The following is a 60,948-nucleotide window of genomic DNA, read 5'->3' as shown; positions in this document are numbered from 1 at the left end:
GCCACGGTTGCCTGATGGTAGTATCCCTAGCATGCCACATTTGAACTCCTAACCCTGGTGTAGTTTCTTTCAAGAGTGAGAACTCTATTTGTTGGGCAGAGGCTGTTCCATTGAGAGGAATGTTTACAGCAATTTTGAAAATGACAAAGCTAGTTTGGAGACAGAAAAAGAAAAAAGGTCCACTCTCATCCATCTCTGTATGACACTTTTGCCCTTACCGGGAAGGTCACCACCAGTGAACACAATGTGATCTCAATTAGTGTATTGACTCGTTCTGCCAGGGCTCAAAGTACTCCCTCTTGGTTCCAGGTTCCAGGAGGCAGCAAGTTGAACCATATGAAATGATCATTTTTGTAGGTTAAAGTGGTGGGTTAAATGGATATAGGCACTTTCACATGGTTCAATTTAATGAGTTGGTAAATGATTGCTTATATTGATAATATGTTGTAGCCTGAATAAATTACTCTGGTTTCCAAAGGGTCTTAACCTAAAATCAGGGAGTAATGTATGTTTTGGAGATTCTGACTCAAAAACATACTTGACCAAGCATTATGATCCCTAGGGGCATGAGATAAGCACAGGATGGATGTGGATTTGATAGGTCATATTTTCCTGTTACCAAGCTGGCGGCAAAGCTTCAGAAAATATGTATGCAAGCACAACTTGAAGCTGAATTCAATTCTGTATTATATTCTCAATTCATTACCTAACGCATCAGAAAATGTGTTTTCAGAGATGAGTCCTTTACTATGAGGTTACTATTTATTTTCCTTTTGTATATTATATATAAAAAGTAAATTAATCTTTAACCTTGCCAGAAAGCTGGTTTTAAATTGTAAATATCCCTTAGAAAAGCAAACACATCGTTTAATATCATATTCTTGGTACTCTAGCTTATGTTAAGGTCATTACAGTTTTTCTAATGAAAAAGCTACTTACCTGGTTATTACACATTGTAAAATTGTTTTTCTAATATTTCGTAGGGCTCAACTTCAGAAAATACTTTACTTTCTTCTTCCTTTTACTCTTTCCTTTGTTTACCAGCAAACAACTTCCCCTGGGAAGCCAAACATGTTTATTCATATGAAAATCAAGTAGTTGAGAAAACTAGAAAGACTGAAAAAAACAGCCTAAATTCTAAAGAACTAGCAAAATCCTTTGAAATACTTTTCCCTCCTGGAATGGGTAAAGGACAAATTGTGTGTACAAGCTATGTACTATTGAAGGGAATGGTGACCATTTTTTAAGTGAAAATAAAATGCTACCTATCACATATATTTTTAGTTATTATAGAATTACAAAATGTAATGTAAGACACCAACCGGAATGATAAGTTTAACAGTTATCTATCTGTGACCGTACCTCATTGACAGGCAGAAAGCTTTCTGGGCCTCAGGAAATGGTACAGGGTTGGGTCTCATTCAATGCCCAAAGGTTCAGTGACCCTGGTGTGCCTCAGCCAGGGCAAGCACAGCAGGGACAACTGCATTTGCGTAAAAGCTACTCTGGGCACGATTGTTCATTTTACAATAAAATTCCATTAATTACCAAGCCCTCATCCAGCTCATGTATGATAGGATTTATGAAGGAAGAAAATTGATTTTTAAACAATTTTTTAGACACATTTCTTGCTTTAGAGGACTATACACATCTAATAAAGTGACACTGTGTCATCTTCTGGAGTTACCAAAAATTGAATACAATCAAGGCAACATAAGATAAGAATTTTTTTGTTAAAAAGTGCAAATACAGGTACTGTCGGAGTTAATGGGCACCATGTTTTCTCATGAAGTAGCTTTTCCCTACCATCAAGCCATTGTTTTGTGCCATTTAGGAGAGGGAAAAAGGGAATTTAGGCTCTCCATTTCAACTCAGTGTGTGACCAAAAGCAATATGTTTATAAGAAAATGTTTGACATACTAATTATGTCATTTTAAGCATACAGTAGCAATGTGTTTGTTAAATGTCTGTGGTTTCTTTTTAGAATTAATTTTTATAGTTTCCAACCAAATGTACTGTACTTTCATATAATTTATTGTGAGGACCTTCTCATGGAAACCATTAAGAAGACAAACTGGAGGCAAATATCACATTAATCTGTATTATCAGGTTCTTACAGACACTGTGCTAATGTGAATTTAAAATGACCTGAACAAAGTCTTCTGATCTCAGATATCTCAACACAGATAGCAGTTTAGTCACCTGATTGGATTACAATGGAGTAACTGATGATATATTTATTTATAAAGCAAATATTCATAATGATAAGATAGGAGGACAGAAAACTACTTAAGCAAGACCCTTCTGAAATAAAATGTTGCTTTTTGAATAGTTTGTCCTAAGGTGTTTAAAAATGTTAACTTTATGTAAAGAAAATTCTGCTCCGAATAAAGTTGCAGTTTAAGAAAAGTTGATTGGAGTGTTCTGTTTTTGTTTTCATGTTCTTCCATTAATATTTCCTAATTTTCATACATTATTTCATATGGAACTTTGCTGTTTTACAATTTCTTAATGCTTGTATGGGTGAACCCCTAAATGTGCCTCTCACCGTCAGAACACAGCAACCTTACTGTGTAATCGTGGGCATTTGTCTAACTTACTGGCATCATGCTGGGCACTCTCTGCCCCTTCAGAAGACCCGAAGAAGTTTCAAGCTCTCCGTCATTCTTCCTGGTAAGAAAACCTGCCGTTAGAATAGAGTCTGACACTGGTCACTTACAGCTAAGGCTGAATTTAATGTAAGCCAATTGTTTCCCTCTTCTCTTAAACTGAGATTCGAAGCTCTTGATTTTTGTTCAAGCAATTTTAGCGATGTCTGAGTGGACAGGTGAAGAGTTAAGGCTGAAAGGACTTCCCAGGGCCTCTGAAAGTATATCAGGTAGGTAGGCAGGTGGGTACATAGATAAATAGGATGAGTGAGACTGTCCCAGACCCAGGGCAACTCCAAGGGTCCCCAAGAACAGGATGATTTCGGGGCCTTCCAAGGAATAAAATCGTGTTGGGGTCCCTGTCATAGGGTGGCAGAATTATTATAACAGGATCTTTCATTTCTCCACAAGGCTGTGTAATAATAGAGTCTTATGACACTACCTCAGTTATTCTCTCAGGTGAACAAGGCTGCTAGGATGATGTTGCCCCTATTTATAAGGTTAACATCTGAAATTGCCATTTTTGAAGGTTAAAATAGTAAGATATCAGCAATTTGATGATTCAATCAATTAGAATTAAGGAAATAGAGATAAGTGCTTGTTTTAAATGTTTGATAAAAAAAACTGTCACAAAAGACTATAAAAACCACAACCTTGCACAAAGGCTTTACACAAAAATTGCTGGCATCAGCAGCACAATTCACAATAGCAAAGATGTGGAAACAACCCAAATGCCCATCAATACATGATTGGATTAGTAAGCTGTGGTATATGTATACCATGGAATATTACTCAGCTATAAGGAATGATGAAGATACGACATCTCTATGGTTCTCCTGGAGAGAGTTGGAGCCCATTATATTAAGTGAAGTATCCCAAGAATGGAAAAACAAGCATCACATGTACTCACCAGAAAATTGGTTTCCCTGATCATCACCTAAATACAATCTGGGAACGACACCAATTGGATATCAGACTGAGGTGGGGGGTGGGGGAGGGGATGGGGATATGCCTACACAATGAGTGCATTGCGCACCGTTTGGGGAGTGGTAACGCTTGAAGGTGCTGACTCGGGAAGGGGGGGTGGGGAAGGGAGGGATATATACCTACATGATGGGTGCAATGTGCACGACCTGGGGAACAGACATGCCTGGAGCTCTGACTTGGGGGGAAAGGCGGTACAGGAGCAACGTATGTAACCTGCAATTCTGTATCCCCCATAACAAGATGAAATAAAAAAAAAAATTGCTGGCATCATACTTGTTATTTATCTTGATAGCAAAGGATAATTATTTCAAAACAATTAGGTAATGCTCCCCATTTTCCCCTTTAAAACCCTTTGTCTTTTTTTACCTCCCTGAATACACATATATTGCGTGTACTATGGCACATATATTGCCATTGCAAGGCTGTATTCTCAGGTAAATTTCATTTAGAGAGACTCTCTGTTATTTAGGTTGACACAGGTAATCCAGAGATGATTTAAAGTATACAGGAGGATGTGCAGTAGGTTATATGCAAATACCACACCATTTTATGTAAGGGACTTGAGCATCCTTGGAGTTTGGTATCCACAGGGAGTCTTGGAACCAATCCCCGACAGATACCGAGGACGATTGTACTTCAAAACATGTTGTACATGATAGATACATGCAATTTTATATGTCAATTTAAAATAATAAGCTCCTTGAAGGCAAGAACTGGATTTTATGATTTATTTTTATATCAAATCCAGTAGAGCTGGGCATAAATGTTCAATAAAACTTTTTTAATTAGAGACTAAGAACAACAAAAAAAAATCACTTTCAGCAGGATTGGAAAATAAAGCTTCTTACTCATGTTAAACTGAGTAATTTATGTGTTAAGTCAGAATTAGAAAGATGAAATTGGACATATACTGTTAGTCTTATTTGAAAATGATTTTCTAGGTCTTGGGGTGCCCAGTGGTCCTTGACTTGCCTCTCTTCTTACCTTGCCTACCTTCTCTGGATGAACTCACCCTTTTGCTGACAATTTCATCCATCTCAGTCCTGTCTTCTGTCTTCACTGCCTTATTCAACTGTCTAGTGGACATTGCCAGTTGGATGGCTCATAGGTAGGAAAGACAAATCAACTCATTTCCCCAAACTTTGTCTTCCTCCTCCACCCTTAGACAGCAAAGTATTTCTCATTCATTCACTCACTCATTCATTAATTCATTCAAGTATTCTCTGACTGCTTACTCTACACTAAGCAGGATTAAAAAAAGACAAAATCCTTAATCTCATGGAATTTACATTCTAGTAAATCTACGGATAGATAAATAAATGTTACGATTGTATATTAGATGACAGTAAATGTTATGAAAAGCAGACAAGAAGGATGGAAAAGGAGAGAAAGAGAGAGAGAGAGAGAGAGAGAGAGTATTGGGGAGGGGTATCATTCTAAACTTTTGCTCTTCCTCCCTTCCCTTTGACCTGATTAATAAATCCTGTACCTTCTACGTCCTTAATATTTCACCTTTTCTTACCCATATTTTTCAAACTCGTGATGCTATTTTAATTTACACAGACTGTTAACAGATCTCTTTCTCTACCCTCAATGTCCCAATTCATTTTTCCACACTCCTGTCAGAGAAATCTCCTGAAAATAAAATCTGGTCATGTTAGTTCCTGCAGTTGTTCAGCACTACAGGCTTCTTAAACAAGGTAATCTTAAGAGCCCCTCATGGCTGAAGAAAATAATCAACAACATCTGTAGCCTGAGAAATAACAGAAACTGCCTTTAAAAACTAAAACTATTTTGGAAGGCATATAGTTTTAACTTCAAAATCCATCTGAATTTTGCATTCTGCTTCATAATGTAGCATTGATAATTGTAATAAATTTAAAAAGTTTTAACTTATTTGCCAGCCAAGTTACTTTTTGAGCCCCACCCCCACCTCCAAAGTCCCCTTTTTAGGCAGGTGCTGTGTTGAGTCATGACTTAGGGCTTTTTGTCTCTAAAATGTACAAAATGAAAGGAAAGCTCAAGCTGATCCACTGGGGTCAAATTAGAAAAATGACTGCCTACTGTTTAATCATCTACGGGTTGACATGAATTTCCTGGCAGAATGTTCAAGTCATTACACTTCTAGTGGACTGTGTAATTGCTGTTTTGTTCTTTTAAAAGACTCATCAAAGTTTGATGGTCAAAAGAAAGGCAGACTGCCACATGCAGCGCCTCATTTGGATGTGTCTGGAGTCTTGGAAGCTTGACTACCCTACGTTCTCCTACAAATGGACCTTGAGAGCTTGTTTGGAGGTTCTAGCAGGGGAGCGCAGCTACTCGTATACCCTTGACCGAAGAACGGTCCTCCTCTATCGGGGAAGGTCGTCCTCTTCGACCGAGCGCGCAGCTTCGGGAGGGACGCACATGGAGCGGTGAGGGAGGAAGGGGACACCCGCCTAGCCAGCCAGATCAGCCGAATCAACCCTGGCGATCAATGGGGTGACAGATGTCGCAGCCAGATCGCCCTCACATCCGAGTATTAGGCTGTGCGCACAAGATATATAAACCCAAAGCACCTTGCGACTTTACACATAGGTCACGTTATTTACTGGGCCGAATCTCTAACAGGAAATTTTAACTAACGCTAAACCTAACCAGCAAAAAAAAGATAATTTCATTCTCAAAATGCTAAAATTTAATTTGAAATTAACTTGATTTGCGGCCTTTTTTTACATTATCCAGAATGCCTTGCAGATGGGTGGGGCATGCTAAATATCGCCGTCTCTATTGGTGAAATTTCCGGGAGCCTCACCCATCTCGAGCGCCTCCTGGCCGCCTGCTGGTGGCGGCGCGCTGCAGACCGCTGGTATTGCGCTTTGTGTGGCTCCGGGCGCTCCGAGCGGACTCCAGGTCTGTCTCCCTCCCGCCGTGCCCACCCGGCCTCTCCCCTCTTCTCGTGTTTCTTCCCTCTCGTCTCCGAGTCTTTCACTCTCCTATTCATCCCTCAGCCTCCCTCCATTCAGTCCTTCTCTGGTCTCTTGTCTTGTCCTTTGCGCCCCCGCCCCCGTCTGGGCAGATGTGGGCCCCTCGGCAGGGGTCGGGGTCATTCTTGGCTCCGTGTGCGTATTTTTATTAACCCCCTCTGCGGGGCCTGAATCCACTGGTGGAAGGCAGGCTCAGATCGTCCCCCGGCCTGGCCCCGCGTCGGCTGAGCGGGGAAGCGGAGCACCCCGCGAGTCTAGTCCTAGGTGGCCAAGCTGTGGCCTGAGCGCGCCTCTCCAGGCCAGAGCTCATCTCCCGGCGGGGGCGGGGGACAGGCGGCACAGGGGACAGTCACCGCGGGCGTGATGAGGGACGCACATTTTTCAGACAATGGTTAACACTCGGCTCGTCCCCCCTTCCAGTTGCTGATAGAAAAACATGACGATGTATGTAAAAGCATGAATATTTGGAGAGGTTCCATTCCAGTGGTGTGCAGTTTTCCTTCGCAGCCCTTGCGTCTTGCCTCTCCAAGCAGAATTTGGAACATCTTAACCTTCTCAAGGTCAGACTATATGATGTTCTGAATCTGTGAAATCCCGTGCTGAGGGTACAAATGTCTTGACAGCATTTGTAAAGATCCCAAGATCCCAGCTTCCCGAGATCCAGAGTAAGAAATCACAAACAGAAAGCCAACGTGGTGTTTTTTTTTTCCTTCATCTTTTAAAACGGTGCTACATTTTTATTGAGTGAGGGAAAACGCAGCAATAAAAAAAAAAAAAAAAGTTTCCTGTGCCAAAATCCTGAATATTCATGTAGCCCCCCCGAGCACTGGGCTGACGGCACGAAATTAAGACTGTTGTGAGCCAGAAGCTGCTGCATTTGTTTTCCAGAAAGCCTGAAAAGCCATCATGGCAGCGAGGCCCAAGCTCCACTATCCCAACGGGAGAGGCCGGATGGAATCCGTAAGATGGCTTTTAGCTGCCGCTGGAGTCGAGGTACCCTATACGCTGTTTCTTCACAGATTTGTCATAAAACTTTGAGACCTTTGAGGGAAAAATAAATCTTGGAGCACCGTTCAGCCCCAGGCCTCTTCCACTCAAATCATTGAGTCAGAAAATTCCTTTTTTCAAGAGATTCTTATTTTCCTTTAGATTTTTCCTTGGTTATTGGCTTCTAATCTACCACCAATGAATATTTGTTGATAAGGAGAAAGGGAATTAACCTGAAATTTGCCAGTTACTCCCAGAACTTTTATTAATTATACTATTCCTGGATAAATTTCCTGTTTATGTCGATGGCTTCAAACTGGTCTTGGTGTCTTGCCTGCGCGTGTGTATGTGTCTGTGTTTGCTTTTGTTCTGTTCTTTTAGCTCCTTATTATGGAAATTTTCAAATACAAACAAACGAAAAGAGAACATTGCCATGAATTCTATGCACTCCTCACGCAGCTTCAACAATCGCCAGCTTTTTGCTAATCTTGTTTCATTTATCACCTCCCTCCACTTGTTTTGTGGGTGTATTTTAAAGCAAAATCGAAAGCATCGTATCATTTCATCTGGGAGCGCTTCAATATTTATCTCTAACAGATGAGGATTTTAAAACATAACAATACTGTATCACACCCAACACAATTAACAATTCCTTATTGTCATCTAAAGCTCAGTCTAATTATCTCACAGATTTTTTTTTTAAATAATGTGTTCCAGTCCGAATCTAAACAAGGTATACACGTTGCATTTGGTTATGTTTTTTTCAGTATTTTAAAAAACTCTATGTTTCCTCTTCATTTTTTAAAAACTAACTTTATATATGGGAATAATTTTAGATTTATAGGAAAGTTGTAAAACGGTGCAGAGGGCTCCTCACTCAGTTCCCCCGAATAAGAATGTCCTACATAACCACATCCCATTGAGGAATTAGCCTTAGTGCATGACTAACTAACCTACAGGCTTTATATGGATTTCACTAGTTTTTCCACTAACGTCCTTTTACTATTCCACAATCCAACATTATATTATATCATGTTTCCTTAGTCGCCCTCAATCTGTGACAGTTTCTCAGTCTTTCCTTTATTTCACCACCTTGACAGTTTGGGAAAGTACTGGTCAGGTGTTTTTGTAGAATCCTCCACAGTTTGGATTTGTCTCGGTGTTTTCTTGATTGGCCTGGGGTTATGGGTTTGGAGGAAGAGGTGAAGTGCCCTTCTCATCACCTCGTGTCAGGGGTTGCCTGATATCAACATGAGCTATCACTGTTGATGGTGACCATGATCATTTGGCTAAGGTCGTGTCTGCCGGGTACCTCCACTGTAAAGTGACTGTTTTTACCTGTGTTCTTTGGAAGTAAATCATGAGGTCCAGCCCACACTCAAAATGATGGGAATTAGGCTTCACCTCCTGGAGGAGGGAGTATCTACATTTGGGATTTTTGTGTAAAGATTTGTTTCTCCCTCCCATGTGTGTATTTATTTAGCTCTCTATTTATATCACTATAGACCTAAGTACGTTGATTTTGTACTTTAAGTTATGATCTAATAACGTAAATTGCCTGAATTGTTCCAGCTTTGGCCCCTGGGCTCTCTCAGCTTGGCCTCCTTTTTATTGTCAGCACTTCTTTACTTTTTGACGCTACAAAATGCTCTAGGCTCATCTTGTATTTCCCTGCCATAGCCCTGGAATCAGGAATTTCTTCAAGGAGCACTAGTCCCTTTTAACAGAAAATGGTATTAGCAGCCAAGATCTGGGTGCTAGGTGTCTGTATTTCTGGCACCATTTATTTATGGAAGAAACTGCTCTTGTTCTGGATTTGGCTTATCTGCCCTCAAAGTGTTGCCTTGAGGTAACATGGTAAAATGAGGCTGTGCTCATTTGAACATGCTCCTCTATCCTATTTCCTGTAAACTGCTCCTTGGACCCAGAGGTGTGATCCAGGCTCCCTTTTTCTTTTTATAGTTTCCCCCATTACCCTTTCAACCAGTGGCTTTAGCAGCTGTTGGTCATCATCATTGTTAGGGATGACAAAATGGCCATTTTCCTATCATTCCACCTAAATTTATTAACTGTGATTCTCTTATAAAGAGTACTTTTCACTTAAGTATTTTATAACTTCAAAAGACTGTTCATATAGGAAAGGCAAGATAAATGCTTGATTCTTTTATCGGTTTCCAGAATAATGAGTTGTTACTCTAGCGACCTCCAAAGATGGCAAATGTGAGCTGTTGGGTTTTGAGTTTGCTTTTTTGTGTGCTTTATTTTTTGTATATCATTGTAACTTGCCACACAGTGTTTTATAACTTTCTTAATTAGTTGACATCATTTTTATATGCAGATCCTGATTTCTGACTTTGCTTTAGAAATCGAAAGATCTGATTATACTGGGTCTTTGTTTTCTCAAGGCAGCAGTGTCTGGGTCTGAATAAGGACGGCCCTACCATTCTCTGCTGTCTCGGGGTGTATTTTCCAATTGTATTAAGAGGGGAGTGAAAGAAATTTGTGGTCCCAGGACCTGAACCTGGTCGACTGCACTTATTTACGTCATTTGTCTAAGCCCAGGAGGTTTCTGAGTTTGTAATTCCTGATTTATCTAATAGTTTTGGAATGGATCTTATATATGTATGTCATATAATCCTTTGTTAGATCTTCTCTCTTCCCTGTCTTCATTCTACCCTGCTCCTCCTACTCTCTCCTGTGAATCAAGATTCTTGGTTACAGTAATAGAAACTCAATCCTGAATAAGTTTAAAAAAACAAACAAACAAAAAAAACATGAGTCATATGAGCCAGCTACCCCAGACCTCAAAGTGGACAGACAAGTGGGGTAGAATAATGAACCCACCCCTCAGACCAGGGTGGAGGAAGCTAGATTGGTCTCCCTCACTATGGCCAACCATATGGTTTACAGTAACAATTCTCAAAAGGTGGTGTTGGGGGGGTTCCTCCCCATTTCTTTGCCAAAAGACATTTTTAGTTAAGTTTGTACCTGCATAGATCTGAAACCGTGGGGAGGAACGAATGAGCTGGCAGCCACCAGACAAGTTCATGATTCCCAATGTCCCAGGATTGGATTGAACCTGACATGTAAAGCACACACATCTGAGTAACTAGGTAACTAAAACCTGCTGAAAAACAGCCTGGCCTAATTCAGGGAGTCTGTCTCATCCTCAGTCTCCCTCGGTCATTTAATAGAGTCATCACTGACATCTCTCTGTGCTGGTTGTTGTTTCTTTGATGCTTAGGACTTCGTTTGCCTAAAGACCACCCCCCCCAACCCAGGCAAATCCCCCTTTTAAAAGGGAGATCAACACATGTAAAGGAGACTTAAAGGCCACCAACTCCTAATTCAGGACTTCTGAGTAATTCACTTAGAAGAACTTGAAAGAGTGTTGAGAACGGGAGTGCTTTGGTGTGGCAGCGGGCAGTTCTCTGTAGAATCCTAGGTGGGCAACAGTTTAGGGAACAAAGACAGCCCATTGTGTGGATGGAAACCAGGACACTGTCTCTGCTCTTGCAACCTTGGGCTAGCTGGAGCTGCCAGACTCCCTCCAAGCTCCCATGAGACTTTTTTCCTTCCTTCTCTCTCCCATCCTCCCCTCCCCCGCTCCCATGCCAGTTTCTTCTTACTTACTAATGGTTTTATAAAGCTTCACACAGTTATTCTAGTGACAGAAGGCACAGGTTTTGCATGTGTGTTCCCAGGAGTAAAAAGCCAGAATCATTTGGAAGGACTTATTTTTAAAAATGCACTTTTCTGGGCCCTCCCAGTGACTGAATGTGAGTCTCCACCCCTCCCCCCTCTTTCCCATGTGTTTTAAATGATCATGGTCATAAAAGCTTGAGAAACAGTAGCATGGAGGGAGTGCAGGTCAATTAAACAATTTGTCCCTATGGGTCAGATTCCTCAATTGTGATCAACCCCTGTGGGTTAGATTGAAATTTAATTTTTTTTTAGTGGTTTTATTTTTGAGAAAGTTTTCATTTCATTTCACTTCTCCCAGTGGGTAGATACACTGCAACCTGTTGTCAGTGCTTCAAACCTTCCAGGCATTGCCTTCTCGAAGCAGCGTAATTTGTTATCCGTGGCCCCTGAATGTTCCTGATGTCACCAGTCCTTACAGTGAAGGGTACCTTGCCAGTGCATTCTTGGAAATTCAGGATCAAGACAATTTGTCCCTGTGGGTCGTATTCTTCAGTTGATTGTTCAATTGCACGTTCTGCTCAAACTTTATTGCCTGTCTTGCGTTGACTAGTTCAGCCTGGTTCTACCATTCACTCTGAGCATCAGCTGAACAGTTTATCCCTGCATGTATCAGAACAGCTTCCAGTTAACTAATATGATGTTTTTGACTTTTGATTTCAGTATGTTTTAGTACAAATATCCAGGGAGAAACACTTCAGTTGAATACATCTAAGAGATAAATTGTTCAGTTGATCCAGGAGGATTGCCTGCACCACATCTGACCCCCTGGACATCTGGACAGATGTCCTGAATGAACATTGTTGCCCTGCGGCTACTGCACCGTGGGCATCGGATGGAGATCCTCTGAGAGCACTGAGTGCCTCTCTTCATACTACGAGGACTCAACCTAGCGAGTAGCAAAAGCGAAGACTACGCCTCACAATCCTGATTCAACCCCCGGGTCAGCTAGTTCCCCTGGAGGAGGGGAGGGCGGTTCATGCTGCCCTGGTCAGCTCAGCCTCTCCCTTGGGTGATGGGAGCGCAACACAGTGCTAGCCACAGTGGGGACTAATCCCTGGATTCAGGTGGGACAAAGCCTCCTCTTCTTGACACAAAGTGCATTAGTGCTGGGGGACATCTTAGAACCTCATAATGCCACCTAGAGAGGAACTTGTTTTCCTTCTGTTTTTCTTCCCTTCCCTCAACTTTTCAATTTGAAAACTTTCAAACCTGCAGAAAAGTTATCATGGTACAATGAACGCCTTTCAACTAAGTTCACCAGTTGTTAACATTTGGCTACATTTGCTTTCTCCCTTCCTCTCTGCTTTTTATTTCTGAATCATTTGGAAGTAGTTGCAGACATCAACATATATCTTCCTCTCAAGAAAGAATAAATAATTGTCCTAATAACAACAATACCATTGTCACCACTAAGAAAATCAACACTACACTGACAACATCCAATGTCCAATCCAGATTCAGACTTTCCCTGTTGTCCCCCAAATGTCTGTATAACTGGTACACATCTGGTTAGCAGTGATAACAGTTTCCGCTCATCCAGGACATAATCACGATTCAGACATTTGCTGGTTATATCTCTTTGGCCACTTCTTGTCAACAGGACCGGGCCTTTTTTTTTTCCATGCCCTGGACTCTTAAGAAGTCCCGGCCATTATGTTGCAGAATGTCCCACATGCTGAATATGCCTGACTTTTACCTTGTATTTATTATTAGATTCTGGTTAAATATTTTTGGCAGTGTGTTTACAGGTGTGACTGTGCCCTTCTCACTGTGTCACAACAGGAGGCACAGGATGTCAGGGTGTTCCCCCTTGGGAGCCAAGTTTGATTGCTTGGTTAGGCAGAGGGTAAGAGATCTCCAGATCTCTCCATGGTAAAGAGACATTTCCCCTTTATCATGATTAAGTAACTTGTGAGATGACACTTGGAGATTGTGTGAACATTCTGTACTCCAGTGATTTCAGCATCCCTTCTGATCCTTATCAGGATTAGTTATGATGCTGGAGGCTGGAAAGTGGTGATTTTCTAATTTTATCCTTAATTAGGGCTAATTCTACATTAATTAGCACTAATTCTTCTGTAAAAAAGAGCTTTTCCTTCCCTTTTTTGTTCAGTGTCTTCATTTATAGAGAGAGAGATTTTTGTTGTTGTATGTTATCATTCATAATTGACATCATTCTTTTTGACACTTGAATTGGCCCAAATTTGGCTAGGGAATTTCCCGCACATAGAATCCCCCATGCCTTTGCCTCTGACATATCTCTTTCATCCTTGAGCACTTCCTTGTTTTCTGGCATGACAAAATCAACCTTTACTTATAGGAGCCTTAGTTCCTTTTAGGGGGCAATGATGTTTAGAAACCAAGATGTGGATGCCAAGTGTGCTCTTTCTCTCTGCTTTTTGAGACAATTAGTATTTTAGTATTTTCAATTCTGAATCTGTAACGACATTTACCTTCTTGAGGCGGGGGGTGGGGGTGGGGAGAGGACAGGGATGTCTCTTAAAAAATTGATTCGTAAGAGTACATATTTTGGGGGTACATGTGATTTTTTGATACATGCCTACAATGTATGATGATCAAATCAGGGTAACTGGAATATCCATTGCCTCAAACATGTATCTTCTCTTTATGTTGGGAACATTCCAGTTCTTCTCTTCTAGCTATTTGGAACTATCCAATACATTATTGTTAACTGTAGTCATCTTACTGTACTATTGTACACTACATCTTACTCTTTCCATTTAACTGCATTTTTGTACCCGTTAACCAACCTCTCTTCATAGCCCCACCCTTCTACCCTTCTCGGCTTCTGGTAACCACCAGTCTACTCTCTTTATCTTCATGAGGTCCTTGTTAGCTCCTACTTATGTGTGCGAACATGTAGTATTTGTCTTTCTGTGCCTGGCTTATTACACTTAACATAATGACCTCTAGTTCCGTCCATGTTATTGCAAATGACAGGATTTTATTCTTTTTTATGGCTGAATAATAATCCATCATGTATATGTACCACATTTCTTTTTTTTAAATTTAGTTTGATGAAGAATTTCTGGAAACAAAAGAACAGTTGCAAAAGCTCCAGGATGGTAAGTATGAAAATGAAACAACTGCCCATAACACTGATTTTTTTTTGAAACTATAATTTACGTGGAAGGGCAAAGATAGCTGATGACACTAAACATTGAGAACAGCATCCTAAAATCAGAAAAGCAAGAAGGTATAAGTAGTTGAAATTGCCAGGAAATTGCTTCCATAAAAGCTTGTGTTCCATCAAAGCTGGCTGAATCGAGGGAGCGGTTCCTTCCCCTCCCATGAGCAGCTCTTCCCCAACCCTTTCTGCTCCCCTTCACCCCCTGCAATCTCTTTCCCCCCTTTCTTTTTCTCCCTTGCCCTCCCCTCCTTCTCATCTTCCCCACCCCCCACCCCCCACCCCTGTCTGAAGCATCATGGCCTGCTTGAAGTATACAGATAAGTGTCCCCATTTATAGGTGGCTACTTTCTGAAGTCAATACCAAACAGAAGTGAAATCAACACTCCTGTTGCTGGTCAGCTCTGTTCCCTCCAGGCCCATCCTTAGTGGGGGACCCACCAGCAGGCCCCTAAGGAATGCCTAGCAACCTGTGAGCAGCTCCCCTCAGCCGTCAGCAGGGTCTCCAGGCCCAACTCAAGGTTCCCTTGAGGGGTACCAGCTCTCCAGGGCTGTAAGGCCACCTTTCATGGGTGACACTGGCCGGAAACCACCAGGCATGTGCTGAGTACTCCCCTCCCCCCTTCCCTCACCTGGCCTCAGTGCCTGAGCCCCTCGAGGGCTGGGCTGTGCCCTGTACCTGCATCTCTCCCCGGTATGTGGAAAGTGTGTGATACAGGTTTGTTGAGGGAAGTCATGGATTGTTTTTTGACCAGTAATAGCAAACTTGGTGGTAGGTGGTCTATGGCTGTAGATCAGACAGAAACCGAAGAGTATACGAGTATCAGCTGGTGACTTAGGTTTCATTATCAGATTCTCTGCAAACAGTGCTCTCCAAAGGACATTCTACAGTGAAGGAAAGGTTCTATTCCGCACGCTCCAGTAGGGTAGCCACTAGCCACATTGACTACTGAGCACTTGAAATATGTCTGGTCCCTCTGAGGAACTGAATGTTAAATTTTTAAAGATTTTGATTATTAATTTAAATTTAGGTTTCAAAGCTACATGTAGCTAGTGGCTACTGTATTGGCCAGTTTAGTTCTGCAGAAGTATCTTCGCTATGTCTCTTTCCCCCATCCCTTATCACCGTGGGGAGGCATTTTTCCTGGGGTGAAAATGAAAAGGGAAGGTGTGTAACAGTGCTAGTTTTCAGGGTACTTTTATGGCTAAATCCGCTCCCCTGAATGAGCTGCAAGTTATCTGTCAACAGGGAGCTTTATACTGTTTCCTAAGGCTATGGCCCCGCCATCCTGTTTTATTTAATAGAGCATTTTTTTAGGGGTTGGGGGGACAGGGAAGGAGAGATCACTTCTAACTCTGGGCTTCCGCTCTCAGGTAACCACCTGCTCTTCCAACAAGTGCCCATGGTTGAAATCGACGGGATGAAGTTGGTGCAGACCCGAAGCATTCTCCACTACATAGCAGAAAAGCACAATCTCTTTGGCAGGGACCTCAAGGAGAGAACCCTGTACTGTGGTCCCTCTCGCGCGTTCTCACTTGTCAGCTCACTGATGCCTTAGCTGATTAGCAATCTTCTAATCGAAGCGCAGCTCATCTCCTTTATGTCTCGCTTCGTTAGTGTGAACAAGAAAGAAAAACCCAGAAAGGGCACGAAGACCAGTTGGAAATTCAGTATAGAGAGTTTGAGTAAAATGGTAGAAAAGAATTGAATTCAGATATTGAATACTATGTCTGGGACGTCTTTTTTCAGGTTTCAGTATCTTTAAGTGCTTTGATGCTGCTTTTTCCCTTTCTTGCAAATTCACAATCCTTGAGTGTTAGGAGTGAGAAGCTGCTGTGACATTCAAGGCCTGGGAGAGTGTGCACTGGGTTATAATTTGAACTCAAAGCCTGGTCCTGGCATCTCCTAGATGCATGACCCTGGGCAAAGCGTTAAGCTCTAGTTTCCTGATGAGTTTTCTGTACAGTGGGTATAACAATAGTGCACTCCTCATGGTGTTGTGGGATTCAATGAGATAATGGACATAAAGTGTTTAGCACCATGCCTGATAGACTCCAAGCACTCAATAAGTGGTATTCGCTATTTTTATAAATGTGAAGTTTGACCCACACTCAGAGCACGGGTTCTATCGTGATGGTGGAGGAATAGGAGCTAGGGAGAGAGGGCAGACGTGACTATCATGCTGATTTGGGACAGATTTTTCTGAAACATTTTTTGAGTTACATCTAGAATTGACTTTGCATCTTTGCTCTCATGAGACAGGTGTAGGTAAATGGGTCTTGGTACTTAAGCTGTCAGAGCCTTAGGAAAAAGCCCTCTGACTTGTTGGTTGTGGAAGCTGATAGGGAAAACTGAGCAAACTGCTTTTCTGTTTTTAGGATCGACATGTATGTGGAGGGGACACTGGATCTGCTGGAGCTGATTATCATGCATCCTTTCTTAAAGCCAGATGATCAGCAAAGGGAAGTGGTTAACATGGCACAGAAGGCTATAATTAGATACTTTCCTGTGTTTGAAAAGGTAGGTGGCTGAGATGCCCACAAATGCGGCATAACCAAACTGTTAAGACAGCCGCCACAAACACCCTCTTCTGCTCAGGGTCGTGTAGAACTGAGCCCAGTTGGACTAATCTAAGAGCTGATGGGCTCCTAAAAGCGAATAGTAGCCATCAGCGCAAAGCTGATGTCTCGGAACCCCTCTGGCTCCACTAGGACCACGTGTTTGCAAAGTCTAGAAAAAGCACGGGCTCGCCACATTTGTGCATTATGGTTGCTTGCATTCACCAAGTGCCTGGCTTGTGTGAGATACAGAAAAGCAGAAACTGCCCCATTGATTCATTCAGCAAACAGCTGTTGAATAGCTATTATGTATCAGGCACCCTCCCTGGTAGTTTGGTATGAGGAGAAGAACCATTTACCATTTCCATTTTATTTCTTCTCTTTGCTCTTTTTGTTTTCTGTTTTGTTATTTTCCTCTTCTTATTACAATATCTGCTTTTCTGAGCGTCAAATTCCTGTTTTCCTGAACTGGGAGGAATTGTTTTTAATGTTTCCATTTGAACAGAAAAGAAGATGATGTAAAAATTTGAGAAGGCCTATTTTGTAAACTTCTTCTAACTATCTTTATGGAATTAGATTTAAGAAAAATGAGAGAGATTTTCTGGGGTTTTTTGTACCTTGGTGTCATGGTGTCTTTCCCACAGGCAATTTGTGAGTGTAAAATAGGATAATGCAAAAATGTGGCAAGCCCACATGGGGGGACTTGGTGCCTTAGTGAAGGGTCAGTGCTGATTCTTAGGTCCCAGTGGCCCAGACTGTGTCAGGGCTCCTCTCAATACACCTATGAGGTATAAATTGTTACCCTTTTACATAGAGTGAAATGGAATCATGGAGAGATCCAGTGACCCATTCAAGGCAATGCAGCTAGGAAATGGAGAGCCAGGGTTGGAACTCTGGCCTTGGACTATAGATTCTGGATTCACTGCACTATGTCACTCTTGCTCCAGTAGCTATAATTGATTTGGAGTTGTATTCAGAGTTCCCAACAGACATATGCACACATGCGCACAGACACACACACACACACACACCCTTGGGCATCTAAGAGCTCACAGTGGAGGGGATCTCCCCTTTGCCACCACTGTTCCTTGCCCCTCCCTGATCATAATCTATTCCTATAAAGCCCACACCTATATGTTATCCTCAAAAGGAGAGTTAAAATGAACTGAAGCTTTTAATTTTCTCTATTTTGGGAGCTATAAGAGGAAGTCTACATTTATAGTCAAGTCTAGTTTATGACTACAAGTCCTGGTGTTCATGGAAACGCAGAGCGGGGAAACAAGAGTGGGCCCCTTGGAGACACCCTGTTCCTTAGACTTCTTACATCACCTCCGCCCCTCCTCGAGGCTCCCAGATTCATTTCTGTAGATACATTTATGGAATAGCTGTATTCTTTCAAAACACCGATGCTAAATCCAGAAATAATGCATTTTTCCTTCTCCCTTTCAGTATCTCATTCTGATCTACAGGAGATATTTAAGGATGTTTCCATTTCCTCTCTCTCTCTCTCTCTGATGTAGGGAGCATCGTCTCAATTGATGTTATTTATAAAAGAATGACAGGACAGGCCATGGCCCTTTTTAGATTCAGTGGCATCATCAGTTTCTCCATGTAGAACGTTGTAACTAATGCAAACCATTTATGCCCTGCAGATTTTAAGGGGTCACGGACAAGGCTTTCTTGTTGGCAATCAGCTGAGCCTTGCAGACATAATTCTTCTCCAAACTATTTTGGCTCTAGAAGAGAAAATTCCTAATATCCTGTCTGCATTTCCTTTCCTCCAGGTAAATAAAACCACATATTAGAAGGTTGGCCCAGAACTCTTAGGCCATCCTTCAGTGTCTGTTGTCTGGTTGGCTTGGGGGGGGGAGGTGTGTGTGTGTGTAAGTGTAATTTTAAATTCTAGTTAGGAAAATGAAGTAAAGTTATGGACTTGAAATTGTTTTTCTGGTCCTCAAATCCTTAGAGTTGAAAGATCATTGAATGTAAAAGAAATTTTCGTCTTAGTTTTGTTCCATAACTACTGTCTCGGAACAAACTCTACGCACAGTGAGTTTGCTGACGGCGACTTTCCACAGAGTTAGCAGTGGGGCTGAGGGGCTCCTCGTCTGTGTCTGCTGATACAGGGCAGGTGAGATTAGCATCAAAAACAGCCTTGTTGTCAGGGTATGGCTCCCTTTCTCAGAAATAATGTGGTCTCAAATTGGAAACTTCCAACCCAGAGTTCTGAGAGCAAATGAGAGGCCACCCTAAGTATCTCCCCAGAGGGTTCCCACTATTCTCCTTCCCAGAAATTCCAAGGGAAGATTACTCCTTGGTGTTATTCGGCAGGATTGATCGTAGAATTTTAAGTTGATAAGGGCTTTAAAAAAACAATCTCATCTAATGCCTTTTATTTATATATATGAGGAAGTAGAGACCCAGGATGAAGAAGTCAGTAGCCAAGACAGCCTGGCCAGTGGGTGTCTAGAACCTTAGCCCTTTATCTCAAAGTCTACCGGGCAGGGGGTTCTGCAAACTACAGCCCCTTGCCCACACCTGGCCCACCAGCTGTTTTTATATAACTCATGAGCTAAGAATTGTTTTTACATTCTTAAATGGTTGAAAAATGTCAAAATAATAATACTTTGTGAGACATAAATTCAAATTTCAGTGTTCATAAATTTTATTGGAACAAAGCCATGCCCAGTCACTTAAACATTGTCTGTGGTTGCTTTTGTGTTCCTACAGCAGAGTTGAGTAGATCTGATAGAGACCACGTGGCCTGCAAAGCTTAAAAGTATTTGCTTGCTGGTCCTTTATAGAAAAAGGTTGCCAATCTCCAACATAGACCAAAATGATATCTCTTTGACCAAGTTATCAAAAGCCAAGAGAGACACACTAAATCCCCAAAGAGTAACACACGTGCTTTTTAGAAAAAAAATTTTTTTCTAAGTCTAGCAAACATCATTTTGATATACTAATAAGGACAACCACCACCGATTCAATAGCTGTACCTGTAAAATAAAAATAGAAATCTTTACTTCACCAAGGCAAATAAGCCACTGTATCATTTATGATGTCACGGTTTTATATATATACACACACATACACACTCATGTATATTCATTTCTTGCAGACACAGAGGTGAACTTTAATTTTACTTTATTCATTCAGAATTTGGGATACTTTTGACCCGAAGTATTCTTTTGCCCTGTTAAAAAAGTTATTTGCTTAGCAGAGACAGAAAGTAGGAGGAAGGGATCTGTCATTTATTGAGTCCCTGCTTCATTCCAGTGGGCCTGCTGGGCACTGACATGCATTTGCTCACCTCCCCCCGACCCGACCCCAGTAACCTACGAGGTGGGCTTTACTATCCCCATTCCACAGATGAAAACTACAGGCTTCTGGCCGGGCACGGTGGCTCACGCCTGTAATCCTAGCACTTGTGGGAGGCCGAGGCGGGAGGATTGTTCGAGATCAGGAGTTCGAGACCAGCCTGAGCAAGAGCGAGACCCCCGTCTCTACTAAAAATAGAAAGAAATTAGCTGGACAACTAAAAATATATAGAAAGTATTAGCCGGGCATGGTGGCGCATGCTTGTAGTCCCAGCTACTTGGGAAGCTGAGGCAGGAGGATTGCTTAAGCCCAGGAGTTTGAGGTTGCTGTGAGCTAGGCTGATGCCACGGCACTCACTCTAGCCTGGGCAACAAAGCAAGGCTCTGTATCAAAAAAAAAAAAAAAAGAAAGAAAAAGAAAAAAGAAAACTACAGGCTTGGAAACAGGACATGATCTGCATAAAGCTACATGACTATAGGTGACTGAGCTGGGAGACACAGAAGGGTCTGGGATATAAGTCTGTGCCCTTTCCACTAGTCTGTTTGGTTTCCTAAACATGCATTACTTAGAAATGCATAGACATATCTTTGGCCCTAAGTATGGGATGCTGAACCTAGAAGAAGGTAGAAGCTTCACCAAGCTTAACAAAGGTGAAATCTCTCCAGGTACACATATACACTTGTGTACACATACACACATACCTCAGAGGCAGTAAGGTACTTTTCTTTTAATATACCCAAAAGATCTAAAAAGTTTAGGGTTAGTGATAGAGATCTGGCTCTTTTGGTAAACTGTAGCACTAGGACCAATTGGTACTTTCCATTCGTGATGCTGACAACTTGTTTTTAAACCATAAGGCACATCCGTGTAAATGCACTTTTAATCTCTGATCAGATTGAGATCAACATTAAAGGACTTCAGAATCTGACACCAGATCTGTACTGAATTAAAGGGTTATTCCTATGTTGATTAATGGTTAAAAAAGGTCACAAAAGTTTTATTATACATGATGACTCTGAACCCCAGATAAATCTTGAAGGGATAAATCCTTTGGAACAAGCTTCTAAATATTGGTATAATATTCAAAATTATATAATACAAGTAGAGCTTAAATAAGTAGCGAAAAGAGAAGATTGTCATATTTATATATAATCAATTGACATAATTATTAGGGTTTTTAAAATATTAGTGACACATGTATATTTATGTGTGTGTGCTTAATTAAGTCTGTCTCTTGCACATAATGGGCATTTAGTAAATAGTAGCTTTTCTTAAAATAAATGACCTCTTCACTTTAAAAGATTTTATTAGAATAATTATATATGATGATTATATGCTTCTTCATATAGTTCAAAATTTTCACTAGATCAAATGGATTTTTCTCAGTTACTGAGAATTGGTAAGATTTGACTCCATGAATGACAAATACATTTTTTTCTTCCATTCCAGTTTACATAAATATCTACTATCTGAGCCATAGGCAATGAAAAATGCAACTGGGCCAGGCATGGTGGCTCAGGCCTGTAATCCCAGTACTTTGGGAGGCTGAGGTGGGAGGATCACTTGAGGCTAGGAGTTCAAGACTAGCCTGGCAACATAGCAAGACCCCTTTTCTACAAAATATTAAAAAAAAAATTAGCCAGATGTGGTGGTACACACCTGTAGGCCCAGCTACTGGGGAGGGTGAAGCAGTAGGATCTCTTGAGCTCAGGAGTTTGAGGTTGCAGTGAGCTATGATCATGCCACTGTACTCTAGCTTGGGCAGCAGAGTAAGACCCTGTCTCTATTTGGAAAAAAAAAGGAAAGGAAAATGCAACTGACCATCTCCCACACATAGCCAGAAAGAAGATTCATTTGCTTGTAGGAGTAAAAGTCTAAGGAAGCTGAATCTTAAAATGTAAGTTGTACCATCTGATGACTTTTTAAAGCACTTTTATTTAAATGGCTCATGCATTTTCTCTGAGCAGATCAATACATTCGAGGTACTTTCTATGTGTTTTTTTCTCTTTAAGCAAGTATCATAATCCTATTTTAAATATGTATGTCTTTTTACTTTGTATCTCTGAAAAGAGTTCACATCTTTTTGTGAACTGGGAGATTTGCATAACCCCTGGTCTTGATTCCAGTCATGTGGCAGAGATTGTAAATAATCATACCAAGAGGTCAGAGATGCTTAAACAGATGCTAGATTACAAATATTTACTGAACAAATTTTGATGGGTCACTTGTGTAACCGTATTTTCATAGTACTGAATAAGCTTTGTTGTTGAACTTTTGTGTTTTCGTTTTCTAGGAGTACACGATGAAAATAAGTAATATCCCTACAATTAAGAGATTTCTTGAACCCGGCAGCAAGAAGAAGCCACTGCCTGATGAAATCTATGTGAGAACGGTCTACAACGTCTTTATGCCGTAAAACAGCACATCTGTCTGTGAGTGAGAACGCGTTCCTAGAGATGGCTGTGTCCGTTGATCCTAGCCCTGTCATGGTGCTGTGTATTAGGTTGAATCCTAAATTGAGTCTTTCATGTCAAAGAGATCTTTTCTAGAAATATCAGTTCTATTTTTTGTCTAGTTAATAACTGTCATGGGAAACCTTTTTTGGAAAACCTTTTGGGGAAGGCTAATGTTTAAGTTAGATCTGAGCATCTTTCTGAACTCCTTATCCTATTCGAAACCGTCTCCATCTCTTCCTAATTTTTAGTGTCTAATAACAACAAAATGTCTAGTGAATGACCCTGCTCTGAGCTATAATAAATCAAATGGTAGTGATGAATGCAATTGATACTGGCCAAAATAAAGAACTTACCAATCATTGCCCTGTTGCTAGAATTTTTTAATTAAAACTTTTGAAATACAGAATGCATTTGCATGGTTCAAAAATAAAAAAAAAGCATAAAGGGCTGTACAGTCTCAGAAGTCTTCTTTCAACCCTACCTCCCAGCGACACAGTCCTGCTTCTCACGGGCAAGCACAGTTACTATTTCTATATCCTTCCAGTTATATTGGACACATGTATAAGAAAATGCAAATATATATTATTTTTATCTTCTGATTACCCAAATGGCTAATTGTAGGCTACTAATGTTTTGTATTTCAAAACTGAAAGTATGGTCTGTTAATACTGCGTTTAAACAGGTGTTGATTCATGTCTCAAATACTAATTGAGCACCTGTTATGTACCAGGCACGGTGCCAGGAGGCAGAATCATAGAATAGAGCCCTGGTTTGGGAAAGAAGTAATTTTAAAAAGAAAAGAATTGCCACTTTTGGAGAATCTACTACTCAGAAATTTAAAAACCAAGGGAAGGCAAGTTTTTGATGAGGGTCTCATAGAGAGGACACATACATCCTTCACTGAAGGAGGAATCTTTTGCTCAGAGGTAGAAAAAGAAAGAAGGACGATTAGGCAATCATTAATGCCTGTTGCAATCCATGCAAGTGCCTCAGTGTTTTTATTGCAGGAAAATCAAGCACAAACATCAAGGTAGTGATTTGTCTTTATATTTATATCACGTGACCATTCTGTCATCACTCTAATATTTAAAGTCCCTGGAACATCAAAATCTTGGTGGCAGGTGCAGCACTGGGGCAGGCCTGAGGGACAAGGCAGTGGCAACCTGCTGCGTCTGAGGGCAGGGCCCAGGTCGGGCCAGGCTCCTGCGTGCAGTGGCCAACAAAAAGAAAATGGGAGAATGTGTAAAGAATTTCACCTTGCCCCAAGAGAGGTCTGGCCTTTGCCTCCCCGGAGGGTGGGGTGGGCAGTCTCTAAGCCCTTAGAATGTCATGCCAGACAGGAGTGTCTTTGTTTGCCTGGGGGCCTTGAGCCAGCCAGTAGCAATGTGATTTAGGGTGAGAGCTTGGAACCACAAGGCCATGTGATATAGGGTGGGGGCTTTGGGTCACATGGTATCCCCTCAACTCTGGATTGGGGTGGGGGACAGATCAGCCACTTGGGAAGTGAACCATGCCTACACGGTAGACTCCCAATGAAAACCCAAGGCTCCGAGGCTCAGGTAAACTTCACTGGTTGACAGTGCTCCATGTGTATTGTCACATTATTGCCAGGAGGAGTAAACGCTGTCCAAGGCTCCACAGAAAGAGGACATGTCAAGCCCCGTGTTTGGAACCCTTCTGGACCCTGCCCTATGCATCTCTTCCCTTGTTTGATTTGCACCTGTATCCTTTCCCTGTAATAAACTGTAGCCTGAGTATAACCGCTTTCAGTGAGTTCTGTGAGTCCTTCACGTGAAGGTGGTTTGGGTACCCCCCCAAACTTGCAGTTGGTGTGAGAAGTGAGGACAATCTTAAGGACTGCTCCCTCTAAAGTCTGCAGGGAGGAGAAACATATTACACTTATTTAGACATGAATTTGCACATGGGAACCAGATATTGACTTGGTAACACTCAGGGGTCTGTGTGACAGGTTGCGCACCCCAAATCTGAAATCCGGAGCTTTTTGAGCATCGATATGACACTCAGAGGAAATGCTCATTGCAGCTTTTTGGATTTGGAATGCTCAACCAAGTAAGTATAATGCAAATATTCCAAAATCCAATAAAAATCCAAAATCCAAAACACTTCTGGTAGCAAACATTTCGGATAAGGGATTTGCAACTTCCACTGAGTTTTGTGGGATGTCAGCAAATTTGGGCTATTTTATATTATCATTTTGGTGCATTTTCACTATCCAATGCCATTGCCTGAGAACTGGCTATATAGACCTTAATTAAGCCCATTTTGCAAACGTTACTTTTGGGGTTTTAATTCTCTTAGATACTAGGGGGCCCTCAATTTCTGGCTCTTTGAGGAAAAAACCAAGGAGGAAGGTTGGCTTTTCCATTGAATTAAAGTATTGGAGAAAATAAACACAAGAGGCCAGGTTGTCTCCAACAAAGAGAAGGTCCCATGTTTTCCCTGTTCATGGTTGCATGACCTTAAATTGTGCAATTCACTTCCCATACTAGAAACCAGTCCCCACCCTCACCCCCAATCCCCATCCTGCCTCAGGTGGCATTATCCCAGTTTCGTCACATTCCCTTTTTGGTGCAGACTCCCACCCTACAGTCTCAAACCTCTGACCAGCACCCCCACCTCCCCATTTTCATGAGTTCCCAGACTTCAATAATAGAGTTAGGAGGTCAGGGACAGGATCGTTTATCCTCAAAAAAGTGTCAGTGTTCTAGAGTGTTCAGGGCTGAACCCAAATACGGCATGAGACAGGGAGCAAGAAAGAGGGAGGAGACGTGAAGCTCGCTGAATAAAGCCATGACAAGTGACCCAGCAGCGTTAAAAAAGTGCACAGCCATGCACCAGTGGGACAGTTGCAGAGGCTCCAGTGTCTGGGACAGAAGAAGAAATCTGGACAGTGTGGGGCACTGGTGTCTGGGACAGAAGCAGGGGCGGCATCTAGTGAGCCAGAGGACCCAGCCTAAAGCCACACTCTCAGAGAGGCTTTGCCAGACTGGGTGCCCTAAGAAACTTGATTCCCTGTGCCCTGCACCTGGCTGGGGCAGTCTGTAGAGGGCAGCCTCCTGGGGGCTGGGACAGAGCAGAAAGTGAATCCCATGGATAGGGGCTGGGACAGACAATAATAAGTGGCACGGGCTTTTGTCTTTGCTGGTGTTTCCTCATGGCCCAAAATGCTTTTGATTCCTTCAGCCCAAATGACCTGCCCTAGAACACTGCATGGCAGGCTCCTTACTCTATCAGTGCAAACATCCCCATGGGAGGGACTCCCTTTCTGGCCATTAGATTTACAGCACTCGCCCCACGCTTCTTTCTCATCCTCCTGTTTTATTTTTTTCATAGCACTTGGCACCCTCTGGCATTCTCATCTGTTTAATCCATTTGTCTCTCCATATTTAAAGCTGGTTACTTGTAGGCAACATATAGTTGGGTCTTTTTTTTTTTTTATCCACTCACAATAGTCTGTTTATTAATTGGTATATTTAAGACCATTCACATTTAAAGTAATTATTGACACAGTTGGATTTATATCTACCATGTTTGTAACTGTTTTCTACTGTTGCCCTTGTTCTTTGTTTCTTTTTTGATCTTCCATTTATATGATTTTATATGATTCCATTTTCTCTCTTCACTTGGCATATCAATTATAGTTTTAGTTTTTTTTACATATATTTCATGGTTGCCCTAGAGTTTGCAGTGTGCATTTACAGCTAATCTTGGACCCTTTTCAAATAGCACTGTACCACGTCGTAGGTAGCGTGGGTACTTCATAACAGAGCATTCCCAATTGCTCCTTCCTGGACCTTATAACGTCACTTTCATACATTTTACTTATCCACAAGTTATAATCATCCAATATATTGTTGCTATTACTATCTGGAACAAACTGCCTGTCTTTCCCCTGTAGAATGTAAGCACCACAGGTGCAGGAGTGCTGTCATGCCAACCTTTGTTAGAGCCAAGGCCTAAAACATTAGCAGGCACAAAGAGGTAGTCAGCATGTAATTGTTGAATGAGTCAGTGGAATCTTACTTTCTTCTAGTTACTTGAGTAAGTTGATGTACTGTCAAATATACAAACAATGTAAAGTGAAGCCCCAGAGTGTGTTCAAACTGGAATGCTCATTGGCTAATCCTTTGAGTGGGCGGAGCTTTCAATAGGAAAAGAACCGGTTATAAAGCCTCATTTGATCTCACAGCAGCGCCCTGCGACAACAGCCTAGAAGAGGTAAGGTGAGTGATGAAGTTATTTGCTCTTCTTGGGCTTGGTTAGATAGGTAAAATATTTTGCTGCCAAATTTGCAGTTTATAGTGAGCAACTGTTTTAACTTTGTGGTTAATGTAATGCTTGTCATTTCAAAGTTTGCCTATACCAAATACAAGGAACAGATATTTCTTTTCTGCAGAGTAGATACATAAATGCAAAGGAGCTAGCAAATGTACATCTAGACAAGGCCTTTTGAAGACTTTTGTTGCCTATGCATAATATTCATAATATCAGACATGTTAAGATGCTCCCACACCCATATCACACATTAAATGTAATTTCAAAAATAAATAGGTAAGAGTTAAGTGGTATTTCAGTTGATTGGTTGACATTAACATCTTAGTAGAATTTAAAAACATTTACTAATCGTTAAGCCATTACATTTCTTTCTCTTCAGGAAAATCTCAGATATTTTTGTATTTGGTCAAAAAGGACATAGGCTCCAGCCACCTTGTGCCATGGTGCTTAATGAGTACATTAAATCTTTGTGTATCTAAGTATCTACTCCATGTATATTTGGGAGATTTAATCCAAACGATCCGACATGGAGGTCTTCCTCCAGGGTCTTGCACTTCCAGGGAACTATGCCAAGCTGAGAAGCAGGGCTTCTCTGAGTCAAGCTCTGACACTAACAAATTTTTCTAGGACTTGCCCCAATCCTTCAGTAGCAATGGGCCATGTAGTAGCATGCTTTGTTTATTCTCCAAGCAGCCTTTAAAACCTGGGTAGATAGAAGTCTCTTTCTTGGTTCAGGAATATTTTTTATTTAAGTAAGTTTGTAACCTTGGGGAAATAATTCAACCTCTTGTGAGTTTGGGGAACATGAATCATTAGACCCTAACTGAAAGAAAATCTAGTTTCTAAAAATGAAATATAGGGCTCTCTGGAGAAGATGCATAGCATATGAGCTTGGAATAGACATACCTTCCTCATCATCTTACTATATAAATGATCAACTCTCTCTCCCACAGTAATATAGTTTGGTTGTTTGTGTAGTAAAAATGCCATATAAAACTTGAGATCTTTTTTAAGGGGTTGGTTCCATATAGGAGACCATGTTGGCTGGTAACATGTCAAATCCAACTAATTAAATCTTTTGCCAACATATCATATGTTAGTAAAACAGAAATAATTTATAATCACTATAACTTCAAAGTTATACTGAAGCTATAGTAAAGCTATACTTTAAAGCTGTACCAAAAACCTTGGTTGTGTTGATATTGCTATCTTCTAACTTTAAAAGATTTTTTTCTCTGTTGCATTATACACTTAAAGCTCAAATGATTCAACATCTTTCTAAAGTAGCAAACTTAAATTCAGTGTTATCCAGGAGAGTTTTCAGTTCCAGTGACAAATTCTTATCTGCTGGTTGTAACAAAGATAGGCCATTCTGACCCATTAGAGAAGCCAAAGTCAATGTGAAGGATATTTCCATTGATAATAGATTTAGAATTGACATCTCATATTCTGGCCCAAAATATCCGCTAAAACTGGCAATCTCTTAAATTAGCCCCTTACAATTTTTATTATCCAGATTAATTCACTAAATGCCTGCTTTTGTCTATTTAAATAATTCAGAAAAACATGTCTCAATTACTCAGAATGACTGTTAACATGGTCTCAATTACTGTCCAGAATGACTGTTAAAATTGTTGGCAGGATTGGCTGCCTTTCCAAGGTGTGTGTTCAGCAGACGGGAGCACAGGGCAGAGAATAAAGGCGCGGGAAGAGAAACAAGATCAGAGAGATTGTCAAAACTGGAAGAAACTAAGGAGATTAGCCAACTCCAAACCCACTGCTCATTTTAAAGTTGAGGAAACTGGCATTTCTTACTGACCTTGCCCCAGGGCTAGAACCTACGTATCTGCTACTTTGTTAAATTTGGGGCCTTCAATCCTAGGAATTTCTCTTTCGAACGAGGGTCAATAAAGATGATCTCACATGGGAAATTTACATATACTCTTCCAAACTTCCTTCTCCCCTGACTTTTCCCTGTCCTTAGACACATAGGACTCCAGCACTTTACCGTTTATTATCCATGACGTTATTAAACATCATGTCCTACCATGTGCACCTGCCCAGCAGGGAAGAATAACCCAGAACTGCACACTCGCTGGGCCCCACCCAGGTCCACGTTAGCTGGTTTTCACTCTAGACCCAGCTTCTCAAATGTTATGTTCACACACATGTGAATCACCTGGGATCGTGTTAAAAACACAGGCTCTGACTCAGTAGGCCGGGCCCAGGGACTGAGATTCTGCATTTCTCACGCAGCAGGCTCCCAGAAGCCACTGCGGCTGGTCCAAATTCATACTTCTGGAGAATGCTGTCCGCTCCCATCAGATGCAGGTTTGGTGGCTTTTCTCACATGTGGATGTTGCTGCAATCCAGAGGTGGGGATGTGTGTGGTATCTTCTGAGTCAACAGTTTGCACTCATTATCTCATTTCAACCTCATGCCCAACCAAACGGATTAAGCACTGTTAGCCTCATTGCACAAATGAGAAACTGAGACTTGGAGAGGTTAAGAAACTTGCTCCAGTGAGAGGTAGAGCTGAGATTTGAAACTGGGTCTTTTTTCCAGTACCCTGGGCCCAATTCAAATTAATGTGTTAGCGTAAATGTGTTCTTTCACATTTTCTAAAAGATTTTGGGCCCTTTTTTTTTTTTTTTTTTTTTTTTTTTTTTACCAAAGGACCACACTCCAACTGTCCAAAGGCTGCCACGCCATCATCCCCACTTTCCACTCATCCTGCCTAAGACGAGTCCCCAGGGCTCTGGGTGGGGAGTGCCGCCCACTGCTGGCTCATCTCTGGTGAAGCTGCACACAGGTGAAGTTTGCAAGCCTTGAGAGATGCGGCTCAATGCCCAATGTCCTAAGACCCATGCGAGGAGCCTACGTAGCGAACCAGCTTTGTTCAGTTCAGGACACACTTGTTGGCCAATGTCAGGAGCGGAAAAAGCAGAGATGAAGAAATGGGCTTCAGTGTACATGCTCGACTGGTTTCTCAGATTCTGGGTGTTTCCATTTTGGGTGGAATCCACAAAGCACTGCTCCTTTGTTCCCTGCTGCTTCATTTCCCACAGATGGAATGCATGTTTCCATTGCACCTGCTCTTTTAAGCTTTGACAATGTGCTTTTAAACAATGGGAACAATTGGATTTACTTTTTGAAGCATAAACAAACCTGATCTTCTGTACTACTAAGCTGTGGTTTATCCTAATCTTTGCTAAAATTCATCAGAGGTCAAGGAAAAAGGATTAGAGGACCTGTTTAGGCGGTTAACCTATAATGCCATGGGGCAGGGAGGATCAGACCAACATTTATATTTATATACAGTTGTCCATCGGTAGGTATATGCAGGAGATTGGTTCCACTACAGCCCTGTGTATACCAAAAATCGGAGCATACTCAAGTCCTGAAGTCAGCCCTGCAGAACCTGAGTTATCTGAAGGTTTAAGCAGGTTTCCTATCCCACCAATACTGTACTTTCAGTCGGCGTTTGGTTGAAAACAATTCGTGGATAAGTGGACCAGCATAGTTCAAACCTGTGTTCTTCAAGGGCCAGCTGTAAGGCCAGCTGTTCAGTAAGGCTCTGTTCAATCCCTGTAAAACCATATTGTATTTTTATTAAACACCTATTTCATTCTGACTTACCTCATAGTAGTCTGGATGCTTTTGATGTCAGGAACTACAACTTATTCATCTCAGTGTGCCTGGAGTTCCTAATCTAGTGCTTTACCCATAGTAGGCGCTCAATAAATGTTTGATGTTGAAAGAATGAATGAAAGATTGAACACAGGAATATTGTCAGATTTAGAAACTGGTATCTTGAAGTGGCACATCGATGGTGTCAACAGTAGGTATTGCACAGCCACTGTGCCTGGGATAACACTGGGTGGTTCTGCAGGGGACGGAAGGAATATGACGTGGCCCCTGCCTTCCAGTGTGCAATCAAGGAGAGCAGGTGGTTCTTGGCTGGGTGTGAGACTGTACGAGGCGTGGGGCCCCTTCTCTGCCCTCAGCTATTCTAGAAGGAACAGCTCCTCCTGCGAGGAGCTCAGGTGGGGACTGGAGTCCTGCTGAGGCTTTTTGGACACCCTCCAGTTCAATCCATCCATCATCCATCCTGAGAGCCTCACTTAGAGCACGACGGAGCCATGGCCAAGAGACCAGGTGGGGTGACTGGTTGGCCAGAGCCAGGTATTTAAGGGGCACACAAACATTTGACCGGATTTTTACAATTAAATGTCTCATAATAAACTGAGTTACTGATAGTCTGGTTTTTGACTTTGCTGTGAGTTGTGCTAGTGCAGGCAGCAACCTCTAGTCAAATCCCAGCTAAGGCACGATATTTGGCGCTCTGGCAGCTTACCAGGCTGAGGACCGTGGAGAGTGCTCCCTGAGGTCACACAGGCTCTCAACGCATGCACTCCCCCGATACCCCTGAGCACCCTCTGAGCCACAGTGCCACATGCACTGTGCTAGCGGTTGGTAATTTTGCTGTTCCCTGGAACCGTGCATTGTTGCATAGGAGTGGGAAAGTCCAAGGTGAGAAAAGGAGACCTAACGATCCTCTAAGTCGCTCTAGAGCTTTAGTGTTTTCAAAGCACTTTGCCTTTATTTTATCTCATTTGATCATCTCAAGAATCCTGTGAAATAGGCGGGGTCACTAACAGAATAGCGTAGTGGCTCTTGCAACAGTGAGGTAGAAAGTGCTATTAGGTGTGCTTGCATTGTCACTACACTCTCCTTGGAAAGCCTGCAGATCACCTAGTATAATTCTTGCTGATGACAGATGAGGATATAAAGGCAGACAGAGAGGTAGTGAATTGGGTCTAAGGTGAGCCAGCCCGCTGGGGACTGGCCCTATGTAGGCCTGCATCTGAGTTTGTCCCAGGGCCCAGGGAAGTCTTGTGACAGAAATCAGAGCCCCCAGTTCCCACTGAACATTTCATTCAAACAGACCTGCCTCCTTGCTGCTGTTAGGAAAGATTTTCTTTTGCAGGGTCATTCATGAAACCATCATATTAACTTCTGATTCTTCTCTTAAAATACCAGAGGCAGTCTCTGAAATCTACAGAATACCTTGATAGTATAGTTTCTTCTTTCTTTTTCCTTAAACTGTGAGCTAGAACATTTATAGAGTAGGGCACAAACACATTTATGTGCAATTTAAAGACCAATTATAAAAACGAGTAATTCTGCTCAAGAAACAGAACATTGCTGGCATCCCAGAAACTTCAAGTGCCCCCACCCAATCACAACCCCATTCTCCTCGCTAGAAGGGACCATTATCCTCCTTCTGTGATAATTATTCTCTTGCTTTTCTTCATAGTTTTGCCTCCTATGTATGCATCCCTAAACAATAGTTTCGTTTTACCTGTTTTAGAATGGCTATAAATGGAGACATAGCATATGGTGTGTGTTAGTTTGTTGTTTAAAAGCGTTTTTTCATTTTGCCCTTCAGAAAACCCCAAGCCAGGAGTCATGGCAGCCAAACCCAAGCTCTACTACTTTGATGGCAGGGGCAGGATGGAGTCCATCCGCTGGCTGCTGGCTGCCGCCGGAGTGGAGGTGCGTTCCTGACTGGGAGAAGCAAGGAGGGTAATTTGGATGGGATGACGTGGCCCCCTTCAAATTTCGGGATGGTGCCTCAGGCTTCACCTACCCTTTTCCTTTCCAGCTGTCTTCCTTTGTAAGAGATGAGAGGTGGATCATAGCTCTGGACAGGTGGGCAGTTAGGAAGGAGTTGTGGGGCTGGGGAGGTGTTCTGGAAACTTCCTAAGGGCTGAAAAGATCTTGGTGGCTCACAAGACAAAGAAGAGAGAGGAGACCCACAGCTGCCTCACTGTCTCCATTGGGTCCAGCTAAATTTCTGCAATGTTTCCAGCTCCACCCCAGCAGCGCAGCTGTGTGACAGGCATAGCTGCCAGCTGGAACCGTAGGACTAGCTACAGTCTGGTCTCCTCCTCAACTGTCCCCTGAAAGCTCTGCCCCATAGAATCTTTCCTCAACTCTGAATTCCTTCCCGCTGACTTTTCCATAGATTTGCCTAAGTGCCTTGGAATTGCTTTGTTTCATGCAGGGGTAGGCTTCCTCTTCCCTATTTGAATGCCATCTCTTCTAGAGCAAGGACTCATTACCTTGTTCCTTTTTCTCTTCTCTCTTTAGGGACCCCTCCTCTACACCGCTCACCCTACCCCACTCCCATCTCAAGATTTGGGGGACCAAAAAAAAATCACTCTTTCTCACAAAAGCTTTAGAAACTCCATCAATAAATTATGATACCTTCACTCGAGTAATGATCTTTGGATCCCTTTCTTTGAATATATGAGCATCAAATCTGTCCCGATATGGAGGGAGAATGACACAGAGCAGGAGAAGAAAGAAGAGAGAGGAAAGGGAAGAAGAGAAATCACTGGGGAAGTTGGAGGAAGGACAAGAGTTTGGAACAAGGGAAGAACTAAGGTGAAGAAAAGGAAAAATAGGACTCGGGGCTTGGGGATATCTTTTAAGTAGACAAAACCCAAAAAGGGCTACCAGTGCCATGCCAATCTAAGCTAATCTACACTAAGCTAATCTACATGCTGCCAGAATTTTCAGCTGTGTGGTGGTTGACATAGTTGTGGTTCCTTTCTTAAAGTTTTATTCTGGAAGCCATTGGACATTTTAGACTATAAGCATTTCCCGCCCCCGCCTCACTGAATTCAAAGTTATAATAATTCCTCTCTCTGTCTAGTTTGAAGAAGAATTTTTTGAAACAAGAGAACAATATGAAAACTTGCAGAAGGGTGAGTCCAGATTTAGTCAATGTTATCTTATTAGAAAAATGGAAACTTGTTTCTGGAAGAATTTGTTTTGATATAGGACACAGAGCTCCAGAACGGCAAATGTTAGAAAAGGCCAGCACAGAGCACGACTGCTGACACTGACTGTTTGCTGTGTCCCTGACACACAGCTAAATTTGCCTTCTGCACCGTCTCCTTAGCCTTTCCAAACACTTATCACGTAGGTTATGGTGGTGGCCTCAGTCAATATGATCACATGGGTTGACCAGTGCTAATTGGTTCAATACTCTCCCTCCCACCAAAGAATGTTTTAAGAATTATTAAATAATGATCCAGTGGGTTGGAGGGAAGGGGACAAGCCGGGGAGTGAATCTGACCTAAGATATGTTCTAAGTTCTCATGGTTCACATCCACTTTTTCTTGGTGGTTTTAACAGACTAAGAGAAACCATTTTATCAGTTCACATTGTAGAGTCAAGACTATGGAAGATATCCAAATTCGATTAGATTCCAATCCAAAAAGAAGTCTTTAATCGTTACAGTTCTCCAGAAAAATTTTTCACACTGAGAGAAAATACTAGTACTTAAACTTCTAACAGCCATAGCATTATTTTTCCTATCTAAAGAAAACTGTCTGTCCCCATCATTGCTGATAAACAATCATGAAATTAAATTGTTTTTAAGAAGGACATTCAGCTAGTAGTTAGCAGAACTGTCACTTACCAACTGCATGACTTTGAGCAAGGCCTTTAACTTCTCTGCATCTCTGTCTTCTTACCATGAAATAAAAATAATTCCTACGGTTGTAGATTGCAATGAGCCAGAAGATCTTCTTGAGTGGGGGAGGCCTGGTTACCCCTTTCCCAGTTCTTGTCCAGGAACTTTATTATCTGGCATCCCCTGAAGGTCCTCTTCCTTTTTGTTTCTGCCCTATTCTACCCAAACGAGGACGGTCCCTGGTACCCAGTAGGGGTTTATACATATTATACATATGGAATAAGTGTATCTCCATAAACTCTTCTGTGTGCATTCTGGCAAGAAGCGCTCCCTGACAGCCTCTGAAATCCCCCAGCCCTCCCTGAAGCTGTGATGCTGCTTCTGTGCTTGGGACCCCCTCCTGGGCATTGCTGGTACCCGAGGACAGGAGGCAGAGAGGGGCAGCAGAGAGAGCCCTGGCCTGGGTGTCAGGAGGCCCACTTCTGTTGGCTTAGCTGTGCCCTGACGTGTGCATTTGGGCAAATCACGCTCACCTCCCTTGGCCTCTGCAGTGCCTTATCTATAAGATGAGGAAATTAAACTAAACGGTATTAAGATCCTTTCCTGCAGTCTTTTTTTTTTTTTTTTTTTTGAGACAGAGTCTCACTCTGTTGCCCAGGCTAGAGTGAGTGCCGTGGCGTCAGCCTAGCTCACAGCAACCTCAAACTCCTGAGCTCAAGCGATCCTCCTATCTCAGCCTCCCGAGTAGCTGGGACTACAGACATGCACCACCATGCCCGGCTAATTTTTTCTATATATATTTTTAGCTGTCCATATAATTTCTTTCTATTTTTAGTAGAGATGGGGTCTCGCTCTTGCTCAGGCTGGTCTCGAACTCCTGAGCTCAAAGGATCCGCCCACCTCGGCCTCCCAGAGTGCTAGGATTACAGGCGCAAGCCACCGCGCCCGGCCCTTTCCTGCAGTCTTGACCTAAGATTTTTACATCCCTCTGAAGATCGGCCACTCCTAGAAGCAGGCGTCATTTCTAATTGATGTGTGTATCTCTCCCAAGCAGCAGCAGGCTCTGGCCTTTAGATGCTTGTTGAGTATTGAATGAACATAGAAATTCCTTTAGGAAATGGAGGTTTGGCAGCCTCTCTGTGAAAACTAATACTGATATTTCCAAAGAATGGTTGTAAACATGGGCTTATTTCTACTCAGAGAAGCTGGGTAAGCAAGCCGGGCAGGACAGATCCCATTACAGGTCAGAAAATAGGCTCCGGTAGTTAAAAGTGGCCTAAACTCATCCAGCTAGCCAGGCACACTGGCTCTCTGGAAAACTGTCATAGGTTCTTGGGGAGGTGCTGCCCCCACCACCTTCTACTGCCTCTCAAAGCGGGAATGGTGCTAGCAGTTGGGGAAGTTAGCTACGGCCTTTGCCAATGCACTAGTGAAGTCTGGTTCCTATTCTGGGTAAACATCCTTATTCTCCACAGTGTGCAGACATTGATGGAAATTTCAAAGCGATCTATTTCTTCAAGAGCCCATGAAAAGAGCACCATTTGTAATATATCTTTAAATATATTATTTATGTAGGCAGAGTCACTTGCAACAAAGAGAACTTGATTTCACTGAACATTGATTACTGACAGTATTAGTGTTTTACTTCATCTTTTCATAATACTGCTAGATAGAAATTATTGCTATTCTAGACAAAAGAAGCGGAAAATCAGATAAGTAATTTGCTCAAAGTCACATGGCTGGAAAGGGCTAAAGCTGACATTTAAATCTAGGTGTGCCTGCGTTCTTGCTGTCACACCCATCCTGCTGCCATGCACACCCGGAGTGACGGCCACTGTGCTTTCCAAAGGACGCAGCCCCCCAGACTCCCCCTCTCAGTCAGAGTATCTGGGGAGTGAGGGGGCTATTTTTAACAATGCCCCACTGTTAGGGTGGAAAGAAAGGCTTAGTAGGTGCTCATGATGTGGGTGGAGAAAGACTTCTCACACTGAGATTAAGATATGTAAGTAAAATTCATTTTATTATTTAGAAGGACAGAGAGAATGAGAGAGAGAAAGAGAGAGAGAAAAAAGGGGGTGGGGAGAAAGCAGGCAGATGTCGTGGCATCCCAAAGAAAGAGAAGGGAGATGCCAGCAGCAAGGCCAAGTGGCTTTCTGGTGTTAAGGCTGACAAAGAGAAGAAAAAAATCGTGATGGCTGTCAGATGATAACAAAAGCAGCAGCAGGTAGATAAAAACTGCCAGGATGTCAAAGTCCAAGACTTGTTTTCCCACCTTTCCAGGAGATGTGACTTTGTCCTGGAGATATGGTTGAGGCTGTACCTTGTTCTTCTGCTATTTACTCGGGAACTCTGTAAAAGCAGATTCTCAAAAACAATTTTGAAAGAGAGAGGTTTACATCTCTTTTCCGTCCATTCAGCTCTTTTCAGAAGTTGTGCAAAGCACATCTCCTGCAGGGTGCTGTGAGTGAGAGAACTCACGGGATTGATCTTTAACTGTTACTGGGGAAATTGTAGGATTAGCTATTTTCCTATGTGGGATTAGGTATTTTCCTGTTGTTTTTGCAAGGCCGCCCCTTTACCCTCTTCAGGTGATTCTCATGGACCGTAAACTTTGAGAACCAGAAGTACTTATACTATAGCCCAGTTACAGTAAATGTGGAAAGTCTTAATCATGATTAACCAACACGCAAAATGTGTGAAACTGCCAAACAGATCTCAAATTTTACATAAAGCAAATGGAAGAGATTTCCTCAACAACTGGGGCCTTTAACTCATCACTTTGGATAAAAACTAAAAATCACTCAGAGAAATTATTAATGGACGTGAACCATCCTGCAGACTTACTGCAACCATTGAAAAAGAGTATCTTAACCTCTCTTTGCTCAAACCACAGATGGACGCCTGCTTTTCAGCCAAGTGCCTTTGGTTGAAATTGATGGAATGGTGCTGACACAGACTAGAGCCATCCTCAGCTACCTCGCTGCCAAGTACCACTTGTACGGGAAGGACCTGAAGGAGAGAGTTAGGTACCGTAGCGTTCATGCCGTCACTTGGTCCTTGTCCAAGCTTCTGCCGTCCTGCCCCAGCTGAACCTGGTTCAGGTGTAACCTTTCAGCCTGGACTGAGAGGAGAAGATAAGTGGGACAAAGGGGAGATGTCATGCCTTGTGCAGAATTCTGAATAAATACTGCACGTCTCCCCTTTTTGTGTCTACTCATAGTGCAATGAGTGCTGCATGGAGCATTCTCACGTTCTCTCCCCACTCCCAACCAGATATGTTCTCAGAAAATGACCTGGTAAACTATCCTACATAAAAGTGGAAATGACTGACTAATCAAACAAATATCAAGCCTCGTATCAGTGATCTATTTACTATAAATAATGCTGTATAACATTTCACATTGAAACACATGACTTAAATCAGCAGATCTATGGCGCCAGGCTTGACTTATCTCAGCTGGGCTCACTCATCTGTCTGAAGTTAGCGAGGCGGCTCTGGCTTTGGGTGTTGGCTGACTATCTACTGGGGGGTGAATGGGCCATGTGCCCCTCGTCCTCTCATCCTGAGCTTGTTCTCATGGCAGGGTTCTAAGCGTAAGGGTGGAAGCACATAGGCCTCTTAAGTTCTGGACTCAGAACTGGTACCTTCTCATTTTATCTCATTCCATTAGTCAATGCAAATCACAAGGTTAGCCTGGGAAACACGCCCCATGGATTGATGGAAGGAGCTGCCAAGTCTCGTCACAAATACTGGAAGGTGAAGTTTTGTGGCCATTTTTTTGCATCTGTATACTACAAGCATCTACTCCATGCTGTGCATTGTGCTAGGTCTGGAGGAGGCTCACTGGGTTACTACTCCCAGGGATGCTTTCACGGGAGATGGGTAGACTTAAGACAAACAAAACAAGACAAAACAAAGACTTGTAACTACAAACTTGTATCTGGATTTGGGGGTCAAGGGGCTTTTTCAGAGGTCTGTGAATGTTGTCATCATAAGCGTGGACATGGTGGGGGTGGTCATGATACATATTTAATGGAAGACATGGTGGGAGAAAGCCCCAACTCAAATGTTCAGAAAAAAGAAGAAAGAAAGCATAACATAGGAATGAGCCCAGCCCAATCTTCCCATTTCTCCATCTCTAAAACAGACTTAGTCATTCCAACCTGCAATTCCAAAGGTATGTGGCAACAGAAGCAATGTCAAACAATGTGTGAATAAATCCTTTTGTGACAATGCAAGTAAGTACTGATGTGCAAAAGCAGTCTGTTTCTTGTTTTGATGCATATTTTTCAATCGGTTTTTAAAATCTCCATGGTTTTTTCCAAGATATGTGTCCTAAGCTATAGATAATATTATTTTTCTCTTGGTTAGGCATAAACTGTAATAGAGTAAAGCAAATGGGCTAGGTGACAATTTAACATGAAAGAAAAATGACTTGTAATTCAGATAGGACAATGAGAGTTTCTTCTTCTTCTTCTTCTTCTTCTTCTTCTTCTTCTTTTTCTTTTTTTTTGCATTTTTTTAGAGACAAGGTCTCACTATCTTGCCCAGGCTGGACTTGAACTCCTGGGCTCAAGTGATCCTCCTGTCTCAGCCCCTGAGTGGCTGGGACTACAAGTGCATGCCACCATGCCCAGCGCCATTATTCTTTTAAATGCTGTTAAAAAGAAAGACAAAGACTACAGAAGATCATTAAACCAAATTCGTTAGACAATTAGCACATAATGAAGGATACAGAGACATACTTGTAGAGATAACTAGCACAGCATAAATGCACCTATAGACCAGCAAGTAATAGTAATATATCTACCATTATTAGGTCTCTTTTTCCCTAATGGTTGTCATTGTGCAAAATGATCCTTTGTGTTTCTTTTAATCTTTTACCCATTAATTTTTGAAGCTGGATTATATTGTTTTTTACAATCTGCATATAACTGCTGTAATGTAGGGAGTTTTTGTTCACTTGCTTTTAGAAATGGAGGATCGTGCTACATTGCCCAGGCTGGATTTGAGCTCTTGGACTCAAGGGATCCTCCTGCTTCAGCCTCCTCAGTAGCTGAGACTATAGGCATGTGCCACTGCGCCATTATTCGTATTTTTAATAACCCTGTTCTTTTCTTTTCTTTTCTTTTTTTGGTGTGTGTTTGTCAATGAAAGGAAAACTTTAAAAGGAATGAAATAGAGCTGTTTGTCTGGCCTGACTAGGAAATGAAACTTTTCTTTCTCAGTTGCCAGGTCAATGGAACACCTGTTAAATGACATATCTTTTCTAAATAATTGAAAAGGTTCTAGTACTAATAGTTCTGTGTTTTTGGTAAACTTCATTGACTTCAGTTTTTAAAGCCGTAATAATCCAATTATTTGTTGATAGCAGATTTCAACTTAGAGGCATTCATTAGTCCTTTCAGACACCCTTTTATTCAATGAAAATTTCCAGAAACCCCAGTACCAGTCACTTAGCTGGTTCTGGTACCAGAAATCATTCATGAGAGCGGAAGCTTCAGGGGGATATTCAAAAATCATTTGCCCCAACATCTATTTATACCACCGAAGTGTTGGATGAGGGAGCCCTATACTAGAAAATTCTTCTCGGAATGAAAGTCAAATGGTGTTTTGTCAGGATCGACATGTACACGGATGGCACCCTGGATCTGATGACGATGATAATGGGGGGTGCGTTCAAACCCCCTGCGGAAAAAGAGGAGACCCTCGCTTCAGTCGTGAAGAATGCTAGAAGCCGGTACTTTCCCGTTTTTGAAAAGGTAGGCTGCAGGGCTCGGGGGCTTCACATTTCCCTTGCTGAGAATATTTCAACAGTGAATATCTGAAAAGCTTTCCTGCTTTTAGATCAAAACCTTAATAAGGATTCCAGAACAAATAACAGGTGAAATTATGGAGCCTCCAACTAAACCAGAGTCTGAATAAACCAAGTGCAATGAGAGTATACAGCATTTCTGTTCTGATTTTAAAAATAAGCCATGAGCCCAAAGTGTCGCCACTTTGAATTCACTGTCAGATACCTTAGTAGGTCTAATATTAGAGGTTAATGATGCCTCAATCAAAAGACAAAGTCTCTTAAAATGACAATTTTTCTGAAGCAATTTTGAAGTAAATACTAAAGGCAAATGTCCTCGTGGTACATCTGGGGAAGTTCCAAACCTGGAGGACAGCATGGGAAATGATAAGGAAGACTTGTTAGCATAAGGTTTTACTGTCAAAAGAATTTTGTGGTGTATATATATATCTTCAGTCTTAGCCCTGGGAAAGAATGACTTATTATTGACTAAACTACAATGAAGAATTCTGTCAGTACCTCAGAGTATTACACAAGCAAGTTCCTATTTATCCAACAACTTACAGTGTTGTTGAAATACCTTCCCTTCAAAATACGTACAATGATTATTTGAGTTGTACTATTCAGTGTGCTTTATCAACTGCAGATTTTGAAATCACTGTGTGGCCTAATCCGGTACTTCCCAAAACATTTTAAAATTATTTATTCAAATCAGGATCAAACTCAACTTCATTCATTGTAATTGATCATTACATTTCTTAAGCCTTTTTAAATCTATAAGGTCCCCATCTCCTCTCTTTCTCTCCTTTTTCCTCTTGCATTTGTTTTGTAGAGTTTCTCATAGTGTGGATTTTACTCATTGTGACATATTCCTTTGTTTCTAGATTTCTCATAAATTGGAAGTCAGAAGCAGAAGCTTGATCAGGGTCGGGCTCAATTATTTTGACCCGATTGCTTTATAGGTGGTGTTGTGCACCTCATCAGGAAACACAAATTGTCTGACTGTTGCTCTTATGATGTTCATGCAATTGATGATCAATGCCATGCCTAGATATATTGATTTATTAGTGGATGCAAAATATTGACATTCCAAAACTGTCAGTCTCTCTTCATTTATTAGCTGGAATGTTTTCTATAAAAAGAATTTACCCATCATAATATATTTGGCTACTCTGGGATATGCAGGAAAGTAGGGTAAATGCCCTATTCTTTCTTTTTATTCACCACTTTAAAAAAGTGAGTTAGTTACCTAGTATCTTCAAAAGAGAGCAATGGGTTGTTTATTATTACCATTGTTGTTGTTTTTGCTTTTGTCCTTTAAGTAACACTATGATACAATTTATTGTCATGGATTTAAACACATTTGTCACATTTTAATTAGTGTCAAAGCTCTTATTCTTAATGAGGCTCAAATATCCTACCATTTGGCCAGTGGTAGCTTCAGGTTTGCTCCTGGTCCTTTCAACATGACCCCAGTGATCTTCCTTGCTCTCTGGTACAGCAGGATGCTCCTGGCTCATCTTGAACATTTCCTTCTCTAGACCTGCAATCAGCCATTTTCCCATGGAGCTCCGGTTACTTTTATGCTTCCTAACTTTTCCATGTCATAGTACTCATAGAGAATGATGACATTTGTGTGGCGCTGGGGCAAACACACAAAGCAGCTGGAAGAGACAGCTTTGGGGGCTCCGCCATGCCAAGCCCTGCTTGACAACCTCAAGAGCTTGGGGTTCAAATTCTCAGATATGAACGCACAGCAGTGAAGCGTGGCACCTTGAGTGATGCATTCTTTGCCTCTCTAACCCTACTTAATCATATTTTGGATCATTCAGAGCACTCACTTATAAAACTATTCTATCATTAATAATATTTAACTTGGAGTTAAAAAATAGTTTTATTTTTTAAAAATATACCTTAGTGTCTAGTATGTTTCCAGAGAATCGTTTAGGAAAATGGAACTATATGATTCATTCATCTCCTAGTTGTTCTTAATGAAATAAGTAGATGCTAAATACTTCCTGAGTCTAGTCTTTGCCTGTGACTGCGTTATTTCTACACTGTAAGACAGGATGTAGTAAATCATTTTGATTGTGTTTTGAAATCCAATGCAAAGTTACTAATTTGCCTGTGATGAGTTAAAGAACTAGGAATTATTTCAAAATGGTGTCACCCTGGCCACGTCATTGGGACTTGGGCTTCTGTTATTTTTAGATGTCAAGCCATCTTTCTTGATATCCTTCTGATCAAGAGCATATATTCCAGAGACTTTCAGTCTGAACAAGGCATTCTCTCTGGGGCTGAGGGGTAGAGCTTTTCTGTGTGTGAAGATAATGGCCCTGAGCAGAAAACAAACCTCGCTTCTCAGATTCATCTAGATAACTAAACTGCTTTTGCCAAATCAATGAATGTCATCTACTTCAACTCAATAATGTAGGTAATGTATTTTGAAATACATAAGTCCAAGTTTTTGCATTCAGAAATTAAATTTTATTTCTGAAAATAAGGGGAGTTTTTGAAATCATTTTATGAGTAGATGTTCATTATTAAAAAAATTGGACAATACAGAAACGTAGAATGTGGAAAGAAGTTACTACTACCACTGCCACCAAAAGATAAATGTCAGTATTATTTTCATGTATTTCCTTCTAGTCTTTTCACTATAAATAAGTTTTATTTAGGTTTTTTAGATTTTTAGATAATTATAATCATATTAGAGATAGTTTCACCTGTTATTCTATTACAATTGACCCTTGAGCAATGCAGAAATGGGGCACCAACCCCCCCATGCAGTCAAAAATCTGAATATAACTTTTGACTCCCCCCAAACAGGCAATGGGGATATATTTTGTATGTTATATGTATTATACACTGTATTCTTATAATAAAGTAAGCTAGAGAAAAGAAAATGTTATTAAGAAAATCACAAGGAAGAGAAAATATATTTCCTGTTCATTAAGTGAAAGTGGATCATCATAAAGGTCTTTATTCTGTCATCTTTATGTTGAGTAGGCTGAGGAGGAGGAAGAAAAGGAGGGGTTGGTCTTGCTGTCTCAGGGGTGGCAGAGGTGGAAGAAAATTCACACATAAGTGGACCCACACAATTCAAACCTATGTTATTCAGGGGCCACCTGTATTTAAAGTATTTTCAAAAGCAGAACTGCTATGTACCTACTACTTGGCACTAACAAATGTCAATGCTTTTATTTTGTTGCTTAAGATCTTTTTCTTTCTCCTTAAAACAAATCTATACAGATAGTTGCAGTCTCCTTTGGACTGTGCTCAGTATCATATCCCTTCCTCTCTCCCTCCCCAGAGGTAACCACTATCAGGAATTTGATGAAAATTCTTTCAGTCCATTTTAAAAAATAAAGACCTGGCTTTGGGTGGTTTTAAAAATTTTTACATATGGGCCGGGCGCGGTGGCTCACGCCTGTAATCCTAGCACTCTGGGAGGCCGAGGTGGGCGGATCGTTTGAGCTCAGGAGTTCGAGACCAGCCTGAGCAAGAGCGAGACCCCATCTCTACTAAAAAATAGAAAGAAATTATATGGACAGCTAAAAATATATATAGAAAAAATTAGCCGGGCATGGTGGTGCATGCCTGTAGTCCCAACTACTCGGGAGGCTGAGACAGCAGGATCCCTTGAGCTCAGGAGTTTGAGGTTGCTGTGAGCTAGGCTGACGCCACGGCACTCACTCTAGCCTGGGCAACAGAGTGAGACTCTGTCTCAAAAAAAAAAAAAAAAAAAATTTTTACATATGTAAATGTTAAAATATTTTTATGTGCGTAGCACCACCATACTATGTTTGTTCTACAACTTGTTTCTTTTCAATCAACTTTGCTTTTGAGCTATACTAGCAAATGTCTTGTCATAACTAATACATTTGTATTTACCCCTTTCATTTGTTTTCCATTTATGAATATATGACTTTTGCTTTGCCTTTCCCCGCTCCTTTCTAATCCTGTTAGATTGATCGGGTTTTCTTTATTTCTAACTTTTCTTCTGATGGTTCAGACGATAAACATTTCTTTCTTAAACTATTAGCCTTTATCCTTCTCAACTTTTCTCCAAACTTCTCTCTTCTTTGCCTTTTTAATGTTTTTCTTGAATATTATTTTAAATCCAACTTGTTTTTAAGCTCCTCCTAATTAGTTTTTTTTAAAACAGTCACTACTTGTGTATATAATGGATCTGTCAACATGTCTAACTGATTATTTGCTCACCATTGCTCCTCGCTTCTCATGCTCGTCTTTTTCCTTCTACACAAAGAATATATATTTTTCAGTTCTTTCAGGAAAGGTCTATGAGTGGTTAGTTCTTTCCATCTTTGTCAGAAAATATATTTTATCTTCACTCTAAAGTAATTATTTAGATGGTTGTAGGATTCTAGATTAATAATTACTTTTACCCAACACTTTGAAGCTATTATTACAATGTCTTCTGGCCTCAATTGTTGTCATTTAGAAGTCTACCATTATTGTGATGGTAGACTTTGCCTTGGCCAGGATACTCTAGAATTCACTAATTCTAAACATTTTTTTGTCCACACTAACATTTATTTTTATTCTGGTATTTGTCACAGGAAGAGATGTGGTGCCTAAATTTACCTCTGTTCTTTATTTATGGAGCAAACCTATATTTAATGCATCTGCTACTCAAAGCTGCACCTGAGAGATTTTTTAACATTCACTTTTCACTGGATAGTGAAAAATTAGCTTTTTATGTGGCTCAGGTTTGGAATTCTGGTATCTCATCGGTGACTGGTTTCTACTGCTGGTATAGCAGCCAGGCTCTAGCTAATGGTAGCTTTTGTGTCTCCCTGTACCAGTGGGTAAACTTTTATTTAACCACTTTCAGGTTTGTAACAGGAGCTGGGTACCAGCACTTCACCACCCAAGGAGGCTTAACAGTCACTGACAAACTTCCAGAAACATTGTGCCAAGAGTATTGGTTTCATGCGATCCTTGCCAGCATTGGAGATTTTAAAAGAAAAAATATTCTTCAGTAAATCTGATCTGTACAAAAGATTTCATGCCTTTGTAAATGGTTAGCGAGGCAAAATAGTCTTTACTTCCATTTGATATTCTTTTTATTTTTCTTTCTGTAGATTTTGAAAGACCACGGAGAGGATTTTCTCGTTGGCAACAAATTCAGCTGGGCGGACATACAGTTGCTGGAAGCTGTTTTAATGGTGGAAGAACTTGATGCCTCTGTTCTTTCTGACTTCCCTCTGCTAAAGGTGGCATATTAATATCCACACATAGCCTAGGAAAAAATGAACAGAAACAAAGACTGAAAGAAAATGTGCTTCTAGGCCATCCTCCAAAGAAACTTAAGAAGATCGTTTTGAAAGTCATTTTATTCATTTTGGTTATTTTCTCTTGCTTAGACTATGGGATCTGTTAGGAAATAAATCCTCATGAAGGGAGAAAATATAGATTATTTTGATTCGGGCTTGAACATTTAGTACTTTCCCTTTTTAGAGCTTTGAGCAGTTTTTCCTGACAAAGCAATGCTGACAAGTGTGTTTTCGTTGCCTCCCTCTGCAGCTTCTACCAGACAACTCAGGCCACTGTTAGTCCCTCGATGCTGCCCACCCTGCTCAGAGCTTCTGCTTGGTGGCACTGCCAGTTTCCTATTGCATTGCCCCTGCCCTCAGACAGCATTCTGCCTCGGCCAGACCTTACCTGGCCTCTATTCCAATTCCTTAGAAACACTTTCTCTAATAGGTGACCATGGGTTTTGTAGTTCAAGAATAGCATTTTTTTTTTTTTTTTTTTTTTTTTTTTTTTTTTGTTGAGACAGAGTCTCACTTTGTTGCCCAGGCTAGAGTGAGTGCCGTGGCGTCAGCTTAGCTCACAGCAACCTCAGACTCCTCGGCTTAAGCGATCCTACTGCCTCAGCCTCCCGAGTAGCTGGGACTACAGGCATGCGCCACTATGCCCGGCTAATTTTTTCTATATAGATTTTTAGTTGTCCATATAATGTCTTTCTATTTTTAGTAGAGACGGGGTCTCGCTCAGGCTGGTCTCGAACTCCTGACCTTGAGCAATCCACCCGCCTCGGCCTCCCAGAGTGCTAGGATTACAGGCGTGAGCCACCGCGCCCGGCCAAGAATAGCATTTTTTTTTCTTATTACAAAAGAAATGCAATTTTCCCCATAGGCCAAGAAAAAAAAGAAAAGAAAAAAAAAAAAAAAAGAAATGCAAGTTCATGTAGCTACCTTAAACATTTACATAAACTAAAAAAAGATCTATAATTCCACCAGCCAAATGTTACTGCATGAGATTTCCTGACCTATTATTTTGTATTTTTCCCCAAATAGGATCATGTTAGAGATTGTTTTGTAGCCTGTTTTTAACATTTTTTTCAATTATCATGAATATATGTACATATAAACAAATATTCTTGTGCGATGTTATGCTATTTTATTTTCATTAGGTAATAGAATCACATCTTTTTTTTATTCTTATTTCAGCATATTGTGGGGGTACAAAAGTTTAGGTTACATATATTGCCCTTGCCCCCCCCAAGTCAGAGCTTCAAACGTATTCATCCCCTAGAGAGTGTGCATCGCGCTCATTATGTATGTATACACCCATCCCCTCCCCCACCCACATCTGCCCGACACCTGATCAATGTTATTCCTAAATGTGCTCTTAGGTGATGATCAGTGAAACCAGTTTGCTGGTGAATACATGTGGTGCTTCTTTTTCCATTCTTGGGATACTTCACTTAGTAGAATGGGTTCCAACTCTTTCCAGGAAAATACAAGAGGTGCTATATTACCATTGTTTCTTATAGCTGAGTAGTACTCCATGGTATACATATACCACATTTTATTAATCCACTCATGTATTGATGGGCACTTGAGTTGTTCCCACATCTTCGCAATTGTGAATTGTGCTGCTATAAACATTCGGGTGCAGATGTCTTTTTTATAGAATGTCTTTTGTTCTTTTGGGTAGATGCCCAATAATGGGATTGCTGGATCAAATGGTAGGTCTACTTGTATCTGTTTAAGGTATCTCCATATTGCTTTCCACAGAGGTTGCACTAGTTTGCAGTCCCACCAGCAGTGTATGAGTGTTCCTGTCTCTCTGCATCCATGCCAACATTTGTTGTTATGGGGCTTTTTGATAAAGGCCATTCTCACTGGAGTTAAGTGATATCTCATTGTGGTTTTGATTTGCATTTCCCTGATGATTAGAGATGTTGAGCATTTTTTCATATGTTTGTTGGCCATTCTTCTGTCTTCTTTTGAAAAATTTCTGTTCATGTCCTTTGCCCACTTTTTGATAGGGTTGTTCAATTTTTTCTTACTGATTTTCCTGAGTTTTTTTTTTTTTTTTTTTTTTTTGAGACAGAGTCTCGCTTTGTTGCCCAGGCTAGAGTGAGTGCCGTGGCGTCAGCCTAGTTCACAGCAACCTCAAACTTCTGGGCTTAAGCGATCCTCCTGCCTCAGCCTCCCGAGTAGCTGGGATTACAGGCATGTGCCACTATGCCCAGCTAATTTTTTCTATATGGATTTTTAGTTGGCCATATAATTTCTTTCTATTTTTAGTAGAGACGGGGTCTCGTTCTTGCTCAGGCTGGTCTCGAACTCCTGACCTCGAGGGATCCACCCCCACCTTGGCCTCCCAGAGTGCTAGGATTACAGGCGTGAGCCACTGCGCCCGGCCAGATTTTCCTGAGTTCTAAATAGATTCTTGTTATCAGTCCTTTATCTGATGTGTAGTATGCGAAAGTTTTTTCCCATTCTGTAGGTTGTCTGTTTATTGTCGTGACTGTTTCTTTGGCTGTGCAGAGCTTTTTAATTTAATCAGGCCCCATTCATTTATTTTTGTTGTTGCTGTGATTGCCTTTGGGGTCTTCCTCATAAATTCTTTGCCTAGGCCAATGTCTATAACAGTCTTTCCCACATTTTCTTCTAGAATTCTAATAGTTTCACACCTTAGGTTTAAGTCTGTTGTCCACCGTGATTTGATTTTTGTGAGAGGTGAAAGGTGTGAGTCCTGTTTCAGTCTCCTACATGTGGCTATCCAGTTTTCCCAGCACCATTTATTGAATAAGGATTCTTTTCTCCAGAGTATGTTTTTTCTGCTCTGTCAAAGATTAGATGGCTATATGAAGATGGTTTTATATCTGGAGAATCACATCTTTTTGAAAAATCACAGCTATCTAAAAAGGGCATAAATTGAGAAGTCTCATTCCCACCACTGCTCTCCCACCTTCCAGCTCTCTGCTTTCATTGGTTTCCTGTGTATCCATCCTTCCAGGGCTCCCATTTATGCAGATATGAGCAAATAGGAATTTATATTCTTATTCTCTCCTCTACTCCCATTTTCTTACACAAAATGGAAAACAATGTATATTCTGTTTTGTCCCGGGTTTTTTGACTAAACAATGCTTCCAGAGATCTTTACCTGTCCGTACAGGGACCTCCCTCTTTCCTATTATGTAACAGCATTTTAAATTACTGGCTTACGTTCTTGGTAGGGATATACCATAATTTCTATAACCAGGTTCCTTTTCCTAGAAACATAGACTATGTTTGATTTTTCACTGTGTTAACATTCCCTTAGCTCTTTATTTGCTCACACCCTTACTTATTCCTCTATAATAATGCCTAGAACAAAAATTAATAGATCAAAGAATACAAATATTTCAGCAGTTTTGATATGCACGGCCTGATTATGACAATGGCTTTTTAATAAGATAATTTAACTCATGCTAAACTCATCAACAATGGCATTATCCCAGTATTACCCCAAGAACATCTAGCAGGCACTTACTGAAGGATTAACTCACTAGGATTCAACACACTAGGCTCCGTAAACTGAAGATCTAAGCACTCTCGACGCATGACAGAGGTTTGATTTTTCTTAAAGGTTGTAATTGCTATTTAGGCCCTGATTTTACTGTTTTTCGTTTCAGGCATTTAAAACAAGAATCAGCAACATCCCCACAATTAAGACGTTCCTGCAGCCTGGGAGTCAAAGGAAGCCACCCCCTGATAGCCACTATGTTGCACTAGTCAGGAAGATTCTGCAGTTCTGATGGCAGCAGGCCTCAGGATGGCAAGAGTGACGCTCTGCTTGCAGCCCCAGCACATGGCATCTATGGTGAACAGTAGAAGCAAGCTAGATTCTAGGAGCTAAGTGTCTGAGAAGAGCAAAGCCATGCTGCCATCAATGGCAAACGCTGATTAAATGCAGTAGAAAACCATTCGGATCTGTGAGCTTCTTTTTAATCTTGTCAATTGTGGATGATGGTCTGCAACTTTTATGAAATCAATGTTCAGTATAAATAAATAGAAGCCAGGTATATGTAGGGCAGTGGCCCACATAGGACACTGCTCTGCTCTCTGCATCAAGATCAGGACCAGAGATTGGGGGAAGAGTGACCAGAGATTTGGGGAGCAGGATCTCTCCAACACCCACATCGATTGCTGAGTACTTGGGATAGAAAAAAGTGGCAAATGACAGATTGAGAATAAGACAATGTCTGACTCTAGTAAACTTTAAGGAGAATTGTGGGGGACAGAAAATGTTCAGGAAACACCATTTTGAAACCCTGAAAAAATTAGATAATTAGATGACCCTCTTCCACCTCACAGAGCCACCCCAAGACTGAGTTTTGCTTTGATGAAACAATTCCAAGTAGCACTGAGGTTAAGATATAACCAATGACTATCTCCTTATACAAATTAACCAAAGATTCCCTAGCCTTGATATGCTTTCTTAAGGTAACTTATGTTCCCGAGTTGTGTAATTTGGAGCTCAGCTCATTTGATGGGGGATGGAGGAACTGACTGGGTGATGTTACAGGCACAACTGTGGTTCAGATGGCCTCTGGGCTAGAGCAAGTATCCTGCCAATGGTTTGGGATACACAACTGTACCAGCTCCAGACTTCTCGTCCCAGGATGCACATTTTATGAATTTCTGAGTGTTCATCCAGAAATTCTGGATGAACCTGTTCTTTTTTTTTTTTTTTTTTTTTTTTTTGAGACAAAGTCTCACTCTGTTGCCCAAGCTAGAGTACGATGGTATCAGCCTAGCTCACAGCAACCTCCAACTCTTGGGCTTAAGCAATCCTTCTGCCTCAGCCTCTCGAGTAGCTGGGACTACAGGCATGCACCACCATGCCTGGCTAATTTTTTTTCTATATATATTTTTATCTGTCCAAATCATTTCTTTCTATTTTTTTAGTAGAGACGGGGTTTCGCTCTTGTTCAGGCTGGTCTCAAACTCCTGACCTCGAGCGATACTCCCGCCTCTGCCTCCCAGAGTGCTGGGATTACAGGTGTGAGCCACCGCGCCCGGCCCAGGTACCTGTTCTTATTTGTGAAATGACTTAATGACTCACCAGATTTCATGCCATTTCCACAGGGCATGACCATTCCTACATTACATTCTGCTCCATCCCTTCTTCAGATGATGGACTGATCAACAGAGTTATGATAACCTGGGCCACGCAGCACCCCTTGCCTCAGTCTGTGTGGGCCTGAGCTCCTGCTCCCAGAGTGGTCAAATCCCAATCTGGGCACTAGCATTCACCTAATCGTCCCATCTCATTTCCCACTCTCAGACAGCCATTGCCAGACAGCTACTGTATAATGAAAAGTAAGACAGATTGGGAGAAAAGGCTTTTCAGAGGAAACCCTGCCTCCTTCACATGGGATGACATTTTCCTCTGACCTTCACCAAAGCCAAGCTTCTGACCTTAGAGAAATTAAATGGAAAAAATATACATTTTTTAATTATTCAAAACTGTAAAGCAATTTCTTTTTGTTATATTCAAATGGTCTTGGTAAATAATTGAAACAATTTAAAAGGCCATCCAGTAAAAAATAAAATCTTCACTTCTCTGAATTGTTTTAAAAATAACCATTTCCTGGGCCCTTACTCCTGGCCCTGGTGCCTCCATTTTTGTTGTTGTCATTTAGACTTTAGTGTACAGAGAATTAACACCTGGGCAGTGGCTCCCCTAGTGAGCCTTCCTAACTTGATGTTGGTAATTAATCTTCCTTTAGACTCCTCTCTAAACTTTATTTTTTTTTTTTCTTTTTTTTTTTTTTTTTTTTTTTTGAGACAGAGTCTCACTCTGTTGCCCAGGCTAGAGTGAGTGCCGTGGCATCAGCCTAGCTCACAGCAACCTCAAACTCCTAAGCTCAAGCGATCCTCCTGTCTCAGCCTCCCGAGTAGCTGGGACTACAGGCATGTGCCACCATGCCCGGCTAATTTTTTCTATATATATATTTTTAGCTGTCCATATAATTTCTTTCTATTTTTAGTAGAGGTGGGGTCTCGCTCTTGCTCAGGCTGGTCTCGAACTCCTGAGCTCAAACGATCCGCCCACCTCGGCCTCCCAGAGTGCTAGGATTACAGGCGTGAGCCACCGCGCCCGGCCTAAACTTTAAAACGTGTGACTGCTGCGTGAGTTTCTCGGCACAGAGGTAGAGGGAGCGAGGTTAACCAACACTAAGCCAGAGGTGATTTGCTGCCATGGACTGCCAGCCCTGAGCAAAATTGAGAGAATGGGGTTTGGTTTTTCATTTGTGTCTTTCATTCCCTTTTTGGGGGGGGGGGTTGGGGGGATTGTAGTTGTTGCTTTTAAGCAAAGAAAAGGATTTATTAATACACACATTTGGAAGGACAAGTATGAAATTCAGGGACTTTCAGACACAGATTGTCCATATCTTATCCTGACATCAGTGTCGTCCTCAGGTTCTGTTATTGGCTCATCCTCCTTGGGGCCCCGGCTGCTGCCACGGAGGTCTTTTTTTTTTATTTCAAAGTATTACTGGAGTACAAACGTGTTTGGTTAAATGACCCGTCACCCAGATAGCTTCACTGTACCCTTTAGGTAGGTTTTCGCTCATCCCTTCCTTCCGCTCCTCCCTGCTTGATTTCCATTGAGATTTACTTCCCTCTATGCACATGTACGCTCATCAGTTCCTGATGCAGCCAAAATGGAACCACGTGGAGGAGACAGGAGAGTTCCTCCAACAAGTGGGGCTGGTGTTAGCAAGAGGAGTGGAGGAGAGAAGCTGGGCTGACAGAACCACAAAAGTCTATCAACTATGGCCCCAGTTTACAGATAAGGAGAGTGAGGCTCAGCGAGGCCCTTACCCTGTGAGCTAAGCTCCTACTGGACTTGTTGCCAGCGGGAATGACATCCTGCTTTTAGGGATGGAAAAAATTAGACCCAGAGAGAGAAGGTAAGTTTGTCTCAGATCACAACCTAACAAGTCGCTGAACCAGAACCTCAATTCAGAAGTTAGGACCCATTTTTTAAGAGACATATCTGGCAGTAGCCTGGTGTTCAGTTGGGGACACTAAAAATAACTAGGAAATAGGTCTCTTCTGTTTGCTAAGAGGTGGCAAATTTGGACAAGTGTTTCCACTCTGAGTCCTTAGCAGCCATTATAAAGCTATGAGTTAGTAGATACCTATTTTTCCCCCCAAGCCCATTCCCACCCAGTATCTACTGGACCCTTCCAAAAACCTTGCAAAGAATAGGACTTTTTTCTTTCAGATTGCAGCATCTTTGGACCTTGATGCATTTTTTTTTGGATAAAACATTTTATCAAAGTAAAACAAACATACAGTAAAGGGAACATATCTTAAGTATATCACTCAATGTTTTTGGTTTTGTTTTTGCAAATGTCACATTTCTATTTGTAAAACAGCATTATTGAGGAATAATTCATATGTTATAAAATGTTCAATGATTTTTAGTAAATGTGTACAGTTGTACAGCCATCACCTCACTCCAGTTTTGGAACAGCCCCCCTCCCCCAAAGTGTCCTGGTTCTAGTCAATCACTGCTCCCTCCCCAGCCCAGGCAGCCACTGGGGTGACATGGCTCATCATGCTTTCTGTCCCAGGCTATGTCACTTCTGCACAGTTACCCTGGCTTGAACCCAGTGTTCAAGGCCAGGACAATCAGCCTGGGTCCTCTTCTTGTGGCTTTCTCTTCCTGAATCAGAAAGGTCCGGCCGAATTTCCCTCCTAAATGAAGTGCTGCCCTACACCTGCAGCTCCGCGTCTTACCAGTGGCCATTCACACGCATCACAGACATCTCCGGCCAGAGAGAGAGTGCGTCAAGATCCTGTGGAGGAGATGTCAGAAAGCCCCTAGATCAGTTAGGACTTTGAGGTACAATCTCAAGAAAAATAGGATTTAATGCAAAAATAAGCTATAATTCAATTAGCAAAGAAAAGGGGACCAAGGGGCAGAAAATTGCATCCCGTTCTAGCACCTGCACATGAATACTCGGGGCTCCTGGCACAGAGCTTCCCAGCCTGTGTGCACCGAATGGGTTGCAGGGGCCAAGGCACTGATCATCTCAGCCTCTGGGGCAGCTGGAGCAGCCTCCTTGTTTCCCCAGGGCTTACAAATAGTGCCATTTCTTCCCCTTGATAGTTTGTGAAAGGTTGGGACTGCTCTGGGGTTGGCGTAGGGGCAGCTGATGGTGGTCCCGGAGTCAGGCCAGCTCTCAACATCACCCTCCTTGCCTAGTTTGGATTCTGTGCTCCCCACAGCCTCTCTGGTAGATTTTTCTTCAAGGTTGAGAGGGTGTGGGCCAGCCATCAGGAGCATCTAATCCTCCCAACAATGATGTTATTCTTGTAAAACAACAGACATCTCTGGTTTGTATGTGCGTGTGAGTTACCATAGTAAAATATACATAATATAAAATTTACCATTTTAACAATTTTCAAGCATACAGTAAGTGGCATTAAGTACATTCACATTGTTGTGCATCCATCTCCAGAACTTTTCTGTCATGTCAAACTGAAACTCTGTACCCATTCAAAAATAGCTCCCCATTCCTTAGCCATCCCCCGCCCCCTGCCCCAGCCCCTGGTAACCAGCCCATCCTAGGTACCTCACATAAGTGGAATCATACAATATTTGTCCTTTTGTGTCTGCCTTATTTCACTTAGCATAATGTTTTCAAGGTCCATCCATGTTGTAGCATGTGTCAGGATTCCATTTCTTTTTAAGGCTATCTTATGTGTTTTTCATGGAACTAAGACACCTCCTGTTCCTTTACATCCAGAGACACTTTACCCAGTGGTATTTCAGGACCTGCAGAGCTGACATACGGACCCTAGGTGGGATGACCCAACAAGACATGGCCATCTTTGTCTGAGACGCCAGCTGTGATTCTGTTCTTTCTGGCTTCTTTTAGCACCGACACTCTGACTGACCCTTCATAGTTAGTTCTCAGATTTCTTTAACCTCTCTCTGCACAATTTGTTTGTTAGGCCTCATATTTAATTGGGGTAAAAAGCTTTGTTCCTTCTAAAGGAATTTCAGGTACCAGGAAATAGGTATGGCTATGTCAGGGATCAAGGGGCCTTTGTGCTGAAACTACACCACATAGAGATTGCTCTGGATAAAGGTCATGAGAAAAAGTAACGTTTACTGGGCACTTTCTGTGGACTAGGCTCTCTTTCAGGTACTCTACATCCTTCACATGATTTAATCCTTTCAGTAACCCTGCAAGAGACACATGATCATTTGAGTTTGTACAGGTGAGAAAAGTGAGGCCCTGAGAAGCTGGGGGGCCCAGGTTCCCAGAGACGGGGAACAGGACTAGGGCAAGAAGCCAGGCCTCCTTGTGCTAGGCCCCAGGAGCCTTTCTCTTCCAGAGCTAAGCGCAAATATTTGTAAAACACAAGACTTTAGAAAGATCCAGATGCCAGTTGGGGAGGGAATATTCCATCTTATTTCCCAGCGTGGCCTCTGACAGCATTAAGGAATCCGGTCCTGCAGGGACCTTCCAGCTCAGCCCAGTCTCCCAGTACAGCCAGGTCCACAGAGGGGCAGTCTGCTTTCCTGGGAGAGGTGGTGGAAAACTGCAAAAGTCAGGGGCTAGATCTGTGTGGCCCTGTTGTCCCTTGCAGTGTCCCCGGGACCTGCCTGGTGGACTCAGGTTTGCTTCCTGGACAGACTTCTAACCACCTGAGACAGCAGCCGTTCCAGGGGGCATGGAGGCAAACCACTTAGCTCTCTTATTCACGCTTCATATGTTCATTCTTCAGTCTGTACTCTTAAATTCTCTTTCCACAGCCTCTTCTACAGGTAATGAAACAATAAGGCTCATAACGACTGTTTTGGAGTGTTTGCTCTGTGCCTAGCTTTGTGCTCTTACTTAATCTGCATAACTACCTTGTAAGGTAGGTTCCCAAGAGAGTAAATGACCTTCCATGACCCTAGAGCTAGTAATTGTTTGAAAAGAAGGTTGAGCACAGGTCTGCCTGGGCCCTGTCCAACACGCCAGCAGAGGGAAGTCAAGGGGAGGGAAGAGCCTGTATTGTTGTTGGACTCTGCCTAACAAAGAAGCCAGGACGGTGGAAAGGGAGTGTGGAGAATTCGCAAGTTTTACTTTAAGGTGTATCACCTATTCATGGGGCTGTAATGTACACCTAGAAGTAGCTGCTGTTTCCCAGTCATCTAAATGTCCCCCTTTTTCCTTTACAATTGCAAAAGAATCTGATAATCTAGTTAATTCAGTTGTTTTTCTTTTCAGGTCATTGTGGTTGAATCTAAAACTATAATTTAGTTGCATGTATTCTTCCCAGAAGGCATCCTGGAGCCTGGCTTATGTAGTGACAAAGTGTCCTGTGAAGCGTGAAACAAGCAGACAGAAGAGCCCCAGGACTGGACGCGGTGCCAGGGCTCACTGAATCAGGTGATACCCCAGGGACACATCCGCTGACGGGGAGGGCCAGCCCGTCTCTTCTAGGGAATGAAACTGCGAACGCTTTCCCACATATAAGATTATACCCTCCCTCAGCAATTTCCCAAATCATCTGCTGCTTAATCAGGGTAGCCACATCAAGAAACACAACAAGATATCCTTGAAGCTCTGGTTTGTCTGTAGGCTCTAAAGATAGACATTTATTCCCACAGATGAAATGAATTCCACAAAAATTTAAAAACCAGAGGCTGCTTTCTGGCCCTTTCTTCGACATAGGCATGTGGTGTGTGTGAGAGTGTATGAGTGTGTGTGTGTGAGTGTGTGACAGTGTGTGTGTGTGTGAGACAGTGGGTGTGTGAGTGTGTGTGTGCGCGCGTGCGCGTGCGTGTGTGTGAGAGTGTGGGTGTGAGAGTGTGTGTGTGTGTGTGTGTGTGAGTGTGTGTGTGGACCCAGTGATAGGTTTAGTCACAACGCCTGGCACACAGCAGACCTTCAATAAATGGCAGTTTCTCTCTCTCTTTCCAAACCTAGAAAGGAGGAGCAGAGGCCTTTGCTGATGGCCTTGAAGACAACAATTGCCTCTGAGTTGTTCAAATCCCAAGTCCGAGGCCTTGAAAGCGGTAAGAGAGGTGCGCTCAGCAGAAGGCTCGTTGCCGGCCCTGGGCACGCAAGTCTTCCTCCCCCGAGCGCCTGCGCAGGCCCGGTGCAGGTGGGACTGCGCCCGACGGCCTCCTCTGGTCCGCCCCGCAGTTTAGTCCTGCTTCCTGTAATTCAAAGAGAATTAAGCTTTGCAGAGTGGAATTACGGGGAAAGAGTTCCTCTGCTCTGGAAAAGAAAAGGCAGAGTGAGATCCACCCACCTTTTAATACAAATGTCCCCAAGAAAATAAATGCTCCTCAGCCTCAAGGCCAGCCCAACCACTGTTAGAAATTAAAAAACATTTCTGCTAATAGAAAAGAGATAACACTCCCAGGTCGACAACTCTGGCCAAAGGATAACCGTGTGTGTCTTTTGCCAGTAAACGATTAAGACCCACAGCTGGGCCACCCCAGCAGCGAAAGGAGCAGACGGTGCAGCACACCTCCGTGTCGGCAGTGCTGACGCTGGCGAGTCCCAGCTGCTGTCCCTGAGCGCGGCGTCTGCTGTCCTCAGCTGGGCGTGGAGGGCTTCATCTGTAGAGAGGACCTGCGCCCGAACTACCCACCTGGCTTCCACGGTTTACACCCCCTGTTTACAGTGTGGCCCTGCCCCAGCGTTATGGGTGGCACCTGGGAGCTTGTTAGAAATGCGGAGTCTCCGGGCCCACCCCAGGCGGACTGAATCAGAATCTGCAATTTAGCAAGATGCCCAGGGGACCCGTGCGCCCATTCAAGTTTGCAGCACTGCGTGTGTTATCACTCATCTTTCCAAACACACACAGCCTCCTCTCCCCTCCGGGTGTGAGAACGTTCGGTTATGTTTCAGCTCCTACTTGCTGTCCGTACCATAGACGCCACCCCGCCCCCATCCCCGCCTGCTTTATGTGCGAGACCCTCACTTGCTTCCAGGAGTGGTGGCTTTTGCTCATGTTCCCTCCAAGCCCCACGTCACGGTTTGCTGCTTGTCTTCCCTTTTGGGTGAGAGGCATGACGTGGAGAACAAAGGCACGGACTTTGGCATCCCAAAGACCTGGGATGCGGCTCTCCCTTACCAGCTGGGTGACTAAGCAAGTCTTTGTCTATGTGAGTCTCTGTCCTCTCAGCTGTAAAATGAAGACATTAGTCCTCTCAACACACCTGGGTAGTGCCTGGATTGCTGAACCTTCCTGGCTGCCCCCGCAGGCGTGGCCTCGTTTTCCTTGGATCCGCACGCTTCTCCAGTATTGGCTGCTGAGAAACGGAAGTGCACAGCGATTATGCGACAAAACAGTGCCTTCTTCAAATAGCATCTCTTACTGATCTGCCATGAATTCAGCCCTGATTTAGGCAGTTCCCGGGTTGCAGATTTAGAATGAGATCCTTTATTGAAGTTGCTTCCAAGCAAAATGTGGTAATGGTAATTGTTTTTGCAACTATAGCAATTTTTCATGTGAGAGGACACAGTGTATTCCCACTGCCATTTAACAAGTTTTAGTTTTGTTTTTTTTTTTAAGACATTTTTAATTAAAACATGTTTGGGGTACTATAAATTCCGTGTGTTCCGCAAAGAGCATGTACTTTTTTTTCCTCCTTGCATTTCACTTTTCTTTGCTCCTTTTAAACGCGGTTCCTGACTCCACTAGAGGGCAGCAGAGGCAAGAAGACACATTCTATTCAAATGATTTTGCCCTTTGGTAACTCAAGTGAGAAAGTTGAATTTTTCTGCAGTATTTTGTTTTCCCACATGGGGGAGGAAGCTGAAATTGAGTTATCCATCTAATCTTTATTTTCACTAGGTATATTATACAAGCTGTATGTTTGATAATAGCTGAATAGTCAAAAAGTTAGAGAAGTGTCCGTTTTGAAGTGTGTGTGTGTGTGTGTGTGTGTGTATACGGTTTAATTAGATTTAAAAATTGAATTAGCAGCAAGTCCTGACACTAATCACTAATGTTGCACGTGCAGTTCAGGGGTCTAGGTTCCAGTTTGGGAAACAATATTTCAAAATAATAAGAATGAGAAGCTTGATTTTAAAATTTACATGTGCTTGCTTTTCCTCAGTCAAAACTTTTGCTTTTTATCTTGCTTTATTTTTGTGAACATGGGTATTTTAATTCATGGTTCTGCATTCCTAGTATTTACTAATTCATTCCTTTAGCACTGTGATCCGCAACCCCTGGTCTATGGACCGGTACCAGTTCACGGCCTGTTAGGAACCAGGCTGCACAGCAGGAGGTAAGAGGCGGTGAGCCAGCAAACCTTCAGCTGTATTTACAGCCACTGCCCATCACTGGCATCACCGCCTGAGCTCCACCTCCTGTCAGATCAGCAGTGGCATTAGATTCTCACAGGAGTGTGAACTCTACTGTAAACTGCGTGTGTGAGGGATCTGGGTTGCCAGCTCCTTATGAGAATCTAATGCCTGATGATCTGAGGTGGAGCTGAGGCGGTGATGCTAGCTAGTGCTGGCGAGTGGCTGCAAATACAGATTATCATTAGCAGAGAGGTTTGACTGCACAATAAATGTAATGTGCTTGAATCATCCCAAAACTATCCTGCCAGCCCCGGTCTGTGGAAAAATTGTCCTCCGTGAAACTGGTCCCTGGTGCCAAAAAGGTTGTGGACCGAAGCTTTAGCATTAGCAGGTATATTTTACCGTCTATAATTCTAAGCATTTTGTTCTAAGGAGAGATAGCGTTTCTCTCCCTGATGTTTCAGACCTGGTATGGGAGAGATCAGACAGTTACTCTCAACATAAAGCCGTCTGGCACTTGGCCTTAACAAAGACAGTAACGTAATCATTACAGAGTGTTAAATGGTGTGTTTCCCAAGTAGAACCATGTTAGTGGAAGGGGGACATATTGAGATAAACGCTCTCTTTGGAATACTTTGCTGAAATGAATTTGGAATTTGTAGTTCCCAGTTGTAATACGAGAAAATGAGTTGGGTTTTAAACAAAACAAGCAGAAGCAATCAAACCAGGCCATTGTTTGCACAGGCCTTGGCATGTGTCTCTAAAAATATTGGAAAGAAGTCTCCTTTATGGTAATTTTGTAGCTTGCTCTCTCTCTCTCTCTCTCTCTCTCTCTCCACATTTCTGGAGATGAAACATAAGAATCAGAGATTCAAGTGATCATTTGTAAGATTTCAGGCCTGCTAAATACTGATCCAAAGCTTTCAGAACAGTCTTGAATGAACCAAATTTCCCCCTGGAAAACATTTTCTTTTTCCCTAGGACTGGAAAAGTCTGACAGCCCCAGACCCACACTGCCTCGCACAGCAGAGCCATCCCATTGGCTAGCCTTACTGTCTCCTGGGATCACCGTCAGCCTCGGGTAACCACTACTGTACTCTCTAACTCTATGAGACCAACTTTCTCAGCTTGCACGCTGAGCAAGAAGATGCAATATTTGGCTTTCTGTGCTTGGCTTATTTCACATAACATAATGACTTCCAGTCCATCCATGTTGCTGCAAATGACAGGATTTCTCTTTTTTATGGTTGAATACTATTCCATTCATTGTGTATATATACCCTGTTTCCTTTATCCATTCATCTGCCAGCTTAAGCATTTTTAAGTATACAGTTCAGTGATATTAAATACATTCCTATTGCTGTGCAACCATCACCACTATCCATCACCATAACTATTTTCATCTGGCAAAACCAAAACTCTGTACTCATTAAATACTTACTCTCCATTCACCTTTCCCCCTAGCCCCGGCAACCACCATTCTACTTTCTGTCTGTATGAATTTGACTACTCATATGAGTGGAATCATATAGCATTTGTACTTTTATGACTGGTTTATTTCACTTAGCATAATATCCTCAAGGTTCATCCATGTTATAGCATCTGTCAGAATTTTCTTCCTTTTTAAGGCTGAATAATGTTCCATTGTATGTATATACTATGTCTTTTTTTTTTTTTTTTTTATCCATTCATCCATCAGTGGGCACTTGGATTGCTTCCACCTTTTGGTTAATGTGAATAATGCTGCTATGAACATGGGTGTAGGGACATCTTTTTGAGACATTGCTTTCAATTTGTTTGGATATATGCCCAGAAGTGGAATAGCTGGATAGAAATGCTAGAGGCATTTCTTGCCACAAGAGGTCCCCATCCGAGATGACTAAATCAGAATCTTTCCCCTTGTGGTGGCTCAGAAATCTGTGCTTTCATAAGCTCTCCATTTCCAGGTGTTTCTTTTATACAAAGCAGTGCTCTGAAGGACTGCTGGGGACTTGCAGGGAGA

General features: G+C 42.1%; 2 protein-coding genes across 3 annotated transcripts; both read left to right on the top strand.

Moving 5' to 3' along the window:
- The first annotated feature begins 6,463 nt into the window (after positions 1 to 6,463).
- Positions 6,464 to 23,142, top strand: LOC138395302 (glutathione S-transferase A4). 2 transcript variants are annotated; one of them, XM_069488010.1, is made up of 8 exons: positions 6,464 to 6,527; positions 7,022 to 7,161; positions 7,490 to 7,594; positions 14,328 to 14,379; positions 15,816 to 15,948; positions 16,821 to 16,962; positions 18,653 to 18,784; positions 22,612 to 23,142. In XM_069488010.1, the coding sequence occupies exons 3-8, from the start codon at positions 7,508 to 7,510 to the stop codon at positions 22,732 to 22,734; spliced, it is 669 nt and encodes a 222-aa protein (XP_069344111.1). In that variant the 5' UTR covers positions 6,464 to 6,527; positions 7,022 to 7,161; positions 7,490 to 7,507; the 3' UTR covers positions 22,735 to 23,142. The 2 variants fall into 2 exon arrangements, with proteins under 2 accessions (XP_069344111.1, XP_069344112.1); XM_069488011.1 differs by lacking the exon at positions 7,022 to 7,161.
- Positions 23,143 to 32,533: 9,391 nt separating this feature from the next.
- Positions 32,534 to 49,415, top strand: LOC138395697 (glutathione S-transferase alpha-4-like). The gene is made up of 6 exons (XM_069488553.1): positions 32,534 to 32,629; positions 33,795 to 33,846; positions 37,453 to 37,585; positions 40,181 to 40,322; positions 45,463 to 45,594; positions 49,293 to 49,415. Exons 1-6 carry the CDS (start codon positions 32,543 to 32,545, stop codon positions 49,413 to 49,415), a joined length of 669 nt encoding a protein of 222 aa, XP_069344654.1. The 5' UTR covers positions 32,534 to 32,542.
- The last annotated feature ends 11,533 nt before the right edge of the window (positions 49,416 to 60,948 follow it).

This window comes from Eulemur rufifrons, chromosome 15 (assembly GCF_041146395.1).
Source record: "Eulemur rufifrons isolate Redbay chromosome 15, OSU_ERuf_1, whole genome shotgun sequence".
Taxonomy (NCBI): Eukaryota; Metazoa; Chordata; class Mammalia; order Primates; family Lemuridae; genus Eulemur; species Eulemur rufifrons.
This window is presented reverse-complemented; position numbering and strand designations above follow the sequence as displayed.

Excerpts from the sequence above, each read along its gene's own strand:
- LOC138395302 (XM_069488011.1), top strand. The coding sequence starts at position 7,508 with ATGGCAGCGAGGCCCAAGCTCCACTATCCCAACGGGAGAGGCCGGATG. Across the intron at positions 7,595-14,327 it reads TAGCTGCCGCTGGAGTCGAG|TTTGATGAAGAATTTCTGGA; the intron begins GTACCCTATACG and ends TTTTAAATTTAG. Across the intron at positions 14,380-15,815 it reads GTTGCAAAAGCTCCAGGATG|GTAACCACCTGCTCTTCCAA; the intron begins GTAAGTATGAAA and ends TTCCGCTCTCAG.
- LOC138395697 (XM_069488553.1), top strand. The coding sequence starts at position 32,543 with ATGGCAGCCAAACCCAAGCTCTACTACTTTGATGGCAGGGGCAGGATG. Across the intron at positions 33,847-37,452 it reads ATATGAAAACTTGCAGAAGG|ATGGACGCCTGCTTTTCAGC; the intron begins GTGAGTCCAGAT and ends CTCAAACCACAG. Across the intron at positions 45,595-49,292 it reads CTGACTTCCCTCTGCTAAAG|GCATTTAAAACAAGAATCAG; the intron begins GTGGCATATTAA and ends TTTTCGTTTCAG.